This window comes from Haliotis cracherodii, unplaced genomic scaffold (assembly GCF_022045235.1).
Source record: "Haliotis cracherodii isolate W230 unplaced genomic scaffold, xgHalCrac1.p SCAF_12, whole genome shotgun sequence".
Lineage (NCBI taxonomy): Eukaryota > Metazoa > Mollusca > Gastropoda > Lepetellida > Haliotidae > Haliotis > Haliotis cracherodii.
The window spans coordinates 11490300-11562388 of NW_027266267.1; the positions used below are offsets into that span (position 1 = coordinate 11490300).

At 39.9% G+C, this 72089-nt stretch overlaps 2 protein-coding genes across 2 annotated transcripts; one reads left to right on the plus strand and one right to left on the minus strand.

The window, feature by feature from the left end:
* The first annotated feature begins 4178 nt into the window (after positions 1–4178).
* Positions 4179–19875, plus strand: LOC139457541 (protein sidekick-1-like). The gene is made up of 11 exons (XM_071238918.1): positions 4179–4361; positions 5806–5912; positions 7602–7764; positions 7983–8119; positions 9104–9284; positions 10935–11071; positions 13282–13453; positions 15670–15806; positions 16474–16660; positions 16785–16921; positions 17504–19875. The coding sequence occupies exons 2-11, from the start codon at positions 5849–5851 to the stop codon at positions 17794–17796; spliced, it is 1608 nt and encodes a 535-aa protein (XP_071095019.1). The 5' UTR covers positions 4179–4361; positions 5806–5848; the 3' UTR covers positions 17797–19875.
* Positions 19876–24505: 4630 nt separating this feature from the next.
* LOC139457013 (hemicentin-1-like) lies at positions 24506–47628 on the minus strand. The gene is made up of 24 exons (XM_071238467.1): positions 47586–47628; positions 46403–46660; positions 45741–45998; positions 44616–44873; positions 43952–44209; positions 42827–43084; positions 41702–41959; positions 41158–41415; positions 40429–40713; positions 39571–39828; positions 39015–39299; positions 36273–36530; positions 34794–35078; positions 32850–33107; positions 32277–32534; positions 31325–31609; positions 30649–30933; positions 30041–30295; positions 29031–29330; positions 28554–28682; positions 28050–28083; positions 27359–27396; positions 26031–26078; positions 24506–24823 (listed from the first exon to the last, which is right to left on the minus strand). Exons 1-24 carry the CDS (start codon positions 47626–47628, stop codon positions 24804–24806), a joined length of 5130 nt encoding a protein of 1709 aa, XP_071094568.1. The 3' UTR covers positions 24506–24803.
* Between the last annotated feature and the right edge of the window lie 24461 nt (positions 47629–72089).

Genomic DNA, 72089 nt, shown 5'->3' on the forward strand with positions numbered 1-72089 from the left:
ACAAGGATTGTATTACGACTATCTGTGGTTTTCACTGTTGGAAAGAATGTTGGACAGCTGTTCCGGATTACACACTTTCGTCCGATGATTTTGATTTGCAACTGTCTGTTAATAATACTATTGAAAATTAGTTGAACAGTATCTGTTCATAAAGCAGATTGCATCTGACTTTTATAGTTAGTATCGTGGAACACTAAACAAAAGCAATTGAAATAGTGCATGAGGAGGAAGCGTATAACTTATAGATTTTATTAAATTGAAATGTGAACATTAAAAAAGACACTGGGCTCCTGAAAGGCCGTTTCATATTTCAACCCGCCTCAGATATGGGTTTACAAAAGTATGTTACCAGTGAAATAGTTTTACTGTGAAGGAAACACTTGTCCCACTGATATTTATTCGATAGTTATGAGGAAAGCATCAGATATCAATTATTAAAATCATAATAACAATATTTGGTATCATCTAACAACACTTAACAGCACATTTGAACAATTTAGTATTTATTGATATGATGCAATAACATTGCTCCAGTTAAAAGAAGCACTTGACAGTATTATTGTGAATGGAGTTTAGGTTTCAGAATTTGTTATGCGTTTAATTGTGTATTAAGAGGCCTGGTTAAAAACTGGGGTAAATTTGTGCAGGAATGCCTGTTTCACAATCAAAATCACAATCCGTGTTCTGTTATCTTGCCAAGTAATATTGATATTCACTCAGGTAAGACAAATCGACATTTTCCTTATTCCGCGTACTGGTGAAGGTGTATGCACAATGCACTGCAATTCCGTCACAAGTAATGTTGAAGTAAATATTCAAATGCAGGATATAATATCATAAAGTAGGTCACTGTTGGTTCAGTAGTAGTAGTATTGTAAACGTGTGCGCCGTGCACCTCCACGCCGTGATATATTTGAAATTTTGCTCAAAGCGATCTTACACTCTTACACTAGTTTGGGTTAGAATCCCGGACGGGACTCAACCCAAAATCAGAACGAGAATCTGTACTTGACTAAGATAGTGTTATCCCAAACATAACATTTGTCACATTGTTAGATCTTACACTCATCTACCTGAATGAAAAACGTAGACGTCAGAGAACAACCAGTGATGGCACCTAGATGTTCGCGACAAGGGTTAGCTTGACTGTTGTTCTGCCCTATCACTGCTCATAATATTACTCCAGATACGCGGACTGGTAGATACATTATCCATGGAGTTTATACTTATTTGTGTCTACTTTTAGAGTTTCTAACATTTCGGAGCACACGTGGTCATTTTGTTGAAGCTGTCTCAATTCACTTTTTAGAGTTACGTCCCAGGATCCTTTGGTCGCCGAATGGTCCGAATGACAGATTCGTATCGATTGTGATTTTTAACCAGTCAGCCCAGTAGCAAAAGGCATTTGGAATGATCACAACTCAATGAGAATAGTTTACTTTAGCTCGACGGGTGATTTGAAAAAAACTGGGTTCAGGGCCCCTTTCCACAGGGCCTCTTTCCTGACCGTCGCGACGGTGGTATGTTTGTGTTAAGGTGTGGAAGTTATGACAACACAAGTGCTTATCCAGCTGGATAACTGCAGACACCGAATATGAACTGGAAGTTTTTGAAACTTGGCATGTCTTTTTGTACTTATCATATGCACAATATCGACAATGTTGCAAACAAACATGATATTTCCAGAAAACACTGCGAAGTGTTTATTTACCAGTCAAACGAGTGGTGTGAGTTAGCCTGATTGATGGCGTCCATTGAATAGTTCCAAAAGCACCGGAAAACGTTTGTGATCTAGAACCAGCATTTGGCAAGTAAGTAAAATCGCGACTGTGACTTGGGATAAAAGTCTCCTCCATTACATGTCCTATATCAACTTTATGCGCAGACGGCGTGTGTCGCGAACTCTGTGCAACGAATGTGAATTTCCAGCTTTGTGTTGTCGATTACGATCCAATAAATATAAATGCGATGCCTACTTGCCAGAACACCTTTGTATACGATTCCCAAACAGTCTAGATACACGTTCCCCAAGGATGAATGTCTCATCTAACAACGGCTGCTGCACATTATTTGGCACTATATAATAAATATAATAGTCAAATGTATCGAATTAGGCACGTGTTCTTGAATCTAAGAAACAGTTTGTAAGCCAGCAGAAAGTCGGTATTTCCCGATAGGCGTCCAACACAACCTCATGATAGCGAGGCGAGGAGTCAGGAGTTGCCTCCCTTTCACTCTAGTCACAAAGGAGTTCCGTGAGTTTTCAGTTCTGTGCAGTCAGTGTGATACACGCATGTATAGGTGTCATTCTCAGATGCAGTGAAGTGACATCTTCTCAGAGATATGTGTCAGAATACCGTATGAGGTCCATATGATAACAATGCAAAAACATGAGCTGAGGTGTAATGGGTGTTAACGTCGCGTTAAAAATTAGTGCACTTATATAGCAACGTATGTGTGCGAGCCTGTGTGTGTGTGTTTGCGTGTGTGTGTGTGTGCGTGTGTGCGTGTGCGTGTGCGTGTGCGTGTGCGTGTGCGTGTGTGTGTGTGTGTGTGTGTGTGTGTGTGTGTGTGTGTGTGTGTGTGTGTGTGTGTGTGTGCCAGCTCACTGAGATATCATGCAATGGTTTAACATGGATAACCCTCTCGCACACACTATGTGGTACTCTACATAAACTGATACTTTCATAGTGATAAAATCACCGAAGTACTGAGGCGTAAATACGGTTTAACGCCGCTTTTAACGGTATTTCAGTTATATTGCGGCGGCGTGTCAGCTTAATGCGGGAGGAAAGCCCGAAGTCATGCAGGGCTCAGACGTTTACCACTTCGGTGAAACACACGAGCACGGGTATGGTGCTGACAAACCTAGAAGCATAATCGGGGCGAACCGGGATTCGTGCCAACAATCATAGTTTTCTGTCGTGCCCAAGGGACGCACAGCGAATCGCTGCGTCCTAGATCCTAGGGATTCACTTCTTTTGTGTAAGCATTGTAAATATATAGGCACAACATTCTCAAACTTTTATTTGTATCATTTGAAAAAGGAACTTTCTTAAATTTAAAAATATTAACATGTAAATTTCGTGGTAGATATTTCATTATAATTTCATCATAACCTAAAATGAAATTCAGTGAAATTCGTGTGTACCAGTGAAGTGAAATATCGATTTTTTGCCACCTGCCTTCATTTATTTTCAGACGCAGTGGCACTGCTCTGAACTTAACTGATATTTTTTCCAAGATTGACGTTAACAATAGCATTAAGGTATTTCTCGTCCCACTATAAACAATGCCTTGTACGTTTCTGAAGTATATTAATGAAATATGTGGGATTTCCAACAATCTGAGACAGCCAAACAAACACAAAACTATACTAGACAAGTGAATGCCTTATTACAGAAGCCCAGATTAAATGTCTAGTAATGTCCATATGTAATAACATATCTTTTCTTGGTAAACGCTTTTCATGCATTGACAATAGTTTTAGCAGTGCGGGCAACTGAATTAATAACAGAAATGAGAAACTAAATGTCACATGATGTTTACACTGAGATGCAATGTGAGTACTAAATGTCACATGATGTCAACACTGAGATTCAATGTGACTACTAAATGTCACATGATGTAAACACTGAGATACAATGTGACTTTTTAATGTCACATGATGTATACAGTGTGATACAATGTAAGTACCTAATGTCACATGATGTCAACACTGAGATTCAATGTGACTACTAAATGTCACATGTATATACACTGAGATGCAATGCGAGTACTAAATGTTACATGATGTCAAAACTGAGATACAATGTGAGTACTAAATGTCACATGATGTTTACACTGAGATACAATGTGAGTATTTAATGTCACATGATTTCAACACTGATATACAATGCTGATGTGTAGTGTAAAGTACTTTCTATTGCTCTGAACCAAGAGACATAAACACTTTGAGCCAACAGATATCAACTCTCTGAGCCTGTCGTTTATAACACTTTAAACAACTTGACATAAACACTCTGAACCAATTGACATTTACACTTTGAGGCAATTGACACGGACAATTAGAACCATTTGACATTATCACTATGCGCCAATTGACAATAAACGCTGTGATCCAAATACTAGGACTGACCGACTCGCAGTCAGCACAATGTATATGAGTGTGGTATGGTGTCTCCGTGGGCGAGTGAGTGTCAAAGACGTGAAATAATATTGAACGTGACGATTTCTTCTCGCCACATATGGTATTCCGTGATGCATAATTTCGTGTTAAGGACATATTAATGACTGATGCAGGGGTATATGTCTTCACCTGATTAATCACTCGTCTTCAATTGTTACAGTGCATACAAAACGTAAGTAACATCTGTCCCCTTTTCATGGATTAGAATTGTTCCACAGCAACTACGCTCGCCACAAGACCACACACAGCAATAATTAAACTTGTGTCAATTGAGTCTGGGCTACATAATGCAGTGATTGATGTTATGAGCATAGATTGCAGTGTTAAGTTATGTTGTCACGCTATGAACCGAGCCTGAACTGATCCATTAAGTTGCCACGTACGACAAGCACATGTTCTACCCGATATCCCAACTGGGGAGGATTTACACTTCATGAAGGAGGCATCCGTGATGTGGTATAATTCATTTTCATGGCGTCATGCCGATTTTATGAGACGTCGTTCCGTTCGTAACAAAGCTAAAGAACATAACATGTCACACAAAATATATTAAAGCTGTTTTCTGGCTCATCAGTGGGAATGCCCAGGAATACATGTATGCAAAAAGCTGCAACAATGGCAAAGATCAGTGACCGGCATCGTCGCAAGTTGTGGCACTGAAGTAAAACGAGAACACGACAAACAACATGGTGTTAGTTTCTTTGGTAATATGCAAATAGTACATCAAGTAGTCAATATCAAAAGGTGAAATGTGTTTACTCGTCTTGCTTCGTCCAGGTTTTACGCCAGCAGACAACCAATGGGAGACAACTTCCAAGGGCGGTAATCCGAGGTGAAACTATTTCCGTCATTCCAGGGTCATGAAAACACTGATTTTCATTTTCACACAAGTGAAAATAAGGGGTTTTATTTTCATAACACAGAAATTTTGATAACTTTTGAAGAAAAAAAGAGTTTTATCATTTTCATACAACTGCATATCTCACACTCATGTATATAATGAATGCAACTATTGCAAGATCTTACTTTGTCTTCTGTAATTATTACAATCTCATGTTTTTTGTACGTGTCCATTGCAATGTCTTATTTTTTTCTTTTCAACTGGATCTATGCAACTATCACAATTTTGTGTTATTTCTGATTTTATTGCATATATACAACTATTGCAATGTATTGTTTTTCGTCAGTTATTGTTTTATGTCGACGGTGGTTCCATACCCTGGTATTTTTTTGTATTCTGCCGGGGCATCAAGGAGATGTAACAAGAACTAGCTGGTCCAGAGTCTGAGAGGCTGAGATTTGCACCTTTACCATTAGCGTTGATACTTTCAGAATCATTACAATCTTTGATGCATATACGGCAGACCATATATGTGTGTGCCATGTACATGTCCACGATCATGTTCGTCTACCTCATATGACTTTAACAATTGGGACCAGTCTGGCATATATGAAAAACATTTTAATCGTCTGCAGACTGGCGAACCTGTTACAATCACCAGTCAGATCTGAAAGTTTGACATTTGAAAGGTGAAATGTTTGACGCCTACGCATGCAAAAGCCCGCCACATTACTAAACGCCAATTCGTACCCTACACGTATATAACACTTTACAGATTACAAGCTGACGAGCAACCATTAGACTTGCAGTTCACAGCCATGTCGGACGCTGACATGAGACACCTCCTGCTATTGGTAATATGTTTGGGCCCCCTTGCTGTGTGTAAGTAGAGTTTCTTTTGAACGACGGTTTTATGTTGTATAATGTGTGCATGAATGATTCATCACAAGTGTTTTCTTAATATTCGAGGGGCACGGGTGGCCCAGTCGTCTAAGGCGCCGCGATTCGCTGTGCAGATTTTTGTCCCTTGGGCACGCCATATATCTATGAGTTGCGGATCGAATCCCGTTTCACCTCGATTATTTTTCTACTTTTTTTTAGCACGTGGGTTTCACCGAAGTGGTAACGTCTGAGACATCACCTCGGGCTTTTCTACCAAATTAAGCTGACACGCCGCGATATAACTGGAATATTGTTAAAACCAGCGATAAAACCCAACTCAATCACTCACTCATTCTAAATACTCGAAATATCATCCTAGTTCCAGAAAATCCGAATTCACTGAAAATCGACTGGACATGCAAATGCTGAACAGAGCTTAAACATGACCACAAATGGCGACACACAAACGCTCGGGGTGCACAGCCACATATTCCGTTTCCCCCTCGCGATAAGCTAACATTATGTACAACGTATGTGAAACAATTTCCACAAGTTGTGCTGCCAGCAAACATGGTGTTGATGCCAGCAGAAATAATGTGAGATTATCACTGGGTTGACTCATGGCGAAAAGGTCACGTGTCCGGTTGTCTAAGTTGTATACTCTGGGTCATGATTTCCATATTATCATGTTACAAGCAATTGCATGGCTTAATGCGTTGATGTAATGATAATCGTATGTCTATTATTATTACAAAGTTTGCTAAGGATCAAGTACACATTATCGATGAGGTCAGAAATGAGGTCCTGGATGAGGTCCTGGATGTGGTGAGGTCCTGGATGAGGTACAGGATGAGGTCAGGGATGAGGTCAGGGATGTGGTGCGGTCAGGGATGAGGTCAGGATTGCGGTGAGGTCAGGGATGTGGTAATGTGCTGGATGAGGTCAGACTGAGGTCAGGGATGAGGTCAGGGATGTGATGAGGTCCTGGATGAGGTACAGGCTGAGGTCAGGGATGCCATGAAGTCATTGATGTGGTCAGGGATGTGATGAGGTCCTGGATGAGGTCATGGATGAGGTACAGGATGAGTTCAGGGATGTGGTAAAGTACTGGATGAGGTACAGGATAAGGTCCTGGATGAGGTCAGGGATGCGGTGAGGTCATGGATGAGGTACAGGATGAGGTCAGGGATGAGGTCAGGGATGTGGTGAGGTCAGGGATGAGGTCAGGGATGCGGTGAGGTCAGGGATGCGGTCAGGGATGAGGTCAGGGATGTGGTGAAGTCCCGGATGAGGTCAGACTGAGGTCAGGGATGAAGTCAGGGATGAGGTCAGGGATCTGATGAGGTCCTGGATGAGGTACAGGATGAGGTAAGGGATGCGGTGAGGTCAGGGATGTGGTGAGGTCCTGGATGAGGTCCTGGATGAGGTCAGGGATGCGGTGAGGTCATGGATGAGATACAGGATGAGTTCAGGGATGTGGTGAAGTCCTGGATGAGGTACAGGATGAGGTCCTGGATGAGGTCAGGGATGCAGTGAGGTCAGGGATGCATCCAGAGTTCATGACCGGGTTGAGATCTGAGATGGTTCTGGATGTGGCCAGGAATGAGCACCGGGCGTGAGGTCACTCATCCTGAGTTTAGAAAACAGACACATCACTTTCATTGCTTGATATTCATGTGACTTTTTCAGGTGCCCAAGAACTCGTTATTGGTCCACCAATGGATGAATTAATGGCGTACCACGTTTCGTTTCCAATGCAATGCGAAGTTCCTGGACTGCCAGACGGTATTGATGCCAAGTTAGAATGGCTGGACAGGAACAACAATGTTATTGGACGCGACTGGGACAAACGGTACAGAATATTCTGTTGTTTGGGTTTTTTTTTAATCTGATGGTTAAGTCGAACTAATCAGTAGTTCATCTACATGACTGTGACCTATAAATAACCGAGTCGGGACCAAAATGAATATAGCACTGGTACCCACTTGAGTAAGAATGATATGTTTACCACTTTGCAGGAATGTGGCTCCAATGTTTCCGAATCTTCATTATCTTTTCCTTTGCTTGTAGCATCCACACATCCTATTCAGGGCGAAGCTTAATATTATTCTTCAAAAATTGGAGAGATGAAGATGCAGGCACATATACGTGTAGAGGAAAGGTCGGGGATACGACTATGAATAAATCAAGACAGCTCTATTTCAATGGTAAAAGACTCGCACATGAAATACCCTTTGTCCTTATAGGTTAATATCTTTGAACCTCACTCACTCACTCACTCACTCACTCACTCACTCACTCACACACTCACTCACTCACTCAGGATATATTGCTTTCTATCATATGGTATTACATATGATATAGCTTTGCCAGCTACCTCCCACTGATGTACCCGCCTGAACTTGACATTGAAGAGACCAGTGAAACACCCCCGTCTGTTTCATATTGATAACTATGCATACATATTCACAAGACTGTATGACAAGAGCGATGACTTCACTTTCCAAGCAGTCAACTTTCCCTCTATGTCGAGCCGTATTCCAGCAGCCATAACCTATGACGTGTACATTACACAACGTTTGAGGACAATCGTCCATGCTCTTTCCACACAGGTTTCAAAGTAAAACGACTGTTTCAAAAGCTGTGTTTTTACTTGTACCATATGTTCCCGTGTTTTTTGGGGTTTTTTTCTGGGGAACAATTGCCTTGCCTTTGTATGTGTTTTTGACGGGTGCAGGATACACCCACCTTTTCGCTTAACCCTGCTATCGTCACTATTTGATTCTTAAACACATGCTCATGATAAAGTCGGAATCTTGCAATGAACTTTTTCTCGCTTTTATTTAAAACTATGATATGTATATCATATCGTTCTAATCCCTTGTCATAATCGTTGCTTTATTCCCTATGTTATTACCAAACTACTGTATTCCAACCTGTTATTATTATTTTCATCATCATCATCATCATCATCATCATCATCATCATCATCATCATTATATTTATTATTATTATTATTATTATTACCTCCACCATAACTGTGAAATACCTGTCTTTTCTACAACAGAAACATCAATGACTTTTCCTTGTTGAAGCCGTGGTTGTTGTTGTTTTTTTTATCTCCAGCGAATAGAACTCTATCACGCTCATACAAAGTTGCCAGAGTACGTCATGATTGAAATCTATTTCAGAAACCCCAGATATTGTCATCTCCACATCTGGAGATATAACGCGAGTCCAAGACACAGGTGAACAGATCCTCACTTGTGAGGCGCTGGGACTCTCAGACGATCAAGTTGCCAACTTAGAATGGCTTGACAACAACAACAAATCCATTGGACCTTTCAGTAAAAATGACCCCAAAAGCAGCAGGTGATTATTGTAGTCGAATGATTCACAATCATAGCCCCTTTATATAACTAACTTATTTCACAAGCCTTTGCTGGCATGTAACCACTACATATATAAGTTACATCACAAGTATTTGTAAAATTGTAACGTTTGTAAAACATGCCTTACATTGCAATTATTTACCCAAGTATTACTCCCTTACAGTACTGTCATATGCTGGTACGTAATTTAAGTATGATTTACGTCCATCAATCATTTTGTCGAACATACGTTATTAATACTAGCATTGTATTATTGTATAACGTGCCAATCGTGTTCCAGTCCACAAATCAAAGATATGCATCCGTCATTTTTGAGCTTGATATTCAGAATGCATTTCGTGTTTTGTTTGTTTTTGTTTTGCACTGCACTCAGCAGTATAGCAGATATGTGATGACGGTCTGTAAAAAAAGGCTGATCCAGACAATACATTTACAGTCATCATGAGCATTGAGGCATACATTTGGGGTACGATGACATACCTTCAAATCAGCATGCCTGACCTTCCGATCCATTTAGTCGCCTCTTAAGACAAGCGCAGATCGCTGGGGATTCATATTCTTTCTCGGATCCTTGCTGTTTTACAATTCGTTTCTTTTTCATCTCAGGAAATAGATGACACAAATAACAAATACATAAAAGATCAAAAGCTAATATGAAGGTCGAAATGAAATAACAATCAGATCATTTTAACTTACCATCCGTTTTGATAAATTATTAAGCAGCTCGACTGTTGATACGAACAGTCAGCGAGACCCGGCGGCCAGAGAAGTGGTTCACGCCGTACCACATCCCGGTATATGTATATGTACCTTTATTCACAAATAAACTTCTTCTTCCTATTCAGCTTGACGTCTGACGTCTATGAAAGAGAGTGCTTCGATTATTTCGCATAACTTTGTATTTTACAATGCGAAATAAAGTTATGTGTTTTCGAATGTTATTGACTTTTCTGGCACGACTTTGGTAAATGATCGATCACTCGGGTTTTCAAGTCACAATAATCACTGACGCAGCTGATGTGACGGACGCATCACTAAATGATTATATTTGAAGAACATTATTAATCAGTTTTAGAGATCGTGCTTTAGCGCTACATTATCCTCGCTGTGACGTCACATCTACTGAGCTGCAACGAACATTGAGATGCCACAATAAGCCACAATGCCACAATAGCTGTGTACGTATAAAACTAAACATTGCAAGGTTCGAAGATGAATGGGATCGTACACCACGATACAGAAGATCCAGGGATGTTCACGCACGTTCATCACTTAAAGTGCCGAACGGGGCGGTCGGGAAGCTTAGTGGTTAAAGCGTTCGCTCGTCACGCCGAAGACCCGGGTTCGATTCCCGACATGGGTACAATGTGCCAAGCCCATTTCTGGTGTCCCCTGCCGTGATAGTGCTGGAATATTGCTAAAAGCGGCGTAAAACCATACTCACTCACTCACTAAAGTGCCGAACACCCCGCGAGTGAAACCTGAAACGAGTTTTTCTTCACATGTTCCCATGCAAGTTGCAGACACGTATTGGGTTTAAAATTATATATACGGGTATCAGATACCTACAAATCACGTTATGATCTTCTGCGTGAATATATTCTACGAGTCTCCTTTTGACACCTTGCAGGGTCTACACAAGGAAACTTGGTCGACGACGCCAGCTGAAGTTTAATCAAGTGAAGCTTGAAGACCACGGAACATATACATGCAGAGGAAAAGTTGGTGGTGACACAATACTTAAGTCTTTTCATCTCAATGTTTATGGTGAGTGTCTAACTGACTTGTCAGATGTCGACCGCTTTCAAACCCTCAAGGACTTTTATGAATGTATTCCCTGGAGTATGTTTGTAGAATTGGAGCTTCAATTCAGGTTTCTGGGATTACCACTTATGTTAACATATACCATTATACACTACTGATAAACAGGAATTTATACACTACTGCCAGTTACACCATTATACACCACTAGTACATACAGCATTATACACTACTGGTAGATACAACATTATACACTACTAGTACATACAACAGTATACACTACTAGTACATACAACATTATACACTACTAGTACATACAACATTGTACACTACTGGTACATACAACATTATACACTACTAGTACATACAGCATTATACACTACAAGTACATACAACATTATACACTACTAGTACATACAACAGTATACACTACTAGTACATACAACAGTATACACTACTAGTACATACATAGAGAATACTACACTCATTCTCGTTAGATACCATTTTTACGAAACGAGTGGACTTTCTATGGTATCTGACCGAGCGACCGAGCGAATTGCGTGTGACTTTCTTGTTTGGTTTAATAAAGTGTTTGTAAATATCTCTCGTTCTCATATTTCTTCAGTTCTGCCTTGTAATCGCAAAATGAATGACGTCTCGCGATTTTTTATGAATGAAAAAAGTAGTCCCTGTGTGACAGAGGTCACGGTTATCCAATCAAAACGAATAAAACAAGGTCAACCTTGTACGACACACGTGTGACATACGGATTTAGTATCTTACCACCTGTATATTCACCACGTGGGTAATAAAACAGTATACACTACTAGTACATACAACAGTATACACTACTAATACATACACCATTATACACTACTAGTACAGACAACATTATACACTACAAGTACATACCACATTATACATTACTGGTACCTACACCATTATACACTACTAGTACATACAACATTATACACTACAAGTACATACAACATTATACACTACTAGTACCTACACCATTATACACAACTAGTACATACAACATTATACACCACTGGTGCATACAACATTATACACTACTAGTACATACAACATTATACACCACTAGTACATACAGCACCATTATACACCACTAGTACATACAACATTATACACCACTAGTACATACAACATTATACACCACTGGTACCTACACCATTATACACTACTAGTACATACAACATTAAAATACTACTGATACATACACCATTATACACTACTGGTACATACAACATTAAACACTACTGATACATACACCAGTATACACTTCTGATATATACACCATTATACACTACTGATACAAACGACGTTATACACTACTGGTACATACAGATTTTTAGACTACTGTTACATGCAATATTATACCCTCTTGTCATATGCAAGGACATTTTTCTGGTTTTTAAGATCACCTTCTGAACTTTATTGAGAAAGATTCTAGTTTAAATTTTCAACAAGGTTTGAAGAGTGGTCTCCCTTTGACATCAGCAATGACCGTCAAATGCTTTGCTAGTAGTACCGATGAAGAAATCTCTGATGTAAGGCAAAATGTTCTATATAGTTATCAGAAAATGTAAAGCATAATAAATTCGATATTTGACGCCTCGTACAGTATTTCCGCTAACCTAATATTACACCACATCAGGCAACTAAAGACACCATAACTATAATACACTGCGAGGGAACAGTCCGAGAACCGAAGCTGATCACTTGCCCCGGTGGCTCAGTGGATAACAGTGGGTTACAAACTAAACATGATCTGTGAGGTTGCAGGTTCGATTATAAAAAATGTGATTTGTAACCAGTCGAATACCAACGTTAGATGCACAATACTAGGCTGTAAATATACATCCAAGTGTTATAGATTCAAGCAGGTCTTTCAATTAAAATGTAAACCTCTCAACAGGTCTCCCTTGAAAGTAGTACTTCACAAAAGGTTATTTTGAGATGCATACAATACTATAGGCATGGCAGTAAAATTATAAACACCCTTATGCACTATGGTACATATATGATTAATAAGCACTATTTTATAACTACAAGATTATTTTTGTCCGCCATGTTGAAATCGTAATGTTTGTTCACAATTGTTTTCCTATTTGTCAATCTACCAATCCATACACTCATTTTAGTTGGTCTGGAATCCATCGTGTTTGGTCTAAGTATTCTTCCTATTGTTTCAGGGGTTGTCATACTTCCACAACAGACCGTTATAAGGCGGGAAAGGGACACAGGTCTAGCGTTGTATTGCCAAGTCACCGAACCGTCAGGCGGCAGAGATGTAACTGTAGACTGGCTGTACCCAAACGGCTATTCCATATCACGTTATGACCCAGATTATCCTCCAGCCAACAGGTGGAACATTTTATCTCATCCTTTCCGTCAACATATTTTCTTTTCACGCCCACCTTCTCCAAAATATGAAAATGTCTACCTCTTAATGATTCCAGTATTATTGTTTTTCAGGAGGCCTTCAAATTCACAATATCTCTATTCTATTTCTTAATTCTGACATTTCCATTTGTCTCAAATAAGTACCGACTACATATGGCTTTTTAGGTTATTTAAGACCATAATTACAGGCGAGGAATTATCAAGTATGCGTCTGGGAGTGACTGATGGAACCTTCCGCAGGTTCAGTGGGTTGTCCAGTATATTTCCCTTTGTTATCTTGTTAAAGAAAATGGAGAAGAATCATATGACATGTCATTTCAATCGTCGGTTGTTACGTCAAACAAGGGATCACATTATCAGAGCGTAAATCTGAAAGATCTCTTTTCCCGTGTCAGCGGGCATCTTATTATTAGCTATTTGAAAGAAATTGGTCTGTATAATAAATTTTAAATATGTATGTGAATAATTAAATGTTTGCTTTTTAACTTGGCGTGATGCTATTATCTACTGCCTTTATTGAAGGCTGTGTCCAGGGGGTTAAAGTATTATTGTCCCCCTGTGTGACACGTGATCCTAGCATAAACGATGTAACAATCATCAACCAGTGTTTTTAAGTCAACTCATTGCTGAGTACTTTTTATATGGGCTAGTATTGTTCACAACCGTCAGTAGCTAAAGTGATGACGTAAATCCTGTTGGGGTATCATGCAGGAAGCAGGGGTACTGTAAGTCCCAATGATCCCCAGTGAGGTGGCCTAGCCTTGGTTACTGGTGGCCTATAGCCTGAGTTTTAAAACTGTATATATGTAATATTCTTTATACACAAATCAATGTAAACTAGCTTCCTAATAGAAATCCAAAGATAGAAAATAATGGTTGATCTAAATATATCCTTTCCACACTTTGCACAATGTATGAATACTCAATCTTCAGGGATACACGTGACTGATGACGTCACAATATTAGTAAAAAGTATATCGTATAAAAATAATAGTTCTATTTATGCATACATACTGATATCAGGGCTCAGCTGGTCATGTGTAAGACGTACAATGCGATGCTCCCCTAAGACAGACCAGAATCCTATGAATCATATCCTAGAACTACCCAGATTGTGATTCTTTGTTTGTCAACACTATAATACTATGTTCGTGCTCGTGGCTTTCTTAACGTCTAGTACGTGCATCACTTCGGACTTTCCTCCCACATCAAACGGACACGCTGTTTAACAACCGAAGTGCTGGTAAAAGCGGCGCTAAACCGCAGTTACACATTAAACCTCAACATTGTGCGTACGTGTGAGGGAGACAGTCGGGAAGGATTTCTTCAATGAAGGGTCTGGCAGCCAAATATAAACTAAAATCAACATGCATGACATATATACACCAAATAGGGTAATAAGTTTTAGATTGATGAATATATACATTCAGAGTGGTCATGAAGCTTGTATCAGATGGTTCAAATGACGGACAACTTCCCTTTTTTCATTTATAAACTGTGATATGATCAAGGGCATATGTAAGTCTTAAATAGGCGCAAGGGGCACTTCCTCGAAGACTATTATTAACATAATGCCCATGTCTGAGACTCACCTGGATTAACTTGGGACGGAAATACTAGGTTTCGTTATACTTGTGAACGGTGTTTCCTGCTTAAAGTTCAAGGAGTGTGCATAAACATTTTGCTCTTGGAATATGCAATTGTCTATCCACATCGTCATTTTATGGAGCGGGAAATATAAGATCAATAGTACAAACTTTGGTACTGGTATCAAAAATATAATTTAACATCCATAAAACGTATTGTGAATATCATGCAATATTCTCACTTATAAAATGTGTGCAAGAAGATGATTATCAACTATGTGGAAATATTTATTCATTCTCTCTGTCTCTGTCTCTGTCTCTGTCTCACGCTTTCTCTCGGTAGCTCTCTCTCTCTCACTCTCTCTCTCTCTCTATCACTCTCTCTCTCACGCTTTCTCTCGGTAGCTCTCTCTCTTACTCACTCTCTCTCGAATTCAGTCATGACTGTCTGCCTGGCCCTCTTTCGCCGATCAACATGAACAGTACATCCTCATCACTAACTCTTAATTTCAATCCACATTTAACTGACGTGATATACTCGAAATTGCGTGAGAACGAATTCCGTCACCAACTTTCTTTCTTTGTCTGCAGATACTTCACACAGAAGACATTCTTGGGCAGTACGCTGTTCTTTGACGAACTGAGAAGAGGAGACAAGAGTACATATACATGTCGTGCCATAATAGACGGAAATACCGTCCGCAGAGAAATACAACTCAAATTGTACGGTAAGTGTTTTAGGAAGTCGCTCTTATTTCGTGATTTACAGTCGAATGTGGTTATCTCATAGTTGTAGCTTGACAGACAATGGAGAATATTTGATGGAATGAAAACATTTCATTTCTGACCTGGTTGATTATCTGACCACTGGTCAGTAGTGTGTACCATCTAGTAGTGTAGTAGTATTTGACCACTTTCGTGAAACTCACGAGAACGTGTATGGTGCTGACAAACCTGGAAACATTATCAGGGTGAATTTCGATTCGAACCCATCTTCTTAGATTTCTAATACGCCTAAGAGACACAACTCTTGACTTAAGTAAGACGAGTTCTATGGATGAACAACTTCTTTATTACAATTAGTGCGACGTTTCGGTGTAGATCCTAACACCTTTATCAAGCATGTGATGGATAGTGCTAAACAACATAGGTATATATACTTATTAACATAAAAGTGTATACAGTAAATTGATTGATGGACGAAGAGAGCTGATTGAGATAATTGGAAGCCAGTGGATGACTAATCAACACAGAGTCAACAAGCAGAATGATAGAGATGATGGAAGCTGTTGTTGACTCTGTGTGATATTGCCAACTAAGACATGCCAATCCGTTCTCAATTTCAGCTTCGCTGTTTGTTTTGTCTGACTTAACTTGAGTTCTGCTTTATTTCAGTTCCCCCTAAAATCGTTATTACTCCATCAGAAGATAGGATAAGGCGACAGAAGGACACTTCAGCATCTATGTATTGTAAAGTCGATGGACTTTCAGGCGACGAACTGCAAGAGGCCAAGTTCGAATGGCTGGACAAAAATGACGATATCATTCGATCTTACATCAGAAACGATTCCAAACGCAACAGGTACGGCTTTCATGACGTCTTTGAAAGGAAGGCCACGCCAGTCCTGAACATTTACCATACACTATCAATAAGAATACTTACACTGTGTATGATTAAATTTCTTTTCTCCATCATCTGTGTGCAGGGTCTACACGTTAAAACTTCCCGATGCAACCCGCCTTCAGCTTGACCAGTTGACCAGTGGCGAGCGAGGGACATACACCTGTAGATGTACTGTCGGGGGCAACATCATGATCAAAGACATTCAACTTATTATCTACGGTAAATGTTAAAGTGACAAATGAGTTGGTTGTGATTAACGCCGCTTTGAGCATTGTTTCCGTTACATTACTGTGTGTCAATTGAGAAGTCGTAAATCCCATAGTATAACTAGACTTACTATGAACGTAACGCTAAGACTGCTTCGTGAACTGAGTCCTGAACACTCTAAGTACATCTGTGTAGTATGTGGCTGATTCTGTGCAGACAGACAGTGTGGATCAAAGGCAATTCGGTGTTTTACGCTGTACAACACGTTGAGTCATATTCCTCATCCGATTTTGATATTGACCACATTGCCCCATACAACAATATCATTATTAAGCTCTGTCTGTCTGTGTCTGTGTGTGCATGAGTATGTTCGTGCGTGTGTTGAGGTTGGTTGGGGAGTCAGTGTTAGGGACATCAAGTTTCATTCGTGGTGCACAAAGGATAATGGATGAAAAAGGTTCAGGATTTTGTTACTGGATTTTTGAATGAAGGATGCAAATTTAGTTTATGTGACCTCTGAAAACTGTCCATGTGTTGTTGAGCTGAGGTTTTAGATGTTGTGAGGTTTTAAGTCCTGACTTGTGTTCAATACAGGTAAGCCAGATACACCAACGAATCTGCAAGCCGCCACCGTGGACTCGCGTTCCATTATCATCACATGGGACAAAGGCTTCAACGGCTTCTATAGACAACGTTTCAACATAGAATACAGACAACCTGACGGTCAATGGATCACCCACCCATCCATGCCGAGGGAGGACCACGCCCTTCAACTGAAGCTGGATGGTCTAAAACCGGCAACAATGTACGACATTCGGCTAAATGCTGTGAATGAATATGGTTCCAGTAACTATACGTTCGTCAATGTGACAACTTTGACAATGTGACAACTTTGACGCCTTATAACATCGCCATCAGCACCACACATTAATCTTACTTTCTGATGTTGCACCAACCCCTGCTGTCAGAACTTCTCATACTATATTCATAGTAGTAACCTTGTTATTGTTGCTGCGGTTGTGAGGTAACCTTGTAATTAAAATGTTGGCTCATCACGAACAAGAGCAGAATTCGAGCCCCGGAAATGTGTTAATCTAGGTTTTGGCGTCCTCAGCCTTGCCAGTTTTGGAATAACATATGAAGTGGCCTTATACCCACCCACTCACTATTTATATTCTCACATACGTATTAGTAATAAAGTCATATGAGCTTTGGTATTCATATTCCTGTCTTCATTATAACTATTCCATAAGTAGCCAGCTGGCAGTAGATACTATGTATATTGTTTGCTTTAATGTATTTGTCGCAAAATGTATCTTTCTCAAGTAAGCTGATGATGTTTACTTCAGTATCAGCAGTATTCTGAAACACAAATTGAAAGATACGGACACAGGCGGCCGAGCCGTCTAAGGCTCTGCAATTTAACATGCAGAGTTTGGATCCATGGGCACGCAAGAAACCTATTTGAATTTGAATCCTGGTTCGCCCCGAGTATGTATCTAGGGTTTGTCAGCACCGTATCCGTGCTCGTTGTCCTCATCTCAGACCTGCATCACTTTGGACTTTCCTCCCACATAAAGCTGACAAGCCGTGATACAACTGGAAAACTGTCCAAAGTTGTGTTAGACTAAACACACTCACTCTTTGTACGGATGTTTGGGGAGCGTTTGAACCCAATACAAAATAGTGGAAATGTTTTAATCTAAAGTTGATGGTAATGAGGCGAGGTTTTGGCAGACTTTTCCTCAGTTAACATACAAGCCTTACATGTTTGATATGACACTTATATCAAGTTCTTTGATCAAACAAGTGATGTCGTGGTTATGTTAATGAAGGCCTTGGCAGGGGAACAACCACAAACCTTTCATGTCTTGACAGTATTCATTCGAAAGTAGAGTTAGATTGGTTATTAATAATCTGGTTTTAATAGGTCCTTATTGTTACATCGATTATATGCTTGAAAATGTTTGTTGCCGTAATGTAAGTGTGTGCTGAAGGTTACTCGTATGTTGACATGTTCTGTAGGCCGTATGTTGACATGTTCTGTAGGCCGTATGTTGACATGTTCTGTAGGCCGTATGTTGACATGTTCTGTAGGCCGTATGTTGACATGGTCTGTAGGCCCTATATTGACATGATCTGTAAGCCGTATGTTGACATGTTCTGTAAGCCCTATGTTGATATGTTTTATAGGCCCTATGTTGACATGTTTTGGGGGGCCCTATGCTGTCCTGTTAAGATACGCCTGATGTGATTATCAGGCTGTTCCGCGATAGAATGTTAGCCCCTGATTTATCTTCAATGCAGTATTGAGGCGGAGGAGGGTAGCCTAGTGGTTGCAGCGTTCGTTCGTCACGGCGAGGAACCAGGTTCGATTCCCCACACGGGTACAAGTTGTGAAGCACATTTCTGGTGTCCCCTGGCGTGATATTGCTAGAATATTGCTAAAAGTGGCGTATGATCATACTCGCTCGCTCACTCACTCACTCACTCACTCACTCACTCAATGCAGTATTAGAGTTAATTTCATATTGTTGAAATTCGTAGATGCAGTGCTTTCTTGCCGCTCCTTTTCCTTTGCAGTATGAACAGAGTTGTTTCTACATGTTGCCGTTTATACAGCAGATATGTTATCAAAACTCTCCGTATTATACAACACTGAAACTACTATCTACTACCCCTACGACAAACCCCCGTTCCACAAACCGACCTCACCGCTAAGATGATCGTAATTCCTATACTTTAACATATGCTTAAGATAGTTGTAGTGCTGACGTCGCTTTGTGGAACGGAACCCTGGTCCCTTATTATAATTCTGCTACTCTTCCTTAATACTGCTTCGCAATTGCTACAACTACTACAACGAATTCCCCGACGCCATCTGCTGCAGGTACTAGGTTCACGGTTTTGTATTGTTTTGAAGACATATATGTTGCTAACCAGGGCTGTATCTATGTATCAAAACTGTAAGTGATACACTCGACAAGAAATAAAGTACATCAGTCAAGTCGTTTGTTGTCTTTGTCCATTGAGCGTGGCGTGAAATGGATATCTTATTTACTCCCATCACATTCAGGATATCACTGAGGAACATAAATATTTTACATATCCGTGGTTGTCTAGCTTAGGAAAACATTTGTAGTTATTTTTCATATGTTTGCAGAAGACAATTGATCAGCAGGTGAGTTGTAGGTACAGGTTGTGAATTGATAAAAATAACCATAAGTTTTGGGATAGTTTTCCAAATGCGATGTTAATGTACATGATAAAAATACGATATCAGTATGTTTTCAACAAGGATGTAAATGTTAGTGATAATATGATGCAACTGTTGTATTAATGTGAAGTCCTGCTGATTGTAGACACGCCATGACAATAGTTGTGGGGTTTTATTAAGAAACAAACGAGAGGCAGATGTTTATCGTACAATATAACTCAGCAGGGAGAATAAACCAAGAGGGGAGCATCGTTTATTTCTTATATGAGATATCCACATTATTGACAGCCTCTTGAAGGATGTTAATAACATTTACATGTTTTAAGAATGTTTACCCGTATTTAAATAATGATGACTCCCAAAATACAATCCGATCCAAAATAACAGTGCTTTTCATGAATAGAGGGGTTAAGTTGGTATTCCCTGAAAATTCTCAACACAAAAACAATTGACAGCCATTATCTGTACCTTTTCTCCCATTACAGAATGTCGTAGCTCGCCCACTTTTAGGTGCGGTCGTTCGACCATTGCGTTTATCTCAACTAGCCTTTCAAAAATAACGCCGTTCAATTTACGACGTCATCACGTTGCTGGCGTTTGTTCGAAACTCCAGAAATGACGTCATGATATAACAGTGTTTCATTGTTTTTTTAATATTTCTCTTCTCTTTATCATGTAGCTTTCTTATATTTCTTATGTTTTAAATTCGGCGCTGGAATGTACCTGAGGGATGTAACGACAGATCCAAATACCGTGATGGAATAACCGATATGTTTCATCGATATCTGGAATATCAACTGCTAACATCGATACAAACTTATCGTCAGAACTTATACCAAGAGCAGCCTATGCCTGTTGTAAGAGGCGACTAAATGGGTCGGGTAGTCAGGCCTGGTGACTTGGTTGATTGCATATCATCGTATCCCAAATACGTGGGTCGATATTCATGATGTCAATCACTGGCTTGTTTGATTCAGACGCGATTATTTACATGCCGCCTTCATATAACTGTAACATGACCCTGTGCTGCGTAAAAAAACAACAAACACACGTATGTATTGGCACATTTTGAATCATTTAATTACTTGGCTTTCAAGACAACACCATGAGGCTCGCGAGCTGGCTGCACGTGATTGGTCTGTTATCCCTTTGTGATCTCACACACGGAGGTCGTGTACACACGTTGAGACTGACACACAAGGGTGCTAGAGACATGTCCATGTCTATCATGGACCCAAGGCTACAATGTGGTCGATCGTGTGTGACGTTATCCCACTGTCAAGGGATCCTGTATGATGGCCACGTCTGTCGACAGATACTCAAACACAAAGACGTCAGAGAAGACAAAGATTCTGAATATTGGACAGTCATAAACAAAGGTATTAATAGTACCTTCATAGTTTATAAAGTGCAATGGGTAACAATTTGTTTCTGGCTCAGCTTTGACCTTTAAAGCTGAAGTAAAAACAGATAATCTGATTGACAAAGTGTTTTACCATGAATCCTGAACAATAATTGGCTTTGAATGTTCTCATATCATGTTGACAGTTAAAGCACGTAACGCTATTTGTGACTGTAGCATTGTTCTACTAGCTGCCTGTGCACCCCTTGTAGAGAGACAGTTAAAGCACGTAACGCTATTTGTGACTGTAACATTGTTCTACCAGCTGCCTGTGCACTCCTTATAGTGACATATTTAAAGCATGTAATGCTATTTGTAACTGTAACATTGGTCTACCAGCTGCCTGTGCACCCCTTATAGTGAGACAGCCAATATGTAATGGTCACATCACACAATTGTAATCCATAAACACATGTTTTATTGCAGAGGAAAAAGAGTTCAAGGGAGAGCGTGTACAGATACGCAGTTGTGAGTTCTGTTTTAGAATCAGGAAATATGCATAGTTAATGTAGTGATTGAGACTAATGTTTAAACACGTTTAAATATGATCCCATAACTGTCATTAAAAAGCTAAACGTTTGTGAAATGTTTAACACTTGCAACGTTTGTTATTTGGTGATCGGTAAGATAACTGCTCAGTGTTTCTGGTAGAATATTATCTTCCCTGTTGCCTTTCAGTTACAAGAACTGTGGTGATAAAAAGAGTGCACCTCCCAAACATCAAACTTGGTGAGGCTTTGAAAAAAAATCACTGTGATTTATTATTAATGTTTATTAAATGGTAAATTCAATGTTGCAGTAGATTAATATACACTAAATAGTTGTTGTTTTTTATAACGAATATTATAAGGCAATCATCAATTGCATCCATCAAAAGACGTGTATTTAAGGGATACTGAAGATATGTATATTTATTTAGGTTTTGAGGTCCAGGACAATTTCCAAATTACATTGACTCACATACATAATACTTATATCTACTCATTTGAACAATTGAGAATAAACATCTCTATCGTACATTTATACTGGGACACAATCATTCCTATTCATACATGATCCAAGTGGGTGTTGCTGAGTGAGACGGGGAAATGGCAAGTGTTCTCAAATATCGGGAATGAGGTCAGAAGATGTCTTTGTCCCTGTATTTCTGCTAGAGTCTGCACTTGAAGAATCGTGTTTTCATTCCAGATCGAGGAAGGAAGTAGCAGCATTGACCCTGGTCACAGTATCAACACTTTCACGTCATCATAGTTCGACATTATTCTGAAGCAGGCTCTCTCAAGGTTATCCCTGTCTGACACTGCGTGTAGATAGTAGATTGGAGTAGTGACACTGTTGAAGTAGTCGTTCTGAATAAAAACAAAATCGTGTACTTCCCGAGCGCAAGCGACGGTTATATATGAATTCTTGTATGACTTTCCTCAAACGATTAGACACACATGCTAGTGTAAAACTTTCTTTATTACCTGTTATTTCTGAATCCGTTGGAGCTTCCCTTTAGGGGAAATGCACAGATCACGACCGCCGTCACCAGCGTCACCGACTCCAACAATACACTGATACACGTGAAGTAATTGTGTTTTTTTGAAAATGTTCAGTCTTAAAAATTCAATAAAATCTACTTTATTTTGCTTTTCAATTTGAGCACATTCTGAAGTTTGACAGTACAGTAGCTATAACGTACGACACACGGTAAACCTTTGAAACAAAGTCACTAGATGGGTTGCCACCATTCTATTTACATTGGATACGACTATATGTCCAGGTCTTTCCAACACACCCGTTGAGGACTCGCATAAAACCGCCATCGGTGGTACTTGATTACAAATAGAATGCTCCACAACGTGTAGCAATATGAAAATGTATTATTTGTGTTTCTTATTGAGGTGTTTTTAGAAATTAGATACGTTCATTATGGTTAAGAGTTTGTTGTTTTGACGGTATTTATTTTTTAAGGTTAGGCCATGTACAGTAGTAGTCTTTTAAGGATTGTATGTTCCTTTTTATAGCGTGGGCATGTAAGGAAATAACTAAATTCACTTCCATTGAATCGTGAATTACAAAAAGTACACACTCTCTGTCCCCGTAGACATGTTTCTACAGTCATTAGGTGCTTGGGACATATTCCAATCCGCAATCCATTCGATAACACATTAATACAAACAATATCGTGCATCACGAACGGTTGCACGTCAATGGTAAATGGTAATCTTATTATTTATCTTATTATTGATCTGACCACAAAGAAATCTCAGCTCAAAGATGATCGTAACTCCGATACTTTAACATAGGTTTATGACAGTCCAATCAACAGTCCTTGGCGAGTATTCAGATCTCCCTCTTCCAAAATGGTAGATCAAGATCAATAAAGCCGACCGTTTGATTCATTATCATACATACCAGTCGTGATAAAATAATGCCGGTATTGCGTTATTACGTTCAGATGTCCATATCATTAAGAAACAATATTTTGGAGATAACCAGCTGACAAGACTTCATCCGCAAAGCGGAGTTTAAAACAAGCTTGCACATCGCTTTTTCGAATCATACCTCATTGATCAGATACAAATACACATTCACTCCTCAAAATTAAATTCGCAAAGAGAAATATATACTGGGGCTTGACATGAATCAAGTGATTGTTTAATTTATGCACAAAATTAAGTACTCCCACAAACCCTGCAGCCAAAAGGCAGAGTGTAGCTCGTGTGCTGTTTCATTCCTTCTTTGCCTTCTGCATGGAAGGGTAGTTTGCACACTGAATATACATGAATTTCGCTAAAAAGTCATGTGTATGATGACACAGGTGAGGATTAGGGAATTGTCTCGACCGTAATTGGGATTCCCCGACATTCCGTAGTGGTGAAAACAGTCCGCTTCAGCGGGCGTGGCTTATTTTTTACATGCATTTGGAAATGGACGCAATAACACGTGATCAGTTTAGCTGATCAGAATGCAGGAATCACAATGAGCACAAGGGAGTTTATTCATTACAAATCATTACAAATCTAACAAACAGAAAGATGCAGTTGTCGTACATAACACGACTTGTTATTCCAGCAAAGTATAGTTAGTATTCAACAGGGTCACCAATTCCACGAGGTCCTGATTTACGGACGCTGTTGTTGGTTACTCTGCAGTTTTAATGACTTTTGGTTTGGACTTCCGTTGGTTTGACAAAATGAACAGACTCGGAGCGTAACTTTTTGTCCTTAAGACGTTTGAGAGAAAGTATGATTCTCGACTCAATGCACTCCAGGGGGAAGGTCGTTTACTCAACTGTCCGATGTGTGTGCCGAAATGAGAAACATGTACAGATAAAAATAATATCTGTATTTGGTGGAATTTATTCATTTTTGTTGATCAATTGCACAGAAAATGTTGTGTTACCTTTGGTCTTCTTTGTGTTTCATGTTCATTGATGTACACAAATATTAATGTCAGCATTGGAATCATTAGAAATTCATTCTGAAGAAGTGTTATTGATCGGAGAGACAAAATGACTTTGAGTGGCAAATTGAGATAATGGAATAACAGAGCTGGGCGAATTGGGGTTTGACGAATAGGACCACTTGACATTGTGTCCTTCATATGTAGCGTGACACTTCCATTTCATGTGACTTCCGTTTTAAGGACAAACTCCTGAATGTATTAGGGGTTAGATAATCCGAATAATGAGACGTTTATAAAAGAATGCACTGTTAGCTAAGTCGTTACGGCAACCAAAAGAGCACAGCATTTTTAGCGGACCAATGCACATGTGAAACTTATGAAAAGTTATTATACTCGATCACCAAGCATGTGTGTTAAATTGATATAACCGATATCTAAAACGTTATTATATATATGATTTAATAGCTAGAAATATTGCTATCATCAAACTGTCCCAGAGAGAATGCTACAATCAACACACGTCTTCATTCCATTATTGAATAAATCGAACTGTTCTAACGTTCTAACTGTCCTCTCATTTATTATATTGTCCTTCGTCCGCCACATTCGTTCTTCATCCATTTACAATAAACTTCATACACTGCCCGTACACGTATCATAATACACATTACCCCCTTATACTACACCTATTATAACACACCTGCCATCATTTGATATACTCCATACACTGCCCGTACACGTATCATGACACAAGTTACCCCCTTATACTACAGTATATTATACAGCACCTGCCATCACTTGATATACTCCATACACTGCCCGTACACGTATCATGACACAAGTCACCCCCTTATACTACAATATATTATAAAGCACCTTCCATCACGTTATATAATTTCAGTCAACAATACACATCATCATCTGCATGAGAGCCCTTAACACAATCTTAAAATATCAACAACGTACAGAAAAGACACCAAAGACAAAGTAGTAAAGTACATGGGATTTAAACTAGTTGTTCAGAATAGATAGCAAAGCAGGCATCTGTCTTCAGCTGGTATGGATTGTAAATGACCAGGAAGAATCCAACAATGGACACTAATCCTCACAGCTCTGTGTGGTGACATCGCAGCTCTTGGTGTTCACGTCAACAGAACCTGGAGAAAAGTTAACGGAAGTATTAACACCATCGATATCATTTGTGTTTCAGTGAACATTTATTTTATTAACCAAGTTGGTTAGGTATATGACAACTGCTCCATGTCCAAACGCCCTGCATCGCTGGTGAAATCAACATATGTCACGGCATATATGTATAGAAACATATTTATAAATGTTCCACACTTACATACACGTAGAGAAAACATTAATACTGTTTACGTTTTGGAATTGGGAACAGTGAAGTATATTTTGTTCACACTGTCTTCAGCAGTGACACATTGATAAAGTACTGACACAAACCTATTTTAAATATTCTCCTCCATCCTTTGTCTAACTATCGTTAATCGTATCGTGAATTTGTTTTGTAATTTAATACCAGTGGTAACGAATATATGTACAGCCATTTTTTTGCTGGCTTCCACGTCTTCCGAAAGAAAATAGTTACTAGTAATTGACGCACTTCAATAGACAATGGGTCCCTGAATGTTTAAACAAGCCTTGCCATGCACTGAAGACGGAAACCTACGAGTAGCGAATGCAGTGTGAAATTCAGTCACATCAAGACAACTTATTCCACCTTGTAGCATGATGTCGTCTATCGCATAAAAGCGCTGTTGCCTCAATGTATCTAAAACAGTATGTCATCATGACAGTGAGGTGTACCAAAGTATTAACGTTGCATGGGGCATGGCACATTTATATTTATGTATGGAATCACAGTTTTAATACTGCTTACACAATGTCCACCTGAGAGATCTGTAATGTCAATGTTTCAATACTGAAAATATTTAAGTATTTAGTTGAAAAGAATGGTTTTAGAATATGTAAAATCATATGCAGGTGACAGGTCAGCGTTGGTTCCTGACTTTGACTCTTCAGCCTATTGAAAATAGCTTTCATATTTTGATTCTCGATGTGTTATGCTGACGCGTTTGGTTGAATGAAATAGACGTTCGATATCTCAGAGTTGGAAACTAGGTTTATCTCCTTTCTTCTATGTAATAAGGTTCTCTCTTCGCAAACGCAGGGCCGTTTCAGCCATCATGGAGTTATTGTGGCATAGAGAAGTTGACGCAATTTTACAGACAGGACACACTCATTTAGATACATCCATCCTTCATCCTGCGTCCTACACGTATCAGTAGATTAATTTCATTTAATTCACTGCTGAAAGTATGTAGGTAAAAGAATAGTTGAACATGTAAGAACTATGATTCAATGAAACACTGAAGTGGATGTATATGAACGACTGGGCAAGATTGAAACTTGTACTTACCATGCAGGAATGGACTGGGCCGAGGCATGAACGAATTCCTTGATGTTGGAAATAAATAAAAAGGTTTTACTGGTTATCGAACAAAACTAAGCGAAGCATCAGTGAAATTGAATACTCATACGTATTTGTTTTTTGTTTGTTTTTTCTTGTTTAACGCTGCATTCAGCAATATTCCAGCTATATGAGGGCGGTCTGTAAAAAAATCGAGTCTGGACCAGACAATCCAGTGATTGACATCATTAGCGTCGATCTACGCTATTGGAATACGAAGACATGCATCAACAAAGTCAGCGAGCCTGACCACCCGGTCCCGTTAGTCGCCTCTTACGACAAGCATAGTCGCCTTTTACGGCAAGAATGGATTGCTGAAGACCTATTCTACCCCGGATCTTCACGGGTTACTTATATGTAAGTTTGTATTAAACTATTAGTGATCTAGGGCAGAGGGAGCAACATGTGTGACTTTCTCGTTGACTGTAAGAAGATGCCCAAAGTTGTCTTAACAAGTGGTTGGTTTTGTACACAGGTAGATTTGTTTGCTTGTTTCTTGTTTAACCTCACACTCACCGATGATCCAGCCATATAACGGTAAATGTGCCTGTCTCATCTTGAGCCTTGATCTAAGCAATTGGGAAACAATGACATGCATTGACCCAGATTTCCAGAAGGACAACTGCTACGTTATACTTACATAGGTAGGTTTGTAGGTTCCTCTCCACCTACAACTTGACATAATAATAAAATAGTGTCTTAATTACAATAGGAAAGGACCTTCGACAACAAGCAAATAATATATAAAACAGTATGTAAACCTACGGTAATTTACAACAAGTAATATATAGTAATATATGATGAAATAAGGTCATACATGATAATCTTTATAGCGGGTGGGGGTAGAAGAAGGTAGGTCGGGGTACAGGGTGGGGCGTAGTTTTGGGGCTAGGGTTAGGGGAAAAGTAGTTTCCATGTTGCCATTCCACAGACCAGAAATAAGTCACTATCAGTAGAAGTAAATTACTTAAAATTATTTTTTTTTGTAAATTTATCACAATGACTCCCTCCTTACTTGGATTAACTGAGGCCATGAACATGTATGAAATTTAATTTCTTTATAAATTGACCTAAAGACCTCAATTGTTAGACTGAAAATCCGTAACCCCCAAAATATCAGACCTAAACATTCTCAAATACATACCTGAAGTGTGCTGGGTCTGTCTCCGACAAAGAACCACTGAGACGGTGACGAGGGCAACCACAACCAGGATACCGAGTCCAGCTGCAAGGCCGATTGTAATTCCATGTTTGCTCATGACTGATGCTTTGGCTAGAAATAATAGATAATGTTCGCACAAGACCTGGTATAAAACAAGATGCCTGTGGATGCAAGTGAAGGTTGTAGCATTCAAAAAGGATACTGAAAATATCGAAAAGCGCTTCCATGATAATAAGAACTCTCAACAAAACGCACAGTCCATTGTACGATTTCGTCTAATTCACAAACATGTGTACATGAATCTTTTTCAAATAATGAAGTTACCAAGCGTTCGCAAAATAGCAGTCACAAGAAATTATTACTTTTCCAGAAGCAATAAATGCACAACGTTTAACACAATACCATTGTTTGTTTGATAAAATAAAGCCTTGATAAGCCATTGTCCTTGGTGTCACTTACATAGTGTGGTTGTTGTATTTAACAATGTTATCTCCCCTTCACCATAGACATTAGTAGCATACAACTGGAAGTGGTACGTCACGGCAGGTGTCAGTCCTTGGATGTGCACACTGGCGTGATGACTACTTCCTGGATCGGCTATGTTGTCGTTCCATGTCAACCAATGAGACTCCAATTCCGACTTGTACAGGAGAGTGAACGTCTGGTCAGCCCCACCATCGAAGCTGGAGGTCCACTGTAGAGACACAGATGTATCAGTCACAGAAGCCACCTGGAAGTCTGTGGGTACAGAGGGTGGAGCTGAAATGAAGATGACAGATGCATCAGTCACGGGTACAGCAGCCACCTGGAAGTCTGTGGGTACAGAGGACCGGGGCAATACACTGGAGAACAACTTATTGCAGCTTCACTGAAATTCATCATTTGACAACAATATTAATTAGAGCAGCTTCAATATATATTTGGCATTATCTCAAACCTACCATGTTAACATAACGCCAATGATTAATGGTTACCTACGGTGAATAATGTGATAAAAGAATAACATAATCCCCGAAGAGACTGATGAAATGTGGACACAAGAATACCTTCACGATCATTACAACAACAAGCCCATTTCTATTTGGAATATAAAACGGTAGAGATTATCCAGTCTTGATTATCTCCCGAATCTCATTCTATTGGAAGTAAAAGGCAAAATACAGGTGACAGTTATATGAATGGATCACAAAACATGATGATGCCAAGAGTTTGTGAAGAGGGAAAGCATGACCTGCTCTAAAGTCAGCACACGCCGTTCACACAGTAATTGTTGCCCACAAAAGTACGTGTGTGTTTGTTGCCTAACGCCGCCGAGCCGTATTCATGCCATACAAAGGCAGCCTGTAAACATTCTAGTCTGGACCAGACTACCCAGTAATGTCCCAGACAGTCCAGAAAATGACACACTAGCACGTTTTCGGATTAAAGCATATGTTTATCAACCATATTGTCTTATGAAAGTAACGTACAGTATACAGTGAGTCTGATGTTCTTTTCCTGGGATTCACCAACGCCGTTTTGTGCCTGACAGGTGTAGTCCCCCTGGTCTGTTCTGGACACATTGTTGAGACTCATCTGGCCTGCCAAGGGGGTGTTGTCTTTCCTCCATGTTATAGCGCAGCTTGGGTTACACTCGGCAGTGCAGGTGGCAGTGAAAACACCAGTTCCCTCAACCATACTCAGTGATCCTGACGGTGTAATAGTTACACTATCCCTGGGACCATCTTAAACGAAGAATGAAAACATTTTAGTACAAGAATCAACAAAAATGGGCGATGCATTGAACGGTTTAAAAGAAGATTCAGAAAATCTTCTTATAAGAATAGGTCCCGAGCAGCCCAGATGTTTTTGTCGCAAGAAGCGAGGGAACAGACAGGGTGGTCAGGCTTGGTGACATGGTTGATTCTATGTCATCGTACCCTGACATCGTTGCAGATTGTCGGCGATGCCAATCACTTGTTTGTCTGGTCCAGACTGGATAATCACAGGGAGCAATGATATCAGTTGGAGTATTGAATATTGTGGCATTACGAAATGAATAAATATTAATTGCAAATATATCTTCTTCCAAACTCACACTGCACATCCACACTAACAGGTTCGCTTGCTGTCCCCAGGTGTAGCCTGCCTCCACTTGGTCTGAGCATGTTGCTGGCTGTACAGGTGTACAGTCCACTCTGGTTCCTACTCATGCTCTCTAGTACAAGCTTTGGCTCTGCACTGACAGTGTAACCATTATGTGTCCAAGTGTAGTTTGTGCCTCCTGGGTTTCCCGGGGTAGTTACATTGCTGCAGTCCACACTGAATGAAGAGAACTCAGTGACGTTCATCAATGATGGTAACCCAGAGATAGTTGGTGGGTCTGGAAATAAAAACATGTTTTACAATTGAGCCACGCAATTTGAAATACATTCATGTAAAATGTATACATAAGTTACGAAATCGACACTATTTATACACGCTGTCTTCACTGAACATGTGATGTCATACTGAACACAATAAGGCAGATTTTAAACAGTGGAAACAAAGACCAAATGCATCATACTGGTATGACATCACAACTTTATGTTCATTATTTCAGAGAGTTTGAACGCTCATCCATATTGCATATTTGTCGATATATGTGCTTTGTCCCATATTGTATCAGGATAACATTGATGTTTATTTTTCGGTAAACTGGTGATGAATGATTAACAGATTCTCTATTTAACACCTCTACAATACATATGCCATACATAAACACCAAGTCTCACACTGTATGTCCAGTACAACCTGTCCTGTAGCTGAGCCTAACTGTTGAGGTCCTTCACTTGGTGTGAGAGTGTTATAAGCTGTACAGGTGTACTGCCCTCCCTGATTCCTGCTGGTGTTGTGTATTTCCAACACAGAACTGGTGCTGATGACAGAACTGTTCAATGTCCACGTGTAGTTTGTTGTTGGAGGGTGTCCTTGGACGATGTAGCTGCTACAGTCTACCCACACTCTGGATGTCTCTATTACTCCGTAAGACGATGGGAAGTCAGACAAAGAAGGAGCATCTGTTAAAATAACGAATTGTCTGTTCTGAAAGGCTACAACGATGACAAAGAATATTTACTCTGTTTGTGCGTTAGTTCTTTAACAAGGAATTCTCACATTTTGAAATTCAGAAGGATGGTTATTATACTTTTTTTTTACCAGATGAACATATGCACTTCTGTTTAGATATATACTATCTTGTTTCGATTAACTTGGCAGCCACTTTGTAATGGGTATTTATACACAAAGGGCGTATTTGATTCTTTTCATGTATGTCTTCTTGGAGTTTAGAAAGTAATATTACTGATGTCATTTTATTGTATTCCTCTGTGAATATCCGGGTAAGAATTGGACTTCAGCAACCCATGCTTGCATACCAACCGTAAAGATCTGGGTTAGAATTGGTCTTCAGTAACCAATGCTTGTCGTAAGAGGTCACAAACGGGATTTTGTAGTCATACTTTGTTGATGCATGTCATTGTGCACCAATTCGCTTGTCGATGCTCATGACGTCATTTACCAGACTGTCTGGTCCACCTTCGATTATTTACAGGCCACCGTCATAAAGCCAGAACGTTGCCGAGTGTGGTGTTAAAAAAGAAACAAACAAACGAATCCTATGAGCATGACTATGTCATTACCAGAGGGTTGCTGTGTTATTGTATCGTGATAGGTATCTCAACTCACACTGTACAATGACATTGACTGTGGCTGAATCTGAACCGACTTCGTTGTTAACATTGCATGTGTATAGGCCTGCTGCAGTTCTGTTGATGCCACGGTCTCGAAGAACAGCCACGGCATTGAACACAGATCCCTCATAGCTCCATGTGTAGTTGCTTCTACTAGGCTTGCCGGGTGAAGTATAGTTCCTACAGTTGATCCAGAGATCACTGTCTTCAACTACTTGGTAGGAAGACGGGAAGCCAGATAGAGATGGTGCATCTGTTGACATGAGATTGTATATGATTACACAATATATGACACATGATACATTATATGATGGCGTGTGTGATAAAATCATTAGAGTGTGAGCTTTGATTCAGCTAGATCTCTCAGAAATCCAAGTTCAGCTCGTGGTGGGGTATACGGGATTTATTCCCCGCTGAGAAATTTATTTCCCTCAAAGGCGGGATACATAGTATTTCATTAACATAACGTGGACCAATCAGATCACACCATTCTGACATGGAGGTATGATAATGTATGTTATGTGGTGGCATGTTTCACGAAGGTGTGAGCTTTGAGTTAAACACTCACATTTTACATCAACACTGACGGAAGCTGACTCCGACCCAACAGCATTGCTGACAGTGCAGGTGTACTGTCCAGCCTTGGTCCTGTTGATGTTGTCTACTTGAAGAACTTCCTCATTACTGAACACTGACTGTCCATAGATCCACGTGTAGTTGGTTGTTGCCGGGTTGCCGGGTGAGGTGTACTTGCTACAGTTGATCCACAGTTGTGATTCTTCCACCACCCAGTGAGTAGGCGGGAGTCCAGATATCGAAGGGGCAACTGTAAAGGGGATCGGGCTATTTTAATGATGATGTTTGATGGAGTCCGTCCATGTATAATTCATTCAAATTGTACAGAACAATGACTGACTCATTGATTTAAGTTGTTGGTGAGTAGTTGTAGTGTGTGTTATAAGCTGAGAAAATATGAAGCTGTGGTGTCCAAGCATAAATATAATCGTCAGGCATGGTATTTTACAAAAACACAAATTTGTGAGTTGATTATTGTATGTGTATTTGTGATTTTAGCCTGTAATAGTTTTGTGGTTATATAATAAATTCAATACCTTTTTAAGAAATAATGTCACTAAAAGATAGCAAATATGTCTAGACAACTATGGTAACATTAAAAGGCAATACGACATAACAGCTATAAGGTATTACGGCAATAAGATATATTTGCTAAGCTGTGTTACTGCCATAAGATATTATTAATGTTAGTGTCAGCGTACATCCACGTCAGTTTATTTTCCCCACCTTTCAATGAAATGATGTCATTAATACTCACACTCGACTTCAACATTGATATGTGTGTCGACTGTACCCTGCCGTTGAGAGTCTCCACTTGGGGTCAGAGTGTTACTAGCTGTGCATACATATTCCCCTTTCCGACTCCTGCTTATATTGTACACAGTCAACACAGCCTCCTTACTGACGCTAGAACCTTTATATGTCCATGTGTAGCTTGTCACTGATGGGTTTCCTGGTGTAGAGGCACTGTGACAGTCTATTCTTAATGTGGACATCTCTGTGACGCTCCTCGTTGACGGTAATGCGGTAAGTGTTGGCGGGTCTGACAAAACATACAACATATGTGTGTAATGTGTGTGTGTGTGTGACAAAACATACAGCATGTGTGTGTGTATGTGTGCGTGCGTGCGTGCGTGTGTGTGTGTGTGTGTGTGTGTGTGTTATGAATTAAAGTTAAAAAGTAAATGTTGTGTTGGGTCGATAACAATTGTTATCCCTCGCAGTTGCACCTGTTTCAGTTTGTCACGATAGTTTGTATGTGTGGTTAAATAACAAAAACGAAACCCTTTCATAATCATTAGACATCTTAGCTTTATAGCTTTATATAGGATTCCGTCTCTGCGCATGTGTGTATGGATCACTATCAAAGAGTGATGATACCAGATGTTCGCGAGAAATTTGGCATATCGTAACAAATACACATATGATTCAAGTCAAGATAAGGAATAGCACTGTACGTAATGTTTGGCACTGATACCTAAAAACTGAAAGTTGTACTCCACATGCCGACCCCAAGGCCACAGGGCCACAATTGGTGTCCACGGATATGCCTATTTCTTGTCTAAGTATCCTAGCACCACATCTCACATGTACACATGATATTTTCTCAGTGTATTTCAGATGACATTTGCTTGCATTTGTTATACATTGTTCTGAAACTTTGTTGATAGCTATGTGTATATAAATAGCTTTACGATCATCACGTTCAGTAACAAATGTCATAACATGTGTAGAATGAATAATGTCGAGCTGTTTTGATATGACATGTACATATAAGGGTGTTGTTCTGCTCATTATTCAAATTCACTTTCCTTCACGTTCTGTCTATTATCAAAATAATATATTAACAGAAGTGAATTCATACCGGTAAAAGAAAAAAAATCTGGACTTATAAGTAAGTGTGTCTGTTGCTCTGGTACATCACGGAGTAACTCACACTGTACGTCAACGTTAACCCTGGCTGTTGCTTCTCCTTGCTGTTCAGATCCTCCACTTGGTGTCAGAGTGTTGCGGGCAGTACAGGTATACTGTCCTGCTTGGCCTCTACTGATGCCGTCTATTCCAAGCAGAGAACTGGCACTGACTTGGGAACCATTGAAGGTCCAAAAATAGCGTGTTACTTCTGGATGTCCATGTGTGGTGTATGCTCCGCAGTCAATCCACAATCTTGAAGACTCGATCACCCGGAAGATTGGGGGAAAACCAGATATAGATGGCACATCTGAAACAGAATATTACTTGTAGCTGTTTTAAGAATAACAATGTATTTTCATGCATTATCACTATTTCAAGATCAACTTTACATTATAATTTTCTTCATATATCTTTTGCTTTTGAAACATGATGGCTTGGAGTCTTAATCAATATACTCGGCACCCTTGGTACCGCAGCATTCGTCGTACCGCGTCATTTGTGATTTCCGGTACACGCCTCTTAGCGGCTGCCTATATATGCAAATCAGGAACCAGGAAGTGCTCACTTCGTAAACAATTTCAAATCAATAGGAATGTTCCGTCTGCTGTAAGTAGTGAGTTATTTACGCCTTGATACTTACATATTTTTAAAATTTCCTTAACCCCATCTTTCAATGGCAAACGATATAACACGCAGTGACCCAAGTAAACAGTACCTATCGACCTGAACTAGAATATCTGCATATTCATGGTAATAAGGTAACGAAAGTTACGTAGGCCGCACATTGTTTCCCCGCTCTGTGGGTAGAATCTATTAGCTCATTAGGAACACAATGCCATACCTAGAAATACGTTCTTCACTAGTAGCCAAATGATTAATGCATACTTTTGGCATACAAGGAGTGCCTTTTATATATTCATTGTTTACTTTTATCATTTTTCCATTTTTTTGACAAATTATTGTCATCCGATTTTTTAAACAAAAATCTTAAAATATAATTTCTGATATTTTGTTTTTGACTTTGAAAAATATTGTTTTCTTACTTTAATACTTCAATATGCTTTGAATACCTATACCAGAATTTTATGTGTGCTGTCTTTGCACTAGTCTGGACAAATCACCGAAGTCTGGCATTACCATACTTAGTTGTTGGTAGATGTAGGTCCTGTTGTTCTCCATACACAACTTTTCCCTGCACCACGATCCGAAGGAGTTCTCTCCCTTGTCAAACTGAGCGCGAGGCTCGGCTTTTACTTGGTGCGATTAATGTAAATAATGAACTTTTATCAGTAAAATATGCACAGTTAGATACAATAAAAGGCATCTGATAGAGAACACGAATAAACATAAGGTTTAGTGGATGCATTTTGTTCTGTTAAGCGTCCATAACAAGTACCGCGATACCACGAGGTTGCAGGTTACATCGTAAGAGTTTGGTCCAACACAAATTAACATTAATTTCAAGATCACAAAGCGTTCCTGGTGTCAATAAACCACTCACATTGTACGTCGACACTGACGGAAGCAGACTCCGACCCAACAAGGTTGCTGACAGTGCAAGTGTAGCGTCCTCCTTCAGTTCTGTTAATGTTGTTTATCTGAAGTACTTCCTCAGTACTGAACACTGATTGTTCATAGCTCCATGTGTAGTTAGTTGTTTCCGGGTTGCCTGGTGAAATGTAGTTACTGCAGTTGATCCACAGTTGTGATTCTTCTACCACCCAAAGAGTAGACGGGAGACCAGATATTGAAGGGGCATCTGTTCATTGGAAATATTCGATTAGAAATAATTACTTCATTACCTAAATCTAAGCGTATATTTATTATTCACTTCAAACCTTTGCTCAGTTGCAGAAAGCTTGGAAAACACTTTTTCTCAATCTGCACTTCCATTACGTGAGTGAGTGAGTGAGTGAGTGAGTGAGTGAGCTGGGTCTAACGCCGCGTTTAACATTATTCCAGTTATATCACCGTCTGTGAGGTTAATGTGGGAGGAAAGCCCAAAGTGATGCAGGTCTCAGACGTTTACCACTTTGGTGGAAGCCACGATCACAGGCATGATGCTGACAAAGCTAGAAACATAATTGGGGTGAACTGGGATCCGAACCCACAATCAAAGGTTTCTAGCGTGCCCAAGGGACATAACTCTGCACAGCGAATCGCGGCGCAAAAGACGACTGGGCCACCCGTGCCCCGTCTATAATGTCGACCACCTCTGATGTGACAGGGCATTAAAAGATGGCACATTGGACTATCACACGCAGTTACTTCTACACCAACACATGCATTGACGTCACAGCTAGTCTTCTTTAAGTTTCCGAAGTGATGAAAGGGGAAGTTGATATCAAACTTGTTCATTCACTCATTCAAAAACGGGGGGCACGGGTGGCCAAGTCGCCTAAGGCGCCGCGATTCGCTGTGCAAAGTTGCGTCCCCTGAACACGCCAGAAACCTATGGTTGTGGGTTCGAATCCCGGTTCATCCCGATTATGTTCCTAGGTTTATCAGCACCATCCCCTTGCTCGTGGGTTTCACCGAAGCGGTAAGCGTCTAAGACCTGCATCACTTCGGGCTTTCCTCCCACATTAAGCTGACACGCCATGATATAACTGGAATAATATTAAAAGCGGCGTTAAACCCAACTCACTCACACTAATTCAAAAACGAGGGGTGGCCTGGTAGCCTAGTGGTTAAAGCGTTCGGTCCTCACGCCGAAGACCCGGGTTCGATTCCCGACATGGGTACAATGTGTGAAGCCCATTTCTGGTGTCCCCCGCCATGATATTGCTGGAATGTTGCTAAAAGCGGCGTTAAACCATGATTGAATGATTTAAACATATTTATTCACAAGGAGTGAACGGGATTGTTCTTCAACCCTAGAATGCCCTCTCCCTGGTATTTACACAAAATTCACAATTTAAAATTCAATATATATGCATACAACACTATAGATGAGAGAGAGAGAGAGAGAGAGAGAGAGAGAGCGAGAACAAGAGAGAGAGAGAGAGAGAGAGAGAGAGAGCGAGAGAAAGAGATTTATATACATTGTTAAATGAACAGTTTTTTACACAAATCTTTTAGTTGTACATATATAATGTTGTACTGCCTTAAATATAGCTTCATTTTCTGTAACAACCTGATCTGCATTGCCGTATAACAGTAAGTGTACATATACAGGTATGTTATGAACAATGGTTTTAAGGCTGTTTAACATAACTTCACTCTGATGACTAAACAATGTACAGTCCATGAGATAATGATATGCATTTTTCACATGTATTCGAACATGTACAGTTCGGGTGATCTTTTATACCAATTCTATATAAATCATAATTCAATTGACTGCACAAGTATCTCAGTTTTGTGTGTAAGATATTATATTTTCTTTTTCCATAAGCGAAGTACGCAGGTGACGTGGGGTGGTGCTTTTGTAACGAAGTTTTAAAACAAGAAATCGTAGAATTTCGATCTGATAACGGAATAGAGTTCCACAATCGGATAGACGAACGTGTAAAAGGAGTCACACGAATGTCTTAGTCTTGTGAGAGGAACACTGATGTTTTCAGAGTTTCTGAGACTGTATGAGTTTTTTGCAGCAACGGTTTTGGGTAGAATATCTGTTTGATAGGAAGGGGCCATGTAATGATTAATTTTGAAGAAAAGACAAAGTTTACGTTTCTTTCTTCGCTCAACTAAGGGTTCCCAACCGGTTTTGTAATATAATGAATGCCTGGGGGCATATTTAGGTAGACCAGTTACAATGCGTTAAGCTTCTAATTGTAATTGTTCTAAATTCTCACTTTGTCCTTCGGTGCAACCATTCCAAACCTCACATGCGTATTCAAAGTGTGGTCTTATGAAAATTTTATATATATTGTTCATAGTATTTCTGTGAAGTAGATGTTTGAGTTTTCTCATTGAGTAAATCATCTTCGAAGTTGTTTTAATTATGGTATCTATATGACAAGACCATTTGCCACTGGCTTCAAGTATAACACCCAAGTAAAACCATACTCACTCACTCATTCACAAACGATCAAGGGAACAAAGGAACGAACGAACGAACGAACGAACGAACGAAAACCCTACCCATACTACCTATACACATAAACACATAAATGAATAAACAAACTTGCATACATACATCTATATACTTATATGAAAATAACTGGAATATGTAGGAACTTGTGAATGTCAAAATGTATTTGACACACATCTGCAGCATTATTAAAAAAAGACTTACACTGAACATCCACATTGATTTGTGCTGTTGCTATGCCTTGTCGTGGAGTCCCTATGTATGGTGTCAAAGTGTTGCTGGCAATGCAGGTGTACTGTCCTCCCTGATCAGGGCTGATGTTCCTTCTGGCAAGAACCGCCCCTGTACTGACAGTAGAACCGCCATAGGTCCACATAAAGCTTGTACTGGGAGGATTCCCTGCTGTGGTGTAATTGCTACAGTCTATCCTGAGATTAGATGACTCAGATACTCGGTACGTCGAAGGAAACACAGATGTCAGTGGAGCGTCTGTGGACACAAAGCCATGCGGTAAGTTTAGACATGTCCATACACGCATAGCTTTACCTGTAGCAGTAACACAAGTACTTAATTACTTACTTGTATGTCCATGTATTATCACAAGACAACATCATAATGTTCTTAGTCTTTGATTGTAAAGATGGGGTGTTTTGTGTGTATATGCAAAGTTTGCAGAGAGTATAAGCAATAATTTAGTCCAAAACAACTACACCTTGTCACAAGGATCATTGTGAGTGCTTTGGGTCAATAAAACACTCACATTGTACGTCAACGCTGACGGAAGCAGACTCCGACCCAACAAAGTTGCTGACAGTGCAAATGTACTGTCCTCCTTCAGTTCTGTTAACGTCGTCTATTTGAAGTACTTCCTCAGTACTGATCACTGACTGTCTATAGCTCCATGTGTAGTTAGTTGTTGCCGGGTTGCCTCGTGAAGTGTAGTTACTGCAGTTGATCCACAGTTGTGATTCTTCTACCACCCAAAGAGTAGACGGGAGACCAGATATTGAAGGGACATCTGATCATTGGAAACATTCAGTTTGAAAATAAATAACTTCCTAACCTCAATCTAAAAGTATATATTTATGTTCAACTTCTGATCTGTGCACAGATGCAAATTTGTTCGAAAACACCTGATTTTGGTCTACCTTTCTAATCTGTCAGGTCTCTTTGGTTTAGTGGATACAGTGTCTGTTGGGAGAGCTGGATATTGGGGGTTTGATGACATTACTCATTACAAAGCGTTAAGGTGCTTAACGATGAGGGGATAAAACAAGATCTGGAGGAACAAAGTCGGTGCGAAATATGTTTGTTTGTTTATATGGGATACTTCGAATATGGAGAACTTATGAATGTCTAGATGTCAAATACAAGTATATGCAGCGTTTTGTATAAATGTATACACTGAATATCCACACTGATCTGTGTTGTTGCCATCCCCAGTCGTTGAATCCATCTGTATAATGTCAAGCTGTCTTCCTTATTCTTTTATGAGTTTGCCTCTCCCAAGAACAGCCCCAGTACTGACAGAACTTCAGTGCTTGAGTTTTGTACGTATTTTCTTGCTCGATAGCTTACTTACTTCAAACACCACATTCGTCCAGAACATTCTACTCACACTGTACAACCACGTCCACCTGCGCTGTGGCCGCCCCCTGTTGCTGAGACCCTCCACTTGGTGAAAGTGTGTTACTGGCAGTACAGGTGTACCGTCCTCCCTGGTTCCCACGTATTGCGTCTATTTTCAGCACTGCGCCAGAACTGACAGTGGACCCTTTGAAGACCCAGGAGTAGTCTGTTGTAGCAGGGTTGCCATCTGTTGTATAATTGCTACAGTCTATCCACAGTCTGGAGGATTTAATCACTTGGTAGGTTGAGGGAAAGCCAGATAGTGTTGGTGAATCTGTTAAAAAAAGAAATGTTTACGGATTACATGATATATACATTTGCTGATATAGTAAACAATTAGTGAGTGAGTGAGTATGGTTTTACGCCGCTTTTAGCACTATTCCAGAAATATCACGGCGGGGGACACCAGAAATGGGCTTCACACATTGTGCCAATGTCGGGAATCGAACCCGGGTCTTCGGCGTGAGGAGCGGACGCTTTAGCCACTAGGCTACCCGACCGCCCCAGTAAACAATTAAATCAAAAAATGACATATAAGAGATATGTGCTTATGGCCTGTAAATTTTATTTGTTAATTAGCTATATTTGATAATGACATGGTGTTCATTCTTATATGTGTGTTGTAGAACTAAGATTCGTTTTAAATAGAGCATGGGGAAATCAATGTTTCTCTGATTCGTATATCTTTTAGTTATGCCAAGTAAAAAGTACTACCCACACTGAACATCAATTGTGACTGAGGCTGCCTCCTTCCCTACAGCATTGCTGACATTGCAGGTGTATTGTCCTCTTGCAGTTCTTTTAATGTTGTTTAGTTGAAGTACCGCCTTTGTACTAACGGTAGATGTCCCATAGCTCCATGTGTAGTTTGTTGTTGACGGGTTGCCTGGGGAAGTGTAACGCGTACAGTTGATCGACACTGAAGAATTTTCCATCACTTGGTAATCGAGTGGAACACCAGAGAGTACAGGTGAATCTGTGACATGAAACCATACATACACGATACTGATGGTGATACATAAACGTCATATTCTTAGAGTAGTACATGTGTTATTTTAAATAGTCAGGGATGTATCGCAACACCCATTTCCTTCATTCATTTGGGCGGTCTATATCTGATCAGTTACACTCAAGGTGTTTGTGATAACAACACTGAACATGCACATAAATAGCTCAGTGTGCATTTGGAGTTTATTATGAACATTGAATTCGTTTATCTTTATTACAACTTAATCACAGGAGCAGCACAATGTGATTCATACACTGGACATCCACATTGACTGGAGCAGAGTCGGATCCTACTGTGTTTCTGACAGTACAGGTGTACGCCCCTCCCTGACTCCTACTGATGCTGCTTCTTGTCAGTACAGCTCCTCTACCGACAGATGACCCTCCATGTGACCAACTGTAGGTTGCTGCTTGTGGGTTGCCCTGTCTTGTATATGAACTACAGTCCAGTCTTAAAGTAGCTGACTCATTCACTTGGTACGTGGATGGGAGGCCAGATATTTCAGGTGAATCTACAAGCAAGAAGATTCATCAATACTGGTCCATAACCAGTTATATATATGGATGCAAGGATGTCCAAGTCTTTCAAATGCATCAACTCTTTACTATGACATACTTTCCTACTGCTCCTTTATGTTTAATTAACATATCTTCACGAATGTGAAAATTATCTCCGGGATTCCCTAAGTATAGGATATAAACCGCCTGTGCGGGCTATCCGTGAAAATAATGCAGTCCGGCAAAGGAAAAGCCCGCAGGCCGTAGGCCCAACGGATGTCCTTGCGCTGGAGTGCATTATTTTCACGGATAGCCATAGGAGAAGGTTTATATCTGACTTATAAACCGACAGATATGAAGATGCATTTTTGTTTAATTGACATTACTTTAATTCTGAAATTTCAATTGTAGCACTCGAAAGTTCTCAGTCAAAAGCGCACAGCTCGAGAATCCCGTGGGCAGAGTGATTTTCGGAGAAAAGAACAACCTGCTGTAACAATGGTAATGCATCACTGGAGGTTTATAAGATGTGTGTGTGTAGTTGCGCTGCTTCAGAGACTGGATACGTGAAAATGGCAGTTAAACATAAGTTTCTATTAAGTTATAGGTGTTTTAGGTGTCTTAGGTTCGTTTACAAATCAACATGCGTTCAAATATTCAACAAATTCAAACAATAATTGTTATATGTTTTGTTAATACAGTTTCGATTAGAATATATAACGATTAATCACAACTTAGAAATTACTTAGTAATAAATGGTGTTCAAACCAAGAACGTTGTTCATAATGATGATGCTTACACAGATAACATTGCAAATACGTTTGGAACTATAACAATTTCCTCTGCCATGCCTCGAAAAGAAGTAAACAAAATTTGCTTACATCTTACGTCTACGTTGACGGAGGCAGAGTCTGATCCTACTGTGTTTCTGGCAGTACAGGTGTACGCCCCTCCCTGACTCCTACTGATGCTGCTTCTTGTCAGTACAGCTCCTCTACTGACAGTTGACCCTCCATGTGACCAACTGTAGGTTGTTGCAGATGGGTTGCCATGTGTTGTGTGTGAACTACAGTCCAGTCTGAAAGTAGCTGACTCAGTCACTTGGTACGTGGATGGGAGGCCAGATATGTCAGGTGAATCTACAAGCAAGAAGATTCATCAATACTGGTCCATAACCAATTATATATATGGATGCAAGGATGTCCAAATCTTTCAAATGCATCAACTCTTTACTATGACATACTTTCCTACTGCTCCTTTATGTTTAATTAACATATCTTCACGAATGTGAAAATTATCTCCGGGATTCCCTAAGTATAGGATATAAACCGCCTGTGCGGGCTATCCGTGAAAATAATGCAGTCCGGCAAAGGAAAAGCCCGCAGGCCGTAGGCCCAACGGATGTCCTTGCGCTGGAGTGCATTATTTTCACGGATAGCCATAGGAGAAGGTTTATATCTGACTTATAAACCGACAGATATGAAGATGCATTTTTGTTTAATTGACATTACTTTAATTCTGAAATTTCAATTGTAGCACTCGAAAGTTCTCAGTCAAAAGCGCACAGCTCGAGAATCCCGTGGGCAGAGTGATTTTCGGAGAAAAGAACAACCTGCTGTAACAATGGTAATGCATCACTGGAGGTTTATAAGATGTGTGTGTGTAGTTGCGCTGCTTCAGAGACTGGATACGTGAAAATGGCAGTTAAACATAAGTTTCTATTAAGTTATAGGTGTTTTAGGTGTCTTAGGTTCGTTTACAAATCAACATGCGTTCAAATATTCAACAAATTCAAACAATAATTGTTATATGTTTTGTTAATACAGTTTCGATTAGAATATATAACGATTAATCACAACTTAGAAATTACTTAGTAATAAATGGTGTTCAAACCAAGAGCGTTGTTCATAATGATGATGCTTACACAGATAGCATTACAAATACGTTTGGAACTATAACAATTTCCTCTGCCATGCCTGGAAAAGAAGTAAACACAATTTGCTTACATCTTACGTCTACGTTGACGGAGGCAGAGTCTGATCCTACTGTGTTTCTGGCAGTACAGGTGTAGGCCCCTCCCTGACTCCTACTGATGCTGCTTCTTGTCAGTACAGCTCCTCTACCGACAGTTGACCCTCCATGTGACCAACTGTAGGTTGTTGCAGAAGGGTAGCCATATGTTGTATATGAACTACAGTCCAGTCTTAAAGTAGCTGACTCAGTCACTTGGTATGTTGATGGGAGGCCAGATATGGCAGGTGAATCTTCAAGCAAGAGGCGTTAACAACAGAGTTCAAGAACCATTCCGATTTATGGATGCAAAGATGTTCCTGTTTTTCAAATGCGTCCAATCTTTATAGTGAAAAATACGTTTATCTTGAGACAAAATGGGTTTGGGCTTGTATGGGTGTGTTTTGACATTACCATAATCTTAATTTTAACCAAATGAAGGTTTGTTATTGGTTCATTAATCCAGTTACTCTTATAGTTAATATATGGTGATTGGTCCTAATTTACAAATTACTCATTAAATAATGTTGTGCAAACCAAGAGCAGTGTTCATTATGGCGATGGTTACACATAGGACATTGCCAAATATGCTTAACACGATTGAACATATCACAATTTCCCCGTCTATGCCTCGAAAAGAAGTAAACGATATATGCTTACATAGTATGGTCACGTTGACGGAGGCAGAGTCTGATCCTACTGTGTTTCTGACAGTACAGGTGTACACCCCTCCCTGACTCCTACTGATGTTGCTTCTTGTCAGTACAGCTCTTCTACCGACAGATGACTGTCCATGTGACCAACTGTAGGTTGTTGCAGAAGGGTTGCCATGTGTTGTATATGAACTACAGTCCAGTCTTAAAGTAGCTGACTCATTCACTTGGTACGTGGATGGGAGGCCAGATATTTCAGGTGAATCTACAAGCAAGAAGATTCATCAATACTGGTCCATAACCAATTATATCTATGGATGCAAGGATGTCCAAGTCTTTCAAATGCATCAACTCTTTACTATGACATACTTTCCTACTGCTCCTTTATGTTTAATTAACATATCTTCACAAATGTGAAAATTATCTCCGGGATTCCCTAAGTATAGGATATAAACCGCCTGTGCGGGCTATCCGTGAAAATAATGCAGTCCGGCAAAGGAAAAGCCCGCAGGCCGTAGGCCCAACGGATGTCCTTGCGCTGGAGTGCATTATTTTCACGGATAGCCATAGGAGAAGGTTTATATCTGACTTATAAACCGACAGATATGAAGATGCATTTTTGTTTAATTGACATTACTTTAATTCTGAAATTTCAATTGTAGCACTCGAAAGTTCTCAGTCAAAAGCGCACAGCTCGAGAATCCCGTGGGCAGAGTGATTTTCGGAGAAAAGAACAACCTGCTGTAACAATGGTAATGCATCACTGGAGGTTTATAAGATGTGTGTGTGTAGTTGCGCTGCTTCAGAGACTGGATACGTGAAAATGGCAGTTAAACATAAGTTTCTATTAAGTTATAGGTGTTTTAGGTGTCTTAGGTTCGTTTACAAATCAACATGCGTTCAAATATTCAACAAATTCAAACAATAATTGTTATATGTTTTGTTAATACAGTTTCCATTAGAATATATAACGATTAATCACAACTTAGAAATTACTTAGTAATAAATGGTGTTCAAACCAAGAGCGTTGTTCATAATGATGATGCTTACACAGATAACATTACAAATACGTTTGGAACTATAACAATTTCCTCTGCCATGCCTGGAAAAGAAGTAAACAAAATTTGCTTACATCTTACGTCTACGTTGACGGAGGCAGAGTCTGATCCTACTGTGTTTCTGGCAGTACAGGTGTACGCCCCTCCCTGACTCCTACTGATGCTGCTTCTTGTCAGTACAGCTCCTCTACTGACAGTTGACCCTCCATGTGACCAACTGTAGGTTGTTGCAGATGGGTTGCCATGTGTTGTGTGTGAACTACAGTCCAGTCTTAAAGTAGCTGACTCAGTCACTTGGTATGTTGATTGGAGGCCAGATATGTCAGGTGAATCTACAAGCAAGAAGTGTTAACAACAGTGCTCAAGACCCATTTCGATTTACAGATGCAAAGATGTTCCTGTTTTTCAAATGCTTCCAATCTTTATAGTGAAAAATACTTTTCTACTGAGACAGAGTGTGTTTGGGCTTGTATGGGTGTGTTTCGACATTAACACAATCTTAATTTGAACCAAATGAAAGTTTGTTTTGGTTTAATTATCCAGTTACTCTTATAGGTAATATATAATGATTGGTCCTAATTTACAAATTACTCATTAGATAATGTTGTGCAAACCAAGAGCAGTGTTCATTATGGCGATGGTTAGACATGGGACATTGCAAATAAGCTTAACACGATTGAACATATCCCAATTTCCTCTTCCATGCCTCGAAAAGAGGTAAACGAAATATGCTTACATAGTATGGTTACGTTGACGGAGGCGATGTCTGATCCTACTGTGTTACCGACAGTACAGGTGTATTCCCCTCCCTGACTCCTACTGATGCTGCTTCTTGTCAGTACAGCTCCTCTCCCGACAGATGACCCTCCATGTGACCAACTGTAGGTTGTTGCAGAAGGGTAGCCATATGTTGTATATGAACTACAGTCCAGTCTTAAAGTAGCTGACTCAGTCACTTGGTATGTTGATGGGAGGCCAGATATGGCAGGTGAATCTTCAAGCAAGAGGCGTTAACAACAGAGTTCAAGAACCATTCCGATTTATGGATGCAAAGATGTTCCTGTTTTTCAAATGCGTCCAATCTTTATAGTGAAAAATACGTTTATCTTGAGACAAAATGGGTTTGGGCTTGTATGGGTGTGTTTTGACATTACCATAATCTTAATTTTAACCAAATGAAGGTTTGTTATTGGTTCATTAATCCAGTTACTCTTATAGTTAATATATGGTGATTGGTCCTAATTTACAAATTACTCATTAAATAATGTTGTGCAAACCAAGAGCAGTGTTCATTATGGCGATGGTTACACATAGGACATTGCCAAATATGCTTAACACGATTGAACATATCACAATTTCCCCGTCTATGCCTCGAAAAGAAGTAAACGATATATGCTTAGAAAAGTATGGTCACGTTGACGGAGGCAGAGTCTGATCCTACTGTGTTTCTGACAGTACAGGTGTACGCCCCTCCCTGATTCCTACTGATGCTGCTTCTTGTCAGTACAGCTCTTCTACCGACAGATGACCCTCCATGTGACCAACTGTAGGTTGTTGCAGAAGGGTTGCCATGTGTTGTATATGAACTACAGTCCAGTCTTAAAGTAGCTGACTCATTCACTTGGTACGTGGATGGGAGGCCAGATATTTCAGGTGAATCTACAAGCAAGAAGATTCATCAATACTGGTCCATAACCAATTATATCTATGGATGCAAGGATGTCCAAGTCTTTCAAATGCATCAACTCTTTACTATGACATACTTTCCTACTGCTCCTTTATGTTTAATGAACATATCTTCACGAATGTGAAAATTATCTCCGGGATTCCCTAAGTATAGGATATAAACCGCCTGTGCGGGCTATCCGTGAAAATAATGCAGTCCGGCAAAGGAAAAGCCCGCAGGCCGTAGGCCCAACGGATGTCCTTGCGCTGGAGTGCATTATTTTCACGGATAGCCATAGGAGAAGGTTTATATCTGACTTATAAACCGACAGATATGAAGATGCATTTTTGTTTAATTGACATTACTTTAATTCTGAAATTTCAATTGTAGCACTCGAAAGTTCTCAGTCAAAAGCGCACAGCTCGAGAATCCCGTGGGCAGAGTGATTTTCGGAGAAAAGAACAACCTGCTGTAACAATGGTAATGCATCACTGGAGGTTTATAAGATGTGTGTGTGTAGTTGCGCTGCTTCAGAGACTGGATACGTGAAAATGGCAGTTAAACATAAGTTTCTATTAAGTTATAGGTGTTTTAGGTGTCTTAGGTTCGTTTACAAATCAACATGCGTTCAAATATTCAACAAATTCAAACAATAATTGTTATATGTTTTGTTAATACAGTTTCGATTAGAATATATAACGATTAATCACAACTTAGAAATTACTTAGTAATAAATGGTGTTCAAACCAAGAACGTTGTTCATAATGATGATGCTTACACAGATAACATTACAAATACGTTTGGAACTATAACAATTTCCTCTGCCATGCCTGGAAAAGAAGTAAACAAAATTTGCTTACATCTTACGTCTACGTTGACGGAGGCAGAGTCTGATCCTACTGTGTTTCTGGCAGTACAGGTGTACGCCCCTCCCTGACTCCTACTGATGCTGCTTCTTGTCAGTACAGCTCCTCTACTGACAGTTGACCCTCCATGTGACCAACTGTAGGTTGTTGCAGATGGGTTGCCATGTGTTGTGTGTGAACTACAGTCCAGTCTTAAAGTAGCTGACTCAGTCACTTGGTACGTGGATGGGAGGCCAGATATGTCAGGTGAATCTACAAGCAAGAAGTGTTAACAACAGTGCTCAAGACCTATTTCGATTTACAGATGCAAAGATGTTCCTGTTTTTCAAATGCTTACAATCTTTATAGTGAAAAATACTTTTCTACTGAGACAGAGTGTGTTTGGGCTTGTATGGGTGTGTTTCGACATTAACACAATCTTAATTTGAACCAAATGAAAGTTTGTTTTGGTTTAATTATCCAGTTACTCTTATAGGTAATATATAATGATTGGTCCTAATTTACAAATTACTCATTAGATAATGTTGTGCAAACCAAGTGCAGTGTTCATTATGGCGATGGTTAGACATGGGACATTGCAAATAAGCTTAACACGATTGAACATATCCCAATTTCCTCTTCCATGCCTCGAAAAGAGGTAAACGAAATATGCTTACATAGTATGGTTACGTTGACGGAGGCGATGTCTGATCCTACTGTGTTACCGACAGTACAGGTGTATTCCCCTCCCTGACTCCTACTGATGCTGCTTCTTGTCAGTACAGCTCCTCTCCCGACAGATGACCCTCCATGTGACCAACTGTAGGTTGTTGCAGAAGGGTAGCCATATGTTGTATATGAACTACAGTCCAGTCTTAAAGTAGCTGACTCAGTCACTTGGTATGTTGATGGGAGGCCAGATATGGCAGGTGAATCTTCAAGCAAGAGGCGTTAACAACAGAGTTCAAGAACCATTCCGATTTATGGATGCAAAGATGTTCCTGTTTTTCAAATGCGTCCAATCTTTATAGTGAAAAATACGTTTATCTTGAGACAAAATGGGTTTGGGCTTGTATGGGTGTATTTTGACATTACCATAATCTTAATTTTAACCAAATGAAAGTTTGTTATTGGTTCATTAATCCAGTTACTCTTATAGTTAATATATGGTGATTGGTCCTAATTTACAAATTACTCATTAAATAATGTTCTGCAAACCAAGAGCAGTGTTCATTATGGCGATGGTTACACATAGGACATTGCAAATAAGCTTAACACGATTGAACATATCACAATTTCCCCGTCTATGCCTCGAAAAGAAGTAAACGATATATGCTTACATAGTATGGTCACGTTGACGGAGGCAGAGTCTGATCCTACTGTGTTTCTGGCAGTACAGGTGTACGCCCCTCCCTGATTCCTACTGATGCTGCTTCTTGTCAGTACAGCTCTTCTACCGACAGATGACCCTCCATGTGACCAACTGTAGGTTGTTGCAGAAGGGTTGCCATGTGTTGTATATGAACTACAGTCCAGTCTTAAAGTAGCTGACTCATTCACTTGGTACGTGGATGGGAGGCCAGATATTTCAGGTGAATCTACAAGCAAGAAGATTCATCAATGCTGGTCCATAACCAATTATATCTATGGATGCAAGGATGTCCAAGTCTTTCAAATGCATCAACTCTTTACTATGACTTACTTTCCTACTGCTCCTTTATGTTTAATGAACATATCTTCACGAATGTGAAAATTATCTCCGGGATTCCCTAAGTATAGGATATAAACCGCCTGTGCGGGCTATCCGTGAAAATAATGCAGTCCGGCAAAGGAAAAGCCCGCAGGCCGTAGGCCCAACGGATGTCCTTGCGCTGGAGTGCATTATTTTCACGGATAGCCATAGGAGAAGGTTTATATCTGACGTATAAACCGACAGATATGAAGATGCATTTTTGTTTAATTGACATTACTTTAATTCTGAAATTTCAATTGTAGCACTCGAAAGTTCTCAGTCAAAAGCGCACAGCTCGAGAATCCCGTGGGCAGAGTGATTTTCGGAGAAAAGAACAACCTGCTGTAACAATGGTAATGCATCACTGGAGGTTTATAAGATGTGTGTGTGTAGTTGCGCTGCTTCAGAGACTGGATACGTGAAAATGGCAGTTAAACATAAGTTTCTATTAAGTTATAGGTGTTTGAGGTGTCTTAGGTTCGTTTACAAATCAACATGCGTTCAAATATTCAACAAATTCAAACAATAATTGTTATATGTTTTGTTAATACAGTTTCCATTAGAATATATAACGATTAATCACAACTTAGAAATTACTTAGTAATAAATGGTGTTCAAACCAAGAGCGTTGTTCATAATGATGATGCTTACACAGATAACATTACAAATACGTTTGGAGCTATAACAATTTCCTCTGCCATGCCTGGAAAAGAAGTAAACACAATTTGCTTACATTTTACGTCTACGTTGACGGAGGCAGAGTCTGATCCTACTGTGTTTCTGGCAGTACAGGTGTACGCCCCTCCCTGACTCCTACTGATGCTGCTTCTTGTCAGTACAGCTCCTCTACTGACAGTTGACCCTCCATGTGACCAACTGTAGGTTGTTGCAGATGGGTTGCCATGTGTTGTGTGTGAACTACAGTCCAGTCTTAAAGTAGCTGACTCAGTCACTTGGTACGTGGATGGGAGGCCAGATATGTCAGGTGAATCTACAAGCAAGAAGTGTTAACAACAGTGCTCAAGACCCATTTCGATTTACAGATGCAAAGATGTTCCTGTTTTTCAAATGCTTCCTATCTTTATAGTGAAAAATACGTTTCTCTTGAGACAAAATGGGTTTGGGCTTGTATGGGTGTGTTTTGACATTACCATAATCTTAATTTGAACCAAATGAAGGTTTGTTATTGGTTCCTTTACCTCTTATAGATAATATATGGTGATTGGTCCTAATTTACAAATTACTCATTAAATAATGTTCTGCAAACCAAGTGCAGTGTTCATTATGGCGTGGTTACACATAGGACATTGCAAATAAGCTTAACACGATTGAACATATCACAATTTCCCCGTCTATGCCTCGAAAAGAAGTAAACGAAATATGCTTACATAGTATGGTTACGTTGACGGAGGCAGAGTCTGATCCTACTGTGTTTCTGACAGTACAGGTGTACGCCCCTCCCTGACTCCTACTGATGCTGCTTCTTGTCATTACAGCTCTTCTACCGACAGATGACCCTCCATGTGACCAACTGTAGGTTGTTGCAGAAGGGTTGCCATGTGTTGTATATGAACTACAGTCCAGTCTTAAAGTAGCTGACTCATTCACTTGGTACTTGGATGGGAGGCCAGATATTTCAGGTGAATCTACAAGCAAGAAGTGTAAACAACAGTGCTCAAGACCCATTCCGATTTACAGATGCAAAGATATTTCTGTTTTTCAAATGCTTCCAATCTTTATAGTGAAAAATACGTTTCTACTTAGACAAAATGTGTTTGGGCTTGTATGGGTGTGTTTCGACACTACCATCATCTTAATTTAAACCAAATGAAAGTTTGTTATTTGTTCATTAATCCAGTTACTCTTATAGGTAATATATAATGATTGGTCCTAATCTACAAATTACTCATTAGATAATGTTGTGCAAACCAAGAGCAGTGTTCATTATGGCGATGGTTACACATAGGACATTGCAAATAAGCTTTACAAGAGTGAACATATCATTTCCTCTTCCATGATTTAAAAAAAAATAATTGCGCACATCGCACGGTTACGTTGACGGAGGCGATGTGTGATCCTACTGTGTTACTGGCGGTACAGGTGTATTCCCCTCTCTGACTCCTACTGATGCTGCTTCTTGTCAGTACAGCTCCTATACTGACAGTTGACTCTCCACGTGACCAATTGTAGGTTGTTGCAGAAGGGTTGCCATGTGTTGTATATGAACTACAGTCCAGTCTTAAAGTAGTTGATTCAGTCACTTGGTATGTTGATGGGAGGCCAGATATTTCAGGTGAATCTACAAGCAAGAGGCGTTAACAACAGTGCTCAAAAACCATTCCGATTTATGGATGCAAGGTGTTCCTGTTTTTCAAATGATTCCATTTTTTACATTGAAAATACGTTTCTACTTGTGATTGTGCTATCATTGGTGTGTTTCGACATTGACATAATCTTAATTTGAACCAAATGAAAGATTATTATTGGTATATTAATTCAATGTTGTGCAAACAAAGAGCAGTGTTCATAACGGTGACGGTTACACATAGGAAACCCCAAGTTATCTGTGAGCACGAAATATCTTAACAGCTTCCCCAGCACATGTGCAGCAATAAATCACTGGACTTCATAACTCGTTTTCTTTAACAGAAAAAATACACACAGCTACAGGCGACACATCAACGACCATGTGTTTGTGTAACAACTAATCTATACAATCCGGATGTTTGGCGACACCATTTATGCATGTAACCCTGAAAAAGAGCATATACACCATATCACCACCAGCGTCTGCACCCTACATTAAGACACACGGCCACTCACATTGTACCACCACCAACGTCTGCACCCTACATTAAGACACACGGCCACTCACATTGTACCACCATCAGTGTCTGCAGCCTACATTAAGTCACACTGCCACTAACATTGTACCACCATCAGTGTCTGCACCCTACATTAGGTCACACTGCCACTAACATTGTACCACCACCAGTGTCTGCAGCCTACATTAGGTCACACTGCCACTCACATTGTACCACAACCAGTGTCTGCAGCCTACATTAGGTCACACTGCCCCTTACATTGTACCACCACCAGTGTCGGCATCCTACATTTGGTCACACTGCCACTCACATCGTACCACCCCCAGCGCCTGCGTCCTACATAAATAACACTGCCACTCACATTGTGCCACCACCAGTGTCTGCATCCTACATTTGGTCACACTGACACTCACAATGTACCACCCCCAGCGTCTGCAGACTACATAAATCACACTGCCCCTTACATTTTTCCACCACCAATGTCTGCATCCTACATTTGCTCACACTGCCACTCACATTGGACCGCCCCCAGCGTCTGCGGCCTGCATAAGTCACAATGCAACTCACATTGTACCACCACCAGTGTCTGCAGGCTACATTAAGTCATACTGCTACTCACATTGTACCACCACCAGTGTCTGCAGGCTACATTAAGTCATACTGCTACTCACATTGTACCACCACATTGACAGCTGCTGAGTCAGCCCCCACTGTATTCGTGGCAGTGCAGGTGTACTGTCCAGCTTGATACTTGTTGATGTTGACTATGTTGAGTACAGACCCTGTGCTAACAGTTAACCCTCCGTTCGTCCACCTGTATGTAGGTGTTGTAGCTGACCGTGTGTAGGAACTACAGTCTAGCCGCAATCTACTTGACTTGTTCACTCGGTATGTGGAAGGTAAACCAGATATCGTAGGAGCAGCTGTGACAATAAAATATGTGAGCATATTCAACTATTGATACATTAAATAGTATACATGTATCATCATAATAATATACATATCAATTAAACCTTTAATCTGATCACTATAACCTTCTTTCTGACAGTCAACAGGAAGCAATAATAGCTTACGTGAAATGTTTTTAGAGTTATCAAAGATTTTGTCTTATGTTTATACTTTAGCATGGCTACATAATGACTTTCTTATGTCATCAACCGTCTCTATAGTAAGGACACTCTGGTTCCATGCAGTGAATCATATAGGTATACTACCCATACATATTTGGAGTGAATGAGTGTAGTTTTGCACTGCTTTTAGCAATATTCCAAAATTATCACAGCGGGAATTCCAGAAATTGGCTTCACACGATGCACCCACCTGAGGAATCGAACCGAGGGCCTCGGCGTGACGATCGAACTTCTTAACAACTTCGCTACCCCACCGCCCCACATATGTCGACATAGTGACATAGACGTAACACGAAGTGACATAGACGTGACACGAAGTGACATAGTGACATAGATGTAACACGAAGTGAGGTTGTGCCATACATGTAACACAAAGTGACATAGTGATATAGACGTAACACGAAGTGACATAGTCACATAGGCGTAACATGAAGTGGCATAGTGACATAGACGTAACACGAAGTGACACAGTGACATAGACGTAACACGAAGTGACATAGTGTCATAGACGTAACACGAAGTGACGTAGTGACATAAACGTAACACGATCTGACATAGACGTAACGTGACAGATGGTTGTGGAGTTGTAAACCATTACCAGGATCCACACATTAGCATTTTCTATAAGAATGCTTCATGTCAAATGTGTAATATTCTAAACATCTTATAGTCTGTGTGTGAAAGTACATACATCTCCATACAGCCCTGAAGCCGGAAGATCCTACTGACACATCTGTTGTAAATTCCACACGAAGTGACGTAGTGATATAGACGTAACACAAAAGGACATAGTGACATAGACGTAACACAAAGTGACATAGTGCCTTAGACGTAACACGAAGTGACAAAGTGATATAGACGTAACATGAAGTGACAGAGTGATATAGACGTAACACGAAGTGACATAGTGATATAGACGTAGCACGAAGTGAGGTAGTGACATAGACGTAACAAGAAGTGACGTAGTGACATAGACGTAACATGAAGTTACATAGTGACATAGACGTAACACGAAGTGACATAGTGACATAAACGTAACACGAAGTGACATAGTGTCTTAGACGTAACACGAAGTGACATAGTGATATAGACGTAGCACGAAGTGACGTAGTGACATAGAGGTAACACGAAGTGACATAGTGACACAGACGTAACACGAAGTGACATAGTGTCTTAGACGTAACACGAAGTGACATAGTGACATAGACGTAACACGAAGTGACATAGTGATATAGACGTAACACGAAGTGACATAGTGATATAGACGTAACACGAAGTGACGTAGTGACATAGAGGTAACACAAAGTGACATAGTGACACAGACGTAACACGAAGTGACATAGTGACATAGACGTAACATGAAGTGACATAGTGACACAGACGTAACACGAAGTGACATAGTGACATTGACGTAACATGAAGTGACAGAGTGATATAGACGTAACACGAAGTGACATAGTGATATAGACGTAGCACGAAGTGAGGTAGTGACATAGACGTAACAAGAAGTGACGTAGTGACATAGACGTAACATGAAGTTACATAGTGACATAGACGTAACACGAAGTGACATAGTGACATAAACGTAACACGAAGTGACATAGTGTCTTAGACGTAACACGAAGTGACATAGTGATATAGACGTAGCACGAAGTGACGTAGTGACATAGAGGTAACACGAAGTGACATGGTGACAGAGACGTAACACGAAGTGACATAGTGACATAGACGTAACACGAAGTGACATAGTGTCATAGACGTAACATGAAGTGAGGTAGTGACACAGACGTAACACAAAGTGACATTGTTACATAGACGTAACACGAAGTGACATAGTGTCTTAGACGTAACACGAAGTGACATAGTGACATAGACGTAACACGAAGTGACATAGTGATATAGACGTAACACGAAGTGACATAGTGTCTTAGACGTAACACGAAGTGACGTAGTGACATAGAGGTAACACAAAGTGACGTAGTGACATAGACGTAACATGAAGTGACATAGTGACATTGACGTAACATGAAGTGACATAGTGATATATACGTAACACGAAGTGACACAGTGACATAGACGTAACATGAAGTTACATAGTGACATAGACGTAACACGAAGGGACATACTGATATAGACGTAACACGAAGTGACATGGTGACTTGGACGTAACATGAAGTGACATAGTGACATAGACGTAACACGAAGTGACGTAGTGACATTGACGTAACATGAAGTGACATAGTGACATAGGCGTAACATGAAGTGACATAGTGATATAGACATAACACGAAGTGACGTAGTGACATAGAGGTAACACGAAGTGACATGGTGACAGAGACGTAACACGAAGTGACATAGTGACATAGACGTAACACGAAGTGACAAAGTGTCATAGACGTAACACGAAGTGAGGTAGTGACACAGACGTAACACAAAGTGACATAGTGACACAGACGTAACACGAAGTGACATAGTGTCTTAGACGTAACACGAAGTGACATAGTGACATAGACGTAACACGAAGTGACATAGTGATATAGACGTAACACGAAGTGACATAGTGATATAGACGTAACACGAAGTGACGTAGTGACATAGAGGTAACACAAAGTGACATAGTGACACAGACGTAACACGAAGTGACATAGTGACATAGACGTAACATGAAGTGACATAGTGACACAGACGTAACACGAAGTGACATAGTGACATTGACGTAACATGAAGTGACATAGTGACATAGACGTAACATGAAGTTACATAGTGACATATACATAACACGAAGTGACGTAGTGATATAGACCTAACACAAAGTCACATAGTGTTTTAGACGTAACACGAAGTGATATAGTGATATGGACATAACATGAAGTGACATAGTTATATAGATGTAACACGAAGTGACGAAGTGACATAGATGTAACACGAAGAGACATAGTGAAATAGACGTAACATGAAGTGACATAGTGACATAGATGTAACATGAAGTGACATAGTGTCATAGAGGTTACACGAAGTGACATAGTGAAATAGACGTAGCATATTTTATAGTCTGTGTGTGAAAGTACATACATCTCCATACAGCTCTGAAGCCGGAAGATCCTATCGACACATCTGTTGTAAATTCCACACGGTAGTAGGTGGACGACGGGACTGTGTAGCCATTGTGTGAACCAGACAGAGATACCAGCAGGTTGTTGGAGACATCGTACACCTGCAAGGGAGTAATTTGAATGGAGTCATCATTGACTTTGCTGCCATTCACTACCAACATCAAGGTACGGCTAAAATTGTGGAGATGTTCTCTGAATAATAATTATATTGTCCATGTTTGAGATATTGAAATGCATATTTTGTTCTTAAAACTGAACAGGCATTTAATGCGGCATAGATATAGTCACATCCTATGGTGAAGTGAATGTTCGGTTTCGTGGACGATCAACCCCAGGGCAATGGGTAATGAAACTGTTTTAGTTTCAAAAATTGAGTTTGGCATGTATTCAATCACATAAACTATTTCATGCCGTGTGCCATCGAAGCTGATAAAATAGTATGTTCAAAGCATCCAAATTATACGTCACAGTCATGAATGATTTTGGCAGTACACGTTTAGGAAGAAATCTACGCATATTGACAGATATTTGTGCAGCTGACCTGATTACAGTCTTTGCAGGGTAAATATGATTATGTTAACTACATCTATATCAACTGTTTGTCTATCGAATGACCGTCACTTCACATGCCGCATACACCTGTGAGATGCTTGTCATAAAAGGCGACAATGCTTGTCGTTCGAAGTAACCAACGAGATTCGGTGGTCAGGCTCGCTCATTTGGTCCATGCATGTCATCGCATCCCAATTGCGTGGATCGATGTTCATGATGTTCATGATGTCGCAGGAATTTCTGGTCCGGACTCGATTAATTACAAACTACAGTAAAAAATCTGGAATATTGCTGAGTGTGGCGTTAAACAAATAAACAAACAAACCTGCTACAGTGTACATTAGATTATCAAATATCCCCTTTCTCAATTCCTGACTTAGAATTGTAATGTCATAGTTACTAATCTAAACTGTCCGTTAAAGTATACCATCTCCGCGAACATACCTTGAACCCAAAAATGCATTAAGTTATAACCAAAGATGGTAAAAGCAGGAATGATATCCACATTAAAAGAGTCATTCGAACATATCAGTAGCGTGGGCCATTGCAAGTTTTAAATCGTCATGAACATATCATAAGCTGTACTTACCTGCACATAGTCATAATTGAACTCTGTGTTGAACGTTTCAAATTTAAGTCCGATCAACTTTCTGGGGGTAATAACATATGTGCAGGACAGATGGTTGGCATACGTGTTAGGGTAGTATGGGGATGTAATAGTTCCTGACTGTCGCCTATAGGTCCCACCACAACCTGAAATAAAAGACAGTGCAAACATATTAATTTAGATTTACCATTGGATGTGTTTTGCTAAAACAACGAATTAATTGTGCGGATATACTGTGTGATATTACTTGTACAAAACTAAAGGTCGCCCGATCAGATATTCAGGCCATTTAGGGGATAAATCATCTGCCCTCAGAGCCAAGTGTTCGACATTCAGGATAAAGCTTTCAGTACATGCCCAATGATTTCTGCGACACGTGGATGTAGGTCAAGAGATTATTGGATGTAGAAAAACATGGCTATGGAACACGCTATGCTTTTCTACCGATCCACACAAACACCAGACCCTATCCATTGTCGGCCCCTATGCACACTAGTCTTCAAAGTTAGGATAAAACTCACCTCACCTCACCTCACCTTACCTTTTACTAATGGTTTATTAAATTAACATAGAATGGAAATAGACCTAACAATGATAGATTCAATGTTTTAGAATAATACAGTAACATAAAGCAATTAAAGAATTCACCTCTTGTTTGATGAATCCCACCGATCAGAACATTACACACTATCACACATGCCAACCAGTTCACCATCCTGTTTGTAAGCTATCCAGGCTTCAGAAACACATTAAGCCACAATTTGCCATGCTTACTAGAGTGAAAGGCTCTGTCCGACGGGATATTTTATATGGTGTGTTGAGTGTGATCTCTGGTGAAAGTACACTTGCTAACTTCCTAGAACTGTCAAGTTTCAAGTGAGCAAGAAAACGAAAGTGTATTGGGAGCAAAATACCAAGTAGTGTGTTGAACCCTACACCATTCCATTGACAATAATAATAATAATAATAATAATAATAATAATAATAATAATAATAATAATAATAATAATAATAATAATAAAGCCAGGATCACCCAAACCCTCTTTGCTGCATTTTTTAATTTTAATATGTAAATAATAATATAATATGAGACTGTCGAACACATTGTGAGTGGATGCCCAGCTTTGGCTCAGACACAGTATCTTAAGCAACGTGATGGGGTGGCTTGATCATTTTATTACCGTCTTTGCTTGTGGTTTTGACACAGAGGTCCATCCATGGTACGACCCGGAACATGTAGAGGGCGTCATGGAAAATGATAAATACAAAGTCCTTTGGAATAGACCCGTATACAGCCTCAGACATATCAAGGCCAACAAACCTAATCTTGACCTTTTTGATAAATCCAATGAAATCATTTATATCATTCAATTTTCTGTCCCTTTTGACAGTAATTTGATAGACAAGATTGAGGAAAAACATGGCAAATATGCAGACCTCTCTTTCGAAATGTCATGCTTACATCCCAAGAACCAAGTTGTCTGACTCCCCATTGCTCTCGGTGCCTTAGGTTTGGTACCTCCCAATCTGTTGACTGACATCGGGAGAGTACCCGGGTTTGCTACCAGCCCTTCTGACAATCTGGGTAATGCAGAAGGCTGTAGTGTTGGGGAGTCTTCACATTCTCCGAAAAGTACTGCGTGGATTTTACTAGGCAGCGCTTCCTGGGAGAAATCTGGGCTGCGTGTAGAGGGGGCAAGGACCCTCAGCTGATGACTGTGCCAGGGCCACCCAAACCCTCTTTGCTGAATTTTGTATTTTAATCTGTAAATAATAATAATAAAAATAATAATAATAACGTCACGTATCGAGGTGAAAACTATAGCATTGCACAGTTTTCTTCAATGAGCCAGTGATGTGGGATGTAATCTCAATGTCAATGTTGATTTTGTTGATGGTTCTGAACTGCTGGATGGTACAGCAATGTGTGTCAACCAAGCAAGGTTCCATATGAAATCGGCCCAGACTCAGTTTTTCAAGAAGAGGCTTTCTGAACGACCACTGCATCGAGTTTTGGTTTAGTGTGTTGAGATCAGCAACCCTGCAGAGTGTTCGCTTGGATGAGTGAGTGAGTGAGGTTTTACGCTGCTTTTAGCAATATTCCAGCAATATCATGGCGGGGGACACCAGATATGGGCTTCACCCATGTCGGGAGTGGAACCCGGGTCTTCGGCGTGACGAGCGAACGCTTTAACCACCAGGCTAACCGACCGCCCCTCGCTTGGATGAAGTCGGCAGGCCTGAAAAGTGAAACAGAAGGCTTTCTGTTTGCTGCTCAGGACTACGCACTTCCCATTCAAAACCATCAATGTGATTTTGCATCAAAATGTAAATATGAAATGTAGACTTCACAATGAATATAATGAGACTGTCTAACACATTGTCAGTGGCACAAACACAGCATCGTAAGTGACATGATGGAGTGGCTCGATCATTGTTATGCTTGTGGTTTTGACACACAGGTCCATCCATGGTACGACCCAGAATATGTAGAGGACGCCATCGAAAATTATGAATACAAAATTCTTGGGAATAGGCCTGTATACAGCTTCGGACGTATCCAGTCCAGCAAACCTGATTTTGTCCTTTTTGATGAATCAAATGAAATCATGTTTATCATTGAGTTTTCTATCCATTTTGACACGTATGTGATTGACAAGATTGAGGAAAAATATGGCAAATATGCGGACCTCGCTTTGGAAATGTCACGCTTGCATCCTAAGCACCATGTTGTCCTACTCCCCATTGTTCTCGGTGCCTTAGGTTTGGTACGTCCCAATCTGTTGACTGACATTGGAGAAGTTCCCGTTTTTTTGCCAGGAATACAGCCCTTCTGACAATCTGGGTAATGCAGAAGGCTGCAGTGTTGAAAAGTCTTCTTGATGCTCGAAAAGTTCTGGGTTGGTTTGACTAGGCAGCGCGTCCTGGGAGAAGTCCTACTCATTGCGAGTAGAGGGGGTAAGGGCCCTGAGCTGATGATGAGACTAACCAGCCTGACTGTGCCAGGATCGTCAAAACCCTCTTTGCTGCATTTTGTATTTTAGTCTGTAAATAATAATAATGACGTTGATGACAATGCACATTAAACGGTTACTATTGACTGTGAGCTCATTATCTGCTGTAGTATTGTTGTAAATGGTTGCAAGATCGTACACTTTTCTACAGTCCACCGTGATTGGATTCGAACCACTATTTTCAGATAAGTTGGTTGTAGCCTTGTTCACTTGACAAATGGCTTCAGCACATTCCGCGAGGCGACTGCGACATTTAGAAACACGCCATGCCTATATTAAAGACGACATACATAACTGTACACAATTAATGAAATAATAGCTATGCCAGTGTGACAACTCGAGAACTTCAAACGTCCGACTCCACTAGTCAGTTCATTGACAATGAAGTGTGTACATCCGTAGATGTACACGTATTTCAAGTGTTACAAACGCGGAGAGACTAGAGAGGAGAAAGCTAATGAGGCTGACATTGTCCTATATCCGTCTTTGCATTGTACTCATGCTTTCTGTGAAGATAATTAAATAGTATTTTTGACACGCAACATAACGGATTACTTGAGGGCACTGCCTACGATTAGTTATTTCTGAGCTGTGCCAAATGAATGTAAGGTGTTCTTGAAACAATGGAAGTTTCAACCTTAGCAGGGTCCAGGGGTGACTTTAAATTGATTTAGAAAGACGCCGAAAATACTTTTGACCTTAATTTGTGTAAACCTCCTGTCACTCTGTGCGAGGTTCGCTGTCAAGATCATGTTATTATGTTGCTGGTACCGTTGCAAAACTGAAAGAATAAAAGCTATGTTGAAATGTTATGCAAATATTTAGAATGCGAAATGCTTTCTTTTCAAATTAACTTTAATCTTGTGTGCGGGTGAGAGTGTTGAGCGCATACTTATCACATGCATAAGACCGTCGACACATCCTATCACTTTCCATTGAGTGTGGGTATTAAATGTATTTTCATGTTTAATGTCCAGCTTCCCCTACTGGCTTGTGCTATTGTCTACAGGATTCGAGTTGCGACTGAGCCAATCAGAGCTCATAACACGGTTGTATTTCCTCATATTATTACATTGATACAAACACATTATCCGCAGCTGCTCACAAAGCACGTTGCAAGGGCTTCATAGGGAAGTGTGTTTCACTTAATGTTTGTTGATAAAACCTGTAATATATTCCTCATTTTAACAAAAATCTGGCGCATCAAAATGCAGCTCATTGCAAAATAATTGACCTATCATGATGTTGAAATATATTTATTTGGTTTCATATGGAAATACAAGAGCATGTTGTTCTTATAAGCGTCTCACTTGGAAACGCTGAACGTTTCACACCTGTTCATATAAAGTTTTAAAGAAAAAAAGATCACGTTACATATCCTTCTGAATGTATTTCTGGGGAATGGGATTGGCAACTCAAGGCAATCATTGCGAATCTGCGAATATATTCCAGATTAATTTGTGAGTTGGTATCACAGACTCTGGTATCTCAGTAAGGCTGGGAAAAAGTCAACTGGCTTAATGGTTTGCTATATTCGCTGCGTGCTGTATGTTTCTCATTCTTTCTTAGTCTGCTGTCTAAACAGACAGATCGGATGTGGCTGTTTAATCATGTTTAAACATTCTACATCACTCAATACCCAAGTCTTTGGGTCTCATGTTAATGTAAATATTATTCTGAACATGCGTAAAACCGCTGGGCAAAGCACTTGTCAAGACGTCGTTAAAACTCGAACATTGTAGTGCACTCTTTGAGTGTTATGTGGTATGCGACCCACTTGATTTTGATTGAGGTGCAGAGTTGCGTGAAGTGTGGCAAGATAGGCAGGTTGTCGCAAATCTGAAAACCAGAGTCAATCCGATCCTTTACAATCATTGGTTTATAGTTGTTCAGGGCACACATGAGCTGTTTTTTCGAAGTCTAATTCGCTGTCTGGGCTGCGTGTAGAGGGGGCAAGGGTCCTAAACTGATGTTTAGCCTAACCAGGATTGTGCCACGATCACCCAACCCTTCTTTCCTGCACTTTTTAAAATTCAAATCTGTATATAATATTAAAATAACAATAATGATAAATTTTTCAAGGAGAAACTATCTAAGCGACCACTGCATCAAGTTTATGTGAAGGACCAGGACCAGTCACTTCCCACTCGTAACCGTCAATGTGTGAATTTGCATCAAAATGTAAATATGAAATGTAGATTATGTAATGCCTTTAAATGAGACTGTCCAACACATTGTCTGCGGATGCCCAGCTTTGGTACAAACACAGTATCTTGAGCGCCATTTTGGAGTGGCTCGATCCTTTTATTACCCATGTGTGAAAAGTTGTGGAAAGGTAGATTATTCCAATCTGTTGGGGTGGGGAAAGAGAACGATGATGAAGTGGATTGACGATTCACATCTCGGAGATGCTTTTGGCGTGGATCTGGTAAGTAGGTCACACAAATATAGTGAAGCATCACTGGAGAGGCATCTGTATCAGGGGTGATGTGATGATACTTGATGCGGGATGTGATTATCTAAACGGCTGTTTTGTGCACGTTGAAGCTTGTTTGTAATCAAGTTTAGTGCACCATTCAGAAAGCTATTTCAGGAATCTAATTGTTATGAAACATGCAAACTATTCCACACAAAGTCGGAGAAAGGTGTTTAGGACAGTCGGGACAGATGTTAATAATTTAAGTCAAGTGCTATCCCGACTAGGGTCGAAACATTTATAGTCACCTCTTGGTGTTCGTCATATTATAACCAACGCGCATGAGATAGGTATTGGAATACATTAACATAGCACAAAAGTAGAGATACACGGCCGCTGTGGTGTATGTGTAATGTTTATTATCATATAGCCAATTAACATGACATATACGCAGTAGTACTTGTGGGCTCAAGCATAAGTTACAAATGTAAATGTAACAGATGTTTTGCTAAACGGGGCTGGGGGGCACGGATCGTTGTGCAGAGTTGCGTCCCTCTGGCACGCCACAAACCTATGAGTGTGGGTTCGAATCCCGGTTCGCCCCGGCTATGTTTCTAGGTTTGTCAGCACCATACCCGTCCTCTTTGGTTTCAGCGAAGTGGTAAACGTCTGAGACCTGCATCACTTCGGGTATTCCTCCCACATTAAGCTGACACGCCGCGATATAACTGCAATACTGTTAAAAGCGGCGTTAAACCCAACTCACTCACCCACTCACTCACTCACTCACTCACTCATTCACTCTGTTAAATGGTGTAGTTCATTATATTCATATCTGATGACGACAGTGAGATGACGCATGTGTGCTCCACCTTTATCAATCACTACCAAACAGTTGTTTATATTAACCCAAAGGCGGAATTCACTCTATGGATGGATATTTTTAGTCATGAGAGCAACTAAAACTGTAATAACTCAGATTCCTCGACATGTTGCTTGTAATCAAGACCGGGAAGATACGGACGTGGTCCAACTGCACATCCAGCACAAGTTGAACACGATCTATAGTCATCAATGGTCACCCATGCATCGTCAATGACATCATAAACTGAATCTGCAGCACTCATCCTGTAGTTTTCTTCTGCACTTGCCGTTATGTAGGACACACGAAGCCTGCAAAATAGTGGTACTGGTACTGGTTTCCTTCACATCACAGGTTCATAGACATTCCAGTTGCATTCGTTAAGCAAGTCAGGCTATAACTCACCGACTATAGGCGGATCTGTATTTCATTTAAGTTATATCACATTATTCTATTTACAAAACAACTTAGGTCAAGTATATCATCTACCTCAAATGTAATTATGCAAACTTAAATGTCAGTCAAAATGAAGACTTAAATCGTGAGACGAAAACATAACATAATTGCAATTACCTTTGGTTTTGTGATCCTTAAAAAAGAAAAAAAATAGAAGCATCAGTATAAATGTTTTTAATACATTCATATGATTGTATCAAAATATGAATTATCCGAGATTTCAGAAAAAGTGTTTTTACGTAGCCTCTTTCTGACATGGAAATTATAACATGGCTTGTTTGCATAGGTAACCCACAATTCAGTTTCTTGCATACAGCATAGATGACAATGAGCAATATGACGAAAATAGCAATGGCGAGTGAAGAGACAATGGATATCAACAGGGGAACAAAATGGTCTCGATCTGGAACATACATGAACAAACATTACCAATTTGCAATATCTGAAACCAAGTTGGTATCTAATATGTACAACCTATAAAATATATTACAAAATTACAGATAACATAAGGTTGAAATATACTGAACAACAAAAGTTCCTGTGACATTGAATAAGATTTAATGCAAAGTTGTGTTTTTTACCAAATCTAAATCAATTTCGGTTTGCAACAGATAAAAGACTCCTGTAAGTGTTCAAATGGTTTAATTTGCCATACTGACTTCAGAAAATGCGTGATTTCATAAAAAAAACCAACATAAACATGCCAAAATGTCAATTTACAAATCAATAGCGTGCGTGTCCACATCTGGTTGCGATGCAAGCAACACATCCTCGCCTCTCGCACAACGTCCTGTGGGATATCTGTCCATATCTGCTGGAGCGTTTCGAATTTTCCTGGAGTGTCTGTGGAACATGTGGTTGACGTCGAAGGCGCCGATCCATCTAATCCCCAGCGTAGACGCTGTCTGCACCACTGTAGACGGGCTTGACGGAGGTTTCCTGTCAAAATGTGACGTCTGGCGGGTCTTCTGGCGACAATCCCTGCACATCTGAGGCGGCGACGTACGGTTTGTGACGATGTTCGTCGAAGGCCAGGGATGCTTCTTGCACTCACTGTTGCTCGCTGGAATCGATTTCGTATGTGTGTTGTTCGAATCCAGTTGTCTTGTCGATTATTGGTTATGCGTGACCTGCCACTCCGAGGATGGCCAACGTTGCCATAAACACCAAATGTGGACGTTAAATTGTCTTGCAACATCACGTTGACTCGATTCTGCTTCAAGCATACCAATGGCTCGCAGACGCTCATTTTCGGACAGGCGTGGCATTTCGTAATGTTGAATAATTGCGTAATTTTGTTGTTTTTCTGAGTGGCTGTTGTCAGCACGATGCTAAACAATGTATATGGAACCCCGTTAACGCACATGTTTTTATACCCATTCTTGGGTAGTGGAATGCATGGGGCTTGCATTAAAGTCAACTTTTGCATGGAATGCATGCTCTTCTGTAGCAGTTGCGTTTTTGTGATTCGATTCCATACATGTACTTCAATATTGAAAACCCAACTTAATCTGTTTGAAAAATACGCTCAAATATTGGTGTCGCAGGAACTTTTGTTGTTGAGTATACATAACGTACCCTTTCATAACCATGACTTATTAAAACACTTATGTCATATTTACTTCATCACAATGAAACTTTACTGTGGAGTGTTGAACAACAGACTGAGCACATATGTAGAATCAAACTCCCCCCTCCACGACTACCAGAACGATTTCAGGAAGGCAGGTTTACAACTGAACAGGTATATGTGTTACTTCTATTATTAAAACCAGTAAAAGTATGAACACATATACCTTCGATGCTGTTATTGATCTCGGCTTGACGTGAAATATAGCAACATACTAACATAAACACCACTCAATCCGTCTCTTTACTCATTATCTTGAGACTTGGTAGAAATGTGATAGCATTCTGTGTTGTCAATGTAGAGCTGTTGTAATTGTACATCTGTTTTAAATGTTAAATCTCACGAATTCAAATGTTCAGGTAACATATTAGCCTTGGTAAAGATTTCTTCTGATTATGTGAAATTTGAGTCGCTTGTCTTTACATTGAAAACACAAAATGAAACAAAATCAGTCTCTTAATGTGCTGCATCCTTCCTTCTAAAAATACATAAAGTCAAATTCAAGATTTGGAAATGGATTATTGATACAAGGTATACTCACGCTTCCACCAATCTGACATCAACAGCTGTAGGTGGATGGATGTTGAACCTTCGTCATTCTGCACTGTTATAATGTAGTGTCCAAGGTCATTGTCGGTGACATTCGGTATGGAAAAGTGAATGTCATACATGTTCTCATCTATTCGAATTTGCTGGAGATAATGTCTAAGACTATCACTGATATCTTTAATGAGCTTTCCTGACAACAAGTATTGCTTGGTACTGGAAGGTTCTGGATACCCACAGATAAGGAATTTTCCAGAAGCATGACCTTCATAAATTGTCATAGCAACATAATCAAGATCCTGTGTTGGTCGTCGTGGTTTTGCTGGTAAAGAAACATATATTCGCAATGTAATGTAGCAGAGGCATTATTTTGTGAACGCATCGAGGCAAATCTCATCTACAAACCCAGCTAATATCGTATCTTGTCAATTAATTTTTGTATAAGTAACATGTTTCATTGTGTTTCCTCTGTTATTAAAGGGGTGTGTAAAACTGTTTTTGTTTAAATGCAAATAGAAAGTTTGAGGTACGTTTACTTCAGATATTAACAACCTGGTTACTTACATTTCACTACAAGAGTCGCACAGCTGTCATTTCCAATTGCAACACCTTCTGTATTTGACGCTGTACATGTGTACTCACCGAAATGAGAACAATTCGAGTGAGTGATCTTGAATACATGAGTATTTTCATCCAACTCATATATTGTGTGTCTGTCCTTGTTAAGAACAGAGACACGTGGAGGTGGATTACCTTCAGCCATGCATGTAAACAAGACCGCCTCGGTCTCCTCGACTGTTGCCAATGATGATCCATTGACCGAGAAATTAGTTATAATTGGTGCGTCTGGAGGAAACCACAACACAAACGTGAAATAGCATTAATTCTATAATGTGCCAATGTGTCAACAAAAGTCGCGTGCTTGCTGATGTGTTATCACGGTATATATGTCGAATAGAACAGAGTAAATGATTTACAGGAAAGTTGTCGCGTGCTGGCTGATGTGTTATCACGGTATATATGTCGAATAGAACAGAGTAAATGATTTACAGGAAAGTTGTCGCGTGCTGGCTGGGTTTTTTTCAAACCAACTGTTGTCACAAATAGAACATGTAGTTTGGGAAACATTAACTTTCATTTCCAAATAGACAAATAGCAATATCTTGATTTATATGTAATAAGATTGGTATTTTAAATCAGACCTAATATATATATAATGCAAGTGTGAATTATATTCTGTTTCAGATGAAAATATTAATGAAGCTTGAAGCTTGCTGTTCATACTCACAAAGTACATCTAGAACAAAATCATTACTCCAATTGGAATTAAGTCCATTTTCTTCCACCTGACATGAGAAGGTAGCTGCATGATCCAGCCTCGTCACTTTGTCGACTGTAAGAGTTGGTCCACTCATTGCATACCTCCATCCACTTTCCAAAAGGAAATTGTTTTTCCTCCAGCTATAAGACATGACCAGAGGATGATCAGAAGGCAGACTCTGTGAGACTGACATACACAGCAGCCTCAGAGGCTCACCTGACACAACGGTTCCCCTGGTAGATAACTCCGGTTGAGATGGCGGCTCTGTCAAGCAAATTCAAGCTCTAATGATATTTCCATATATCCATAAGTAATACATCAGTTGAAATATTCAGAACACAATATTCCAATAAGAATAACTGGTAATGAGGCATATAAGTTTATGTATCTCCTGTTCATAAAGTAAAATCAACTTACTGGACACGATCCACATCTGCATACAGTCAGGAAGCTTTTTTCAGTGTGTGCAGTAATATTCTCCTGCATCAGTGTCCTTAATGTTGTACATTGTGTATTGGATTTCGATCATCCTGGATGAGTATATGAGTCCTGAGATTGTGACCCTCGACTGGTATCCGGGCCATATGTAGACTTTGTCACAGTCTACAGTAAGTATGTTGTTGTGAGAGAACATAACATAAAACTCGTCCTTGGGTGACAGTGTCGGGAGCAACAATGTATGGATCTTGTAAATAAACTGTCAATATGAAAACACAAGATTAAAATCTATCATCGTCAGTTACTGGACAAGTATAATCTATAATAAATGCTTTTGATCGTTTCGTTTTCTGTTTTGCAGACCACCGCCTCCCGGTTCTTGTGGTACCAAGAGACGATAACTGGTGGGACTTGTTGTTACCCTGTCTGTACCCTGGCGTTCGGCATTAAGGGGATACAACAAGGACTGGTCGGCTAGGAGTCAGTACACTGTGTCTGAGTGGGGTATTCGTGTTAAACCTGCGGCAAGGTATCTAAGTGGGCTATCACCATTACATCGACAGCAGTCCGGACTAGTGCAAGCAGCCACACACATGTGCATGCACGTCGCTATATGAGTGCAATAATTTTGGACGCGGCGTTAAACCCTATTTCACATCACCTTACCCTGCGCAGACGTATATGTTATGGTTATTCTGGGCACCAATCCCATCACTGACAGCAACTAAATAACAATAGTCTTGATGTACATTAGTTGTCGCCAGAACGTGAAGAAGTTTACTTTCAACCCCCAGAAAAATAACCCTGGAGATATATGAAGGCGGGTCTAACTACGAAGGATATATGTTACACCCTTCAGTGTTTGAATGTATTGAGACCGCCGCATCCGTGGTCAGTGGTAGAGCGTCCAGCCGGACAGTGGAAGGCCCTGGGTTCGATCCCCGGCCGCGTCATACCTTAATACGTTAAACGATGGTACTTGTTGTTACCCTGCCTAGCGCCCGGCATGATTAAATCGGCATCAGTCCGGACTAGTACAAGCAGTTACACACACACACACACACACACACACACACACACACACACAAACACAAACACACAAACACACAAACACACACACACACACACACACACACACACACACACACACACACACCTTATGACATTATAATCATAGTATCCCAGAACAAAATATACTCACACACATGATTTGAGTACGGAATGGCCGTTACAAACCATATTACCTTTCTTTGAATGTTCCCAAAAGCAATAATTGTATATAGAAATCGCATTGTCATATTTATATTGGGTACGGCTAAATGTGATAATACGTAAACGTCCTCGTATCAAAAGGAAACAGAAATATATTCACACTTGGCCTAGCGTCATACTGCAGATTAACATTATTAAATGCAACTTGGTATCATATGGACAATCATACTGTCATTGTTCAAGTGACTTCACAGACTATTCGATGTGTAATACTGCAACGGATGTCTACAAAATTCATAAAGAAGTGGACTAACGAGACTTGTACAACATTTGAGATAGGGTATCCAAATGGACCCCGAATATATCATGCGACACCAAAAACAAAACACCCATTATAATAATGATGATGTGGAAGAGATGTATGTAACGTACCTTGAGATTGACCCGTAGAAATGATTGTGACAGTGATCAGATCTAGACATGCCATATAGGAATGCGCCATCTCAGTTAATGTCACAAAGTGTTCAGTATGTGCATGCTCGTTGGGCATTTCTAATGATGTAAAAATGTGTGGTTTCGCCACATTGAAATATTTCCGCTCCATTCAATAGCTATTTTTATTCATTTTCATACGTTTGTAAAATGAAACATTGGCCCCTCATTCGTCATAAACATCGAAACCGAAACGATCAAACAGTTATATTATTTCATTGTGACATGGCAAAAGTGTTCTTTGTTTCTGTGTCGTATTAGAAATCTGCCTGACACTATGACCAGCAGGGCATGTAGATGTGTAGCTTAGGGTTTGTTGTAACTAAAACCCATAATTACACCATTAGCTGGCAGGTTTGTTACATATATAAATAGTCATTGAGGGATAAAATACGGAAGTCCAAAGATGATGTCTATAACTGTGACCCCATTGCATTTCAATATATTGTGGGATCAAGGGAATCGCATGTGCATGTCATCTGTCTAAAAGGTGACCGGCTGTATGTGTGTGTGTGCGTATGTGTGTGTGTGTGGGGGGGGGGGGGGGGGGGGGGGAGGGGGGGGGGGGGACTTGCATAATCTTGTTGAAACTATATCCGTGGTTCTGTTGCAAAAACCGTAACGTAAGTACATTGGGCAGATAACTTAGTCAATAGATATATCGTTAAAAAATCACTGGACCTAACCTCCCTTGATGCTGCACAAAACTACAATATTGCCAAACGGTTCGAGGGAGGCAAAATAAAGGAGCAATCTGTTCTGAAAAGCTGTGATATACTCGCGTGTATGTGTACGTGTTAAAATGTTAACAACTACCTGTACGACGATGGATTACGGCGATTTTGCTGTCGGAAATTTCACATCTGTTTACGAAAATGGATTTAGTGACGATGAGCTCAACTCATTACTAAATGTGACAGAAATATTTGATTATGTGAACAAATTACTCCACAAGCAGAGACAAATATATTCAGTCGAACTGAAATGATCGTCTGCTTTCCCAAAGCTGTGATATGCTATCGTGTAAGTGTACATGTTAGACAAATTTACAGGACATAATTAATACCCCGCTACCCCACTGCCGCTAACTACATGAATATTACAAATTGACTATTAATTACCTGATGGTACTGAATGGTAAACCTATATATCCTTGTAAAGACCGCATGATTATAACATGGAGTATATAAGACTCGTAATCTACATACATCACTGAAGCAAATTAAGGACAAACCATATCTGTCATAATGCAATACATAATCTGTAACAGGGTTTCACATGTGTTTCTTGTGTTAGGAATGATTGTTGCTTCATATGAAGGTTATGTGCATCAAATATTGTGGTTGATATAACTCTAGTTCTAATTCAATATAAATACATATTTTGTATTGCAAGCTATGGCTTTCGGTTTTATTTCTATCTTCCGTATATCCTGTCCCCTCATGAATCATCTCAGATTAATTTGCATTGAACAACATACACACTACTACATGAACGTTTTTCAACAGTAACAATTGCCTAAAACAGCTGATTACAATAGCTGACTGAAAGAGACAAGTTTTCAAC

What these genes read in the sequence shown, in the direction of transcription:
- LOC139457541 (XM_071238918.1), top strand. Translation starts at nt 5,849, where the DNA reads ATGTCGGACGCTGACATGAGACACCTCCTGCTATTGGTAATATGTTTG. An exon ending in TTTGGGCCCCCTTGCTGTGT is followed by an intron (nt 5,913 to 7,601) that starts GTAAGTAGAGTT and finishes TGACTTTTTCAG; the next exon opens with GTGCCCAAGAACTCGTTATT. An exon ending in GGACGCGACTGGGACAAACG is followed by an intron (nt 7,765 to 7,982) that starts GTACAGAATATT and finishes CTTTGCTTGTAG; the next exon opens with CATCCACACATCCTATTCAG.
- LOC139457013 (XM_071238467.1), bottom strand. Translation starts at nt 47,628, where the DNA reads ATGGCTATCCGTGAAAATAATGCACTCCAGCGCAAGGACATCC. An exon ending in GGTTAACGTTGACGTACAGT is followed by an intron (nt 33,108 to 34,793) that starts GTGAGTTACTCC and finishes TCCCCTTTACAG; the next exon opens with TTGCCCCTTCGATATCTGGA. An exon ending in CATCAGACTCACTGTATACT is followed by an intron (nt 29,331 to 30,040) that starts GTACGTTACTTT and finishes TCTTCATTTCAG; the next exon opens with CTCCACCCTCTGTACCCACA.